The sequence below is a fragment of the Mustela nigripes genome, chromosome 9 (genome assembly GCF_022355385.1).
Source record: "Mustela nigripes isolate SB6536 chromosome 9, MUSNIG.SB6536, whole genome shotgun sequence".
Lineage (NCBI taxonomy): Eukaryota > Metazoa > Chordata > Mammalia > Carnivora > Mustelidae > Mustela > Mustela nigripes.
Window position 1 is genome coordinate 31,095,547 of NC_081565.1, and position 72,089 is coordinate 31,167,635.

Here is a 72,089-nt window from a genome sequence, read left to right on the forward strand (position 1 = left end):
TTCAGTCTTTAAGAATAAATAGGAGTTTTCTTTTTATCTCCATATCCCTTTCCTTTCCAACAAGGTGATACTTGAAATCTTAGAATATCATAAGAATGATCATATTTTCTTAGTTTTGGGTTTTTTGGGTTTTTTTGTTTTTTTTTGGCTTCTGAGCCAACTGCAATTTATCTGGAAGAATTACAATTAATCAAATAGTATGTCAACATGGAACAGGTTTTTGGAGGGAAGTTTGCAAATGATTACTAACACTTAAACCCCTATAATCTTAAAGAAACTCTATGTTCTACAACCCCCAAAGTTCTGCCATGTCTTCAGTTTTTTGGGGTCTATTCTCATATTGTGAAAGCCTAACTGACTACCTGGGTAAGCTGAATGAGGAGCCTATGAAATAATGCTAAAAATAATTGCAACTAGCATTTGCCTAACACTTTAGAGTGGCTAGTTCTAACATAAAAGTAAGAACTAACTGCCATTTGTTGAATATCCTTATTGAGAGTCAATGAGACAGACACTGAACTAGATCTTAATATAGTCTTCTATTTGATATTTCTTGTGGGATCTATATTATGTAATGGCATCATTGTCTCCATTTTACAGATGGGATATCTAAGTCTCAATGGATTGCCTGGGTTCACATTTTAAAACGTCATTGTGTCTGAGATAGCGCTTCACTCCAGTCAGACTGGCTAAAGTTAACAACACAGGAAACAACAGGTGTTGGCGAGGATGTGGAGAAAGGGGAACTCTCTTGCACTGTTCCTGGGCATGCAAGCTGGTGCAGCCACTGTGAAAACAGTATGGAGGCTCTTCAAAAAGTTAAAAACAGAGCTGCCCTAGGATCCAGCAATTGCATGAACAGATATTTACCCAAAGGACACAAAAATACCAATTCAAAGGGATACATGCACCCTAATGTTTATAGCAGCATTATCAACAACAGCCAAACTACGGAAGCAGCCCAAGTGTCTTTTGACTGGTGAATCAATAAAGAGGATGTATACAAAAGAAATAAAAATCATCATACCATGGTTTTACTCAGCATTATATTTCAGAGCCTAGCTCAGTGCCGTACGCTGTGCCTAGCAGAGAGCAGGCACTCAATACATAGCTGATGGATGAAAAAATACTAAATCATGTGGTGTATCATTATTTCTTTTTACATATTTATTTATTATTAATTTATTATTATGTTCAGTTAGCCAACATACAGTACATCATTAGTTTTTGATGTAGTGTCCATACTGCCTTTGACTAATGCAGAAATGCTCTCTCCAGAGAAGATTTTCTTTCTTCTTATTTTTCTTTCAAGTTTTTATTTAAATTCTAGTTAGTTAATATACAGCATAATGTTAGTTTCAGGTGTAGGATTTAGTGATTCATCACTTACATACAACACCCAGCGCTCGTCACAAGTGCCCTCCTTAATACCTATCACCCATTTAACCTATCTCCCCCACCGCCCTCCCCTTCCGCAACCCTCAGTTTGTTCCCTAGAGTCAAGAGTCTCCTTTATGGTTTCCCTCTCTATCCCTACCCTCACCCCTGTTATGTTCAACATTTTGTTTCTTACATTCCATATATGAATTAGACATATAGCTTTGTGAGGTAGACATTTAGATTTGGGGATATTCATGCTTCAAGGTGGTTGAAGTGGAATAGGACTGTTCAAGATAGTGGAAGGCATTAGAGAAGAGGGGGCCCATTCTAAGGAATAGCATTATTTAAGGAGAGTAGGTGACAGGTGCTCAGACAAAGAAGAATCTGAGGACAGACATTCTTCCTTGTGAGTGACTTACATTGGACCGTTTGTCTCATCTTCCCTTCTGAATTACAAGTTCTTTAAAAGCAAGCACTGTGTAAACTTTAATAGGTCCTTCAAACAAAAGTACATTGTTGCACAGCCCGTGAATAATTAGTAAATTCCTGCCAGGATTCCGCTATGCAGTAATCCAATGTGATCAGAGTCACCAGAAAGATGTTTCCCCCCAAAATACTTATATAATTTCCCAATGGACAGTGTGGCAAATTAAAAATAAGTGAATAAATAAAGGGCATCTTGTGTAATCCACTGATATCCATGCTAATCACATTAATCAGAGTGAATTAATTACACCTGAAAACAGATGCAAAGTTAAATTCCTTAGAAAATCAATTCATTAAACTCATATTGGAATGCACAGTCAACAACCCCCATGTTTAGAAACTATTCAGCATGATTTGTGGCAACTTCTGATTTACTAACAAAACTGCTTAAAACATTTTTAAAGGCAATTACAATTACTGTCTGGTATTTGATGGAAAGAAATCTAGTCAGCATTGTCCCTCGTGTGTCAACTGTCACAATTTTCTAAAAATTTTGGGGCAAAAAATAGGCAGGCTCTACTATTTGCTAGCCTCGATTAGGGTTAATTCAATGTGTGTCTGCAAATAATAGTGTTTAATGTAATCTCTCTAATTACAGATAAAACGCATTTTCAGTCATGCTCATCACTGACAGTATTTTGGGATAAGTTAAACTGACAGCTGCTTTCTAAAGGAAAGGAAAAAAAAAACAAACCTTCCCTGTGATTGTGTTGATTTTCTCTCTCTCTCTCTCTCTCTCTCTCTCTTTAACATTGAAGTTCAGAGAAATATTAAACTAGACCATTGGCTCTACATGCCAATTTTGAAATGACATATGAAATTTGGGAATTTGATATGTTTCCCATCTCTCAGCCCCATCAGTGAATAGCTATCTTAAATTCACTCAGGAAGCATTTTCTAAGGGTTTCTAGGGAACCAGGCATTGTGCTAGGCACTAAGGAAATCAAGAAGTAATGATCGTACCAAAGCTGCCTTCCATAATTGGCTCCATTAGCCAAGTCAAGCTTCCTACAATACTAGACCTGAAAGTCACAGTACCACTATATTTATAGCCCTTTCAGAGTGAGACTATTCATGTCACAGTATTTTTTCTTTCTTTCTTTCTTTCTTTCTTTCTTTCTTTCTTTCTTTCTTTCTTTCTTTCTTCTTAAGAATTATTTATTTATTTTAGAGAGCAAGCAAGAGGGTAAGCCGGTGGGGGGAGGGGCAAAGGGAGAGGGAGAGAGAGAATCTCCAGCAGACTCCCTACTAAGTGAAGAGCCCATCATGAGGCTCTATCCCACAACCCTGACTGAGATCATCACCTGAGCTGAAATTAAGAGTTGGACACTTAACTGACTGAGCCACCCAGGCTCCCAAGTCACAATATTTTCTGAAAGGTCAATGCATATTCTTCTTCAACCATAGCTGATTAGACCAGAGATGTCTAAAGGGCACCTAATTTGCAGATTGTTCAGAGACCTAAAGTTGGCCTAGAAAGAAAAGTTGAGCTAAATCTATTGGATTTTCTCTTTTGGGAATAGGAATTGGAAAATGCTGAATAAGGTGGTTAGTGGCAAAAGTGAAATTAGAAGGTGATAAGAGAGAAACCATAAGAAAAAAGAATTAAGATTATAGGGTTATGAAGATATAAGGTTATGAAGATCTAGAAACACAGGACCTCGTTTAAGGCTGAATGAATCAAGGAGAATAAATAAACAAATAATTGTGACCTAAGGTTAACTTTGGCTCATTTGGTAGCCTCAAAACATGAATGATTCATACTGAGTCACTATCCTTAATACTCTTGACTTTTTTTTTTTTTTTTTAACATATGTTGCAGATGGACTGTTTTTTTGCATCTTGTATGTCTTAGGATATAGTTCAGCTTTGAGTAACAAAAAATTCAAAATAAAGTGATTTAAGCAAGGAATTTATTTCTCTTTTATGCAAAGTTTAGAAACAAACAACCAAGGGCTGAGAGGGTATCTCTTCTCAAAAAAAAAACCCAAAAACAACAACAACAACAAAACCTAAAAAACAAAACAAAACAAAAACAACCAAAACCCCCCACAAAACCCACCCAAAACAAAACAAAACAAAACAAAAAAAAGAAAACAAAAACTCTCTTAGACCTTTATTCCTTCCAACTTACTTTTCTCCAATTCCTAGGAGGTACCTTTATCTCCATAGTCTAAGGTAGCATCCATGTTCCAGATGGAAGATGGAGAGAGGAATAAACAAGAGGCAAGATACCAGCTGTTGCTTAAGACAGGTTTCTAGAACCTGGGAAAGTCCTGTATGTGATTTTGGGATGGAAAACAAGGAAAACATCGAAGTCCCACTTCAACAGCAACACCAGAAATCGAGATGACACCAGAAGTACAGCAAGACAGTGCATTAGCAGAGCTCAACAAACAGACGTGGGACTCCAAAGCTAGAACTAATGTAAAAATTGGCAGAATTTGCGGGTATCTTTTTTTTTTTTAATTTTATTTATTTATTTATTAGAGAGAGAGAGATCACAAGTAGGCAGAGAGGCAGGCAGAGAGAGAGGGGGAAGCAAGCTCCCTGCCCGGCAGAGAGCCCAATGTGGGGCTTGATGCCAGGACCCTGAGATTATGACTTGGGCCGAAGGCAGAGGCTTAACCCACTAAGCCACCCAGGCGCCCCCAGAATTTGCAGGTATCTTGAGGAAGTCTTTGGATTTTTCTCTTTGTGTATTAGTGAGTTTGAAACAATCCTTTCTAGATCTTGAGTAGAAGAGGCCCAAGCTAATATGTGGGTTACAGTACACATCAGCTCTGTTCCAAGACCAGCAGCGTGTATAAGCCATCCTAAAATACAACCTATCGTGATATGACTCTTGACTTTTCTCCAACTTGAAATTTCCTCCCATAGGGGCAGACAATAATAATGTTGTCTCTAGAAGGCCACTGTCAAATGCCATCTGGAAGGGAAGAGTGACATATAGGAGATGGTAACCAGATGATACTTTGCTTTACATCCACTTACATGGGCCAAGACCACGCCTTACTGCAAGGAAATCTGAGAAATGTATTTATCCTGAACAACCATGTGCTTGGTCAGATAATCTATCTCTACGTAGAAAGTTTTGGCAGCTTCCTATAAGCTTAAACCTGCCCGGTATTTCCACTCCTAGGTTTTTACTTTAGAGGAAATAAAACATGTTCACACAAAGACCTGTCGATAAATGCTGTTGGCAATTCTATTAATAATTGTACAAAGCACAATAAGATGCCATTTTATAACCACTGGACTAGCTAAAATGAAAAATTCTGATGACTCCAAGTGTGGGGGAAATTCTAGAACAGTAGGAATTCTCATACATTATTGTTGAGATCGTAAACTGGTACAAACCCTTTTGAAGCAAATTGGAGTACTTAGTAAAAGAGAAGATTTGTGTATCCCATAGTCTTGTAGTTCTACTTCTTGGTAAGCCTACGGCAGTGATTCAAACTTTTGTATACATCATGATCACGTGGAAGGCTTGTTGAGACCCAGACTGGTTTCTGATTCAGTATGTTTGGGTGGGGCCTGAACATTTGCATTACGTTTTTTTAAAAGATTTTATTTATTTATTTATTTATTTGAGAGAGAGCAAGAGCGAGAGAGATTGCAGAGAGGAAGAAGGAGACTCCCCACCAAGTGGGGAGCCCACACTGGGGCTCCATCCCAGGACCCCAGGATTGTGACCTGAGTTAAAGGCAGAAGCTTAACTGACTGAGCCACACAGACACCCCTGAAAATTTGCATTTCTAACATGTTCCAGGTGCTGCTGATGATATTCGTCCCGGGACCATACTTTTGAAAACCACTAGTCTAGAGGGATTCTTGTCTAGTTTCTAAGGAGATGTGTACAAAAATGTTCGTAGTTTTATGGCTTGAAATAGCAAGAACATGGGAACAACTTAGATATCCACTGACAGGAAAATGAATAAAGAAATTGTAATGTACTAAAAGAAGTACTATAGAGCAGTGAAAATTAATCAATTAGAGCTATATGACATCATGGATAAATCCCAATATAATTTTGGGCAAAGAAACAAATTTCAGAAGAGTATGTACTTTATGATACCACTAATATAAACTTTTAAAATTGTTAACTCTCAAGAGTAAGTTGTTTAGGAATGTATATATATATGCAAGAATAAACCATAATTCAGGCTAATGGGGAGAAAAGGAGAATACAACTGGGCAAACAAAGAGACTCCAACCATTCTTGTGTTGGATGGTATGTTCATAGGTGTTTGTTATATTATTGTTTTATATGTTTAAATCATTTTATACTCTATAATACTAAGCGAAGTGAGTCAGTCAGAGAGAGACAAATACCATATGATCTCACTCATATGAGGAATTTAAGAAATAGAAGAAATGAACATGTGGAGAATGAGAGAGACAAACCAAGAAACAGACTCTTAACAATAGAGAACTAACTGATGGTTACCAGAGGGGAGGTGGGCATAGTGGTGGAAGAATAGGGGATGAATACTTTTGTACACATCTTCTGATAAATATAGGCAAGGATGTCTCTGGATGAGTGTTTTAGAAAGTGTAGACCCAGGACCATAACATCAACATCACCCGGGAACTTGCTAGAAATGTCACTTATCATGTTGGAAAAAAAGTAAAATGATTAAAAAAAGAGGCAATAAAATAAAATAAAAACAGTGACCTTAAAAATCATTTTTATAATTATTTTTTGGTTTTAAATTACTTGCATTTTTTGTGTATATATTTTACTTTGTTCTTTTTAATCAGTTTTATTTTTCCAATTTTATATTATTTTAATTTCCCATGGAATCCTGGCAGTATAAAAAAGCAAAAATATAAATATAAAGGATGTACTCTTTATTTTTTAAAATAAGAGAAACCTTAAGTATGTGTAAATGGACAATGAAACATACACAAGTAGGTTTGTTAGGTAGTATACTTACATGTGTTTTTTCTATATATACACATAAAAATGTCTTTGTGTGATTCTGAAAAATTGGCTAGAAACTGGAAGGAAAAAATGAACAAGGATGAGATGGTGAGGGTGAAGAAATGAGGATTTTAGGAATCAAAGGTAGAAAGTGTGTTAGGAGACACATTATATTCAATGGGCAAATACAGGCCAGGCTGCTAGGAAGAGAACAATCCTGTGATGCTTAAGGACAGCTTGGTTTTCTGTTATGCTCTAACATCTCTCTGCAGGGACAGCAAAAGTAAATTCTGGGTGGGATGAGGCTGTTCATTATGGGTTTAGTGAATGTGGAGAGGTGGTTTTCAAGTCCAAAGGAGGACAGCTATTGACAGCCAAGATTCCATGGGAAATTAAGAGTTTCTTGAGATTAAGAGTTTCTTACGGTTTGTCTCCCTCCCTGGTCCCATCTTGTTTCATTTTTAACTTCCCTACCCCCTATGATCACCTGCCCTGCTTCTCAAATACCTCATATCTGAGAGATCATATGATAATTCTCTTTCTCTGATTGACTTAATTTCGCTTAGCATAATACCCTCTAGTTTCATCCATGTTGTTGCAAATGGCAGGGTTTTGTTTTTTGATGACTGCATAGTATTCCATTTTATATATACACCATATCTTCTTTATCCATTCATCTTTTGATGGACATTTAGGTTCTTTTCATAATTTAGCTATTGTGGACATTGCTGCTATAAACAATTGGGTGCACAGGCCCCTTTGGATCCCTGCATTTGTATGTTTAGGGTAAATACCCAGTAGTGCAATTGCTGGGTTGTAGGGTAGCTCTATTTTCAACTTTTTGAGGAACCTCCATACTGTTTTCCAGAGTGACTGCACCAGCTTGCATTCCCACCAACAGTGTAGGAGGGTAACCCTTTTTCCACATCCTTGTCAAAATCTGTCGTTTCCTGACTTGTTAACTTTAGCCATTCCAACTGGTGTGAGGTGGTGTCTCATTGTGGTTTTGATTTGTATTTCCCTGATGCCGAGTGATGTTAAGCACATTTTCATGTGTCTGTTGGCCATTTGGATGTCTTCTTTGCAGAAATGTCTGTTGATGTCTTCTGAAGAAATCCTCATTTCTTGATTGGATCATTTGTTCTTTGGGCATCAGGGAAATACAAATCAGAGGGTCTTCTTTTTTTTTTATCCATTCTGACCCACCCCCATGTCTTTTGATTGGGGCATTTAGCCCATTTACATTAAGGGTAACTACTGAAAGATATGAATTTAGTGCCATTGCATTGCCTGTAAGGTGACTGTTACTGTATATTGTCTCTGTTCCTTTCTGGTCTGTTACTTTCAGGCTCTCTCCTTGCTTAGAAGACCCCTTTCAATATTTCCTGAAGGGCGTTTGCAAATTCTTTTAATTTTAGTTTTTATTTGTCCTGGAAGCTTTTTATCTCTCTTTCTATTTTCAATGACAACCTAGCAGGATATAGTATTCTTGGCTGCATACTTTTTTCGTTTAGTGCTCTGAATATATCATGCCAGTCCTTTCCGGCCTGCCAGGATAGGTCTATCCTTTGTGGATAGGTCTGTTGGCAATCTAATATTTCTACTGTTGTAGGTTACAGACCTCCTGTCCTGAGCTGCTTTCAGGATTTTCTCTTTGTCTCTGAGACTTGTAAGTTTTACTATAAGAGGATGGGGTATGGGCCTATTTTTATTGATTTTGAGGGATATTCTCTGTGCCTGCTGGATTTTGATGCTTGTTCCCTTCACCAAATTAGGGAAATTCTCTGCTATAATATGCTCCAATATACCTTCTCCCCCCCCACCCCACCCCCACTTCTTCTTCTGGGCTCCCAATTATTCTAAAAATTTTCTTTCATATGATATCACTCATCTCTTGAATTGTCCCCTCGTGATCCAGTAGTTGTTTATCTCTCTCTTTTTTTTTTTTTTAAAGATTTTATTTATTTATTTGACAGAGAGAGATCACAAGTAGACAGAGAGGCAGACAGAGAGAGAGAGAGGGAAGCAGGCTCCCTGCTGAGCAGAGACCCCAATGCGGGCCTCGATCCCAGGATCCTGAGATCATGACCCGAGCCGAAGGCAGCAGCTTAACCCACTGAGCCACCCAGGCGCCCATGTTTATCTCTCTTTTTCTCAGCTTCTTTATTCTCCGTCATTTGGTCTTCTATATCACTAATTCTCTTTTCTGCTTCATTTATCCTAGCAGTAAGAGCCTCCATTTTTTAGTACATCTCATTAATAACTTTTTAAATTTCAACTTGGTTAGATTTTAGTTCTTTTATTTATCCAGAAAGGGATTCTCCTGTATTTTCCATGCTTTTATCGAGCCCAGCTAGCACCTTGATGATCATCATTCTGAACTCTAGTTCTGACATATTAGCAATGTCTGTATTGATTAGGTCCCTAGCCATTGGTACTGCCTCTTGTTCTTTTTTTTTTTTGAGGTGAGTTTTTCCACCTTGTCATTTTATCCAGATAAGAACAGATGAATGAGAGAACAAAATACTAAAAGGGTAGCAACAACCCCAGAAAAACATATACTAACCAAATCAGAAGAGGCCTATAATATATAATATAATATAATATATAATATTATTATATATTATATATAATATAATATACAATATAAAATTGTTTATATATATATAATATAATATATAATATAATATATATATATATATAATATAAAATTGTTTTCATTGTACTTCCCTGATGCCTATATATATATATATATATATGAATAGAACAGAGCCACACATTTGATTTTGGATGTATTTTGGTCTGTTAGAAGAAACTTTCTCCCAAAATTTTAAAGAAAGAAAATCTTATGTATATACAAAAATAAGGGTAAACATGACAAAGAGATGGAATAAGTCTATAAAGATGAAAATTTAAAAAGATTCTAAAAAAGGAATTGATAAGATGAGAAGTCAGCTGAAAAAAGAAAAAAAAGAGGAAAGAGTATGATCAGGCTAGAGACTAGAACAAAGCCATATGCTAGATTTAGGGTATATTTTGATCTATTACAAGAAACTTTATACCAAAATTCAAAGAAAGAAAAACCTAAATGTATACAAAAAATAAGGTTAAATACAATGAAGGGGTAGAATATGACTATAATAATAAAAAATTTAAAAGATTTTTAAAAGGTATTGATAAGATAAAATAGTTAAAAATGTTAAAATAGGAAAGAGGAAAAATAAAAAAATAGAATAAGAAAAATAAATTTAAAAAATTAACTTTGAAAGACTAAAGAATCATGGGGGGATAGCCATGAATTCTATGGGCTGTATTCCTATAGGTCTAAAGTTTAGCAGTTCTCATTGATTGGTGAACTTGGTCTGGCTGGATGTTCTTGTTGATCTTCTGGGGGAGGGACTTGTTGCCCTGATTCTCAAATGTCTTTGCCCGAGGTGGAACTGCTCCACCCTTGCCAGGGGCTGGGCTGTAATGTGCTCGGGTTCACCCTGGGAGCTTTTGTTCCCTGAATATTTCCATAGAGCTTTGGAGGACAGGAATGAAAATGATGGCCTCCCAATATCCAGCCCATAGGGGCCGAGAGTTCAGGACCCATTCCTCTGTGTACCCCAGAGAAAAGCAGTCAATCCCTCCTGTCTCCTTGGTCTCCAGCTGCACTCTGTGCTCACCCAGCCTGTGACCGAGAATTTCTATCTCTGGTCCATGGTCCCGTTTGGAGTCCCCAAACCTAGCAGATTCCTGATGCACACTCCTGTGCTCCTTCTCCTGGAGGAGGAAGGAGGGGGTCTTTCCGGATCTGCCGCTTGTGGGGTCCCTGCTCAAAGAGCAGTGGTTGAACTGTGCCTGGAATCACAGTTTAAGGTAACACCAAGCTGAGAGCTCACTCCTCGGCTCTTTGCAGCCAGCCTCCCTGCTATGATACCTGGCAGCTCTGCCACACTCAGACACCCCTGGTCTTTCTGTGACCCGGCAGGTTCTGAGGCCATACTGTCTCCATGACAGCTCTGCCCCCTACTTAGCCTCTGGAGCAATGTCCTTCAATGGAGCAGCCTTATAAAAGTTCTGATTTTATGCTCTGCTGCTCCACCGCTTGCTGGGAGGCAGCCCCTCTCCCCATGGTCTATCTTCCCGTGTATTGCCTTAGATTCACTTCTCTGCATGTCCTACCTTCCAGAAAGTGGTCACTTTTCTGTTCCTGCAATTGCTGCTCTTCTTCCCTTTGACCTCCTCTTGAGTTTGTAGGGGTTCAAAATGGTTTGATAACTATCTAGTTGAAATCCAGGGACCTGATGATATTAGGTCTCCCACTCCTCCGCCATCTTGCTCCTCCCCCTTGGTGATTCTTTTTTAATGGCTACAGAATTTCAGTTGTGTGAGATGAAAAGAGCTCTGGCCATTGGTTAAACAACAGTGGGGATGTACTTAACATCACTAAACTGTGCATCCGATTAAAAAAAAAGGTAACAATTAGCTTCCTTTGTTGTGTTTGTGCACTGAACTTAGGAAATTTCAACTACAGACATCTGCCCCTTATTTAGTCCTGAATTTCCCACCTCCCTCCTCGTTCAAACCAGACTTCTGCCTCTGGAGTGCACTTTTGCTAAGCACCTGTATTTAAATCCATATGCAAGATGGAGCTCCACCATATCTCTCATTCTTTTCTTACTAATCACACTGTATATAGTTCAGGAAATGAAGGCACCGCTGAGAAGCAAGAAGAAGGGTTTGGCCCCTAGACTGAACATAGCACTTAGATGCCACAGAAAATTCTTTGTGTATGAACTGATGAACTAAGTAGAGCTCCACATTTCTTTTTTGGACGCGTCAGCGCACACACAAGTAATACATTTGCCCTAATCCTGAATATATGATGTTTGGGGCAGAGTTGAAGGAAAGTTGCATTTGCATTGCCCACAAAGAGGGCTTTCTAGGCAATGTAGGATAATGGTGTCAGCAAAAAGGCAAAGGCAAAGAGTACTGATCAATCGTGGAGAACTCGAATCCTGATTCTTGTAAAATCTTGATATAGGAATGAATCCTTCATACCCTTAAAGAATATTTTAGGCTCTATTAAATATATATATTTCATATTCATATATGTATGTATATACACACAAACACACACATATATATATGAAAGAAAATAGCTTCAAACACTCTGCATGTTTGTATCTCCTAGAGCACACAGCAGTGCTTTGTCCACAGGAAGTAGTCAATACACGGTTATTGAATTTAGAATGTCCTTCTTCCCAATCAGTGAGTTTTAATATATTTCCAATCCAGAATGCCTATTAATTTTTCAGCATTAGTAAGCCTTTAAAAAAATCCATTTGTGGATGTGTTTAAGAGCTCACAGCAAATACCATTTTATACATGATGAAGAGAATACTGTTAAATGAAGCATGCTTATTCAACACACCGGTAGCCACTGATAAAATGTAATTTAATTTAATCATTTAAATTTACATTGTTAATGTACAAGAGCATTTCTTTCAAACCACAGGTTAACACACACTAAGGAGCAATGCTGTTAGAAGAGCAGAGAAACTCTGGAAAACTCTGCTGTCTGAAATGAAAGCAAGGCACTCTCCATTAACAGCTGGTGGATTCCTGATTTCTGCCCATAGAAGGCATATTCTCACTGAGAGAGCTCTCCCACAAGGGAAGAATCACCTGCTTTAATTCTTGCTGTCCTCTTCTGAGCTAGTTTGGTCATCCACTCTATATGTATAAACTTGTGTGTCAACGTTAAGACAAAAGAAGAGAGGTGAATTGATGGATTATGTGGGAGGCTCTCATAGTTCTTACAACTATGGAAGACAGAAGAACACTGGCTATAACCTTTATTTTCAACACTAGTGTCTGGACCTATAACTAAAAACCTTCATTCCTGCCAACCAATCACGGCTAAAAAGTCTTTTCCTTTAATCTGATAGGTTTAAAAATGAAAAGTAACAGCGTTTCTCCAGGGCTGTGATTTTTCTGTTTGTTTTCTTTTATGGACATGACAGAAAACAAGGAATAACTTTCCAATACTAATGGTGCACAAAAGGGTTATGTATGCACAGCATTTCTAATTTATTCAAATTCAATTTGAATTTGGTCCAAAGCTACCTTGTACAAAATGTTAGCTTTCCTGATATTTAATAATGTTTATTATGTTTGTATATAAGCTCAAAAAAATTAATGCAAAAGTACTACTTATGGTTATCAGGTAAAATGTAAATATTAGTGGTTATTTTTAAAAGCCTGTTTTCCTATAGATGCAATAAGTTGAGTAAAAAACACTATGGAAAGGAGAATTAGGTCCTAGTCTTGCTTCTGGTACTAGCCTGTTGGACCTTGGGCAATTTTTTCTTTCTCTGGGTCCCAGTTTTCTCCTCTATGAGTTTTGAAGGGGTGGGGGAGCAGTTGACAAGTCTAATGTCCCAAGAGCCCAACATTGCAGACCCTATCACCTGGATATAAAAATAATAATCTTCCATAAAAGCACACACAAACATAATACATAATCAAATATCAGAATGACTCTTGGTGGGGGGAAAAACATATGCTTTGCTATCTGGGTTATCCTTTGCAGCAATTCGGCAATTCATTTGGCATTTGTTTGATTGTATAATTTAATGACAATATAAACAGCATAGTTTTGTTATTTTTTTCTTGAAAAAGACTAAAGCAAAAATGATTTAAAGCTAACAGAAACTACTGTGACATCAGTTTCACATTCATAGTTTGTTTCTTAGCAAAATGGCCAAAGATATTTTGACTTGATACAGAATATATAATATAAAGACTTTTAGACCTAAAAATCTTCAAACATTATTCGAATTTAGCAAAACATAAGCAAAATTTTCATATCAAAGTGCTAAACAGTACTGCCTTAAAAGTCACTGCAAATGAATCATAAAATAACTGCATGGGAAGTAACATTTATTGTACAAATGGTTAATAAAAAGACACATTATAAATATATATATATATGTAACCTGCTATATTTATATATATATTTGTTTATTTAATTTCTAATTGGTGTATCCAAGTCACTGTGAACACCCCATTTAAGTACTCTGTAACTCAGCTTCCAGGAGCTGGTGGTCTTGCAGTAAATACAGGCAAAGCTATTACAATAGAACGTGCATACAAATGTTTATACAAATAAGGACACTATGCAACAAATTATCTCATAGTAATATGGCATCGACAGTATAAACATACAAAAGGGAGTACGAACACGGAATGTTGAAACGCAGCCCACTAATCCTGTCTAGTAGTCACATTCATACTATTATTTTTTAAAATAAGACTCGCTTGCTCTCCAAAATTGTCTTTGTAATCAACAACAGAAATTAAATTATATAGATTTAAAAAATCTTGTTACCTCTGGTGTTTACCCTGTATGATCAGTTCCTACTTCTTTGCATGTTCTTATTTAGGGATCATACGCTTGAGACTCACTGAAAGCTCCTGGGGCTTGTGAATGAACGTGTCGGTCAGCTGCTATTAACTGAAGCAAGTTTAGGGAACTCTGTCTGGATTGACAGAACGCAGCTGAGATGGCTGTATGCATTCTATTTTGTGATCTGAGCCCCTTGCAGGACAGCTGGACAAAGATCTGGATCCATTTAAAATGACCCAAAGTCTTGGATGGACTGTACCTCAGAAGGGTTCTACAGATGGAAAAAGCCTCGCTAGGAAAATTAACATGTGTCATTTGCCAACACGACTGCCTCCTTTTTTTATCTCCATACGAAATAAAGGAGAGTTAATAAACACGACTCAGCAAGACAGCACTTTAAAAATTGCACTTGTATATGGAAACGAACAGCCGTTATCATTTTGCTATGTCTGATTTCTAGGTAATTGTCATCTTTCACCTTTTGTTAAAATAAAATAAAGGAAGAGAGAAATTAAGAAGAGAGAATTTCTGCCTCATTTGCATCACATATATACCCTTGATACAGGAAGTGTATTCTAAAGATCAACGTCAAGATACCTCCTACCCTGGCGAACAACCCTTGGCTGTTCTTGTTTTTAAATACAAAGCAACTATAATTGTATTCCCCAGAAAGTTTTAAAACAGTTGTATTATCCTTTTTTTTTTTTTTTTTCCTGCTGGGATAGCATCGTCCAAAAGTGCTTTGTTAGCAATTTCTTAGAAAACCCTCATGAACTATACCCTCCCCTCCCACAACCAACCCCAAAGCCTAAATATAAAACACAACCCCAACACAATACTCTGCAAGTTTTCTGGCTTTAGGTTGTAAGGAAAAGTGCCAGAAAGAAAAAAAAAAGTCTTTTCTACAGGAGCTGCTTCTCCTCTTAAGGAAGGACAGAAAACGGTAGGTGTCCAGACCCATTCCTCTGCTGCTTAGCAAGAAGGTGCTGGCCACTGAGGCAGCTCCCCGCTCTGGCTGCTCCTGTTCAGAAAGGCAGGGTGTCCAGGAAGAGCTTGTCGATGATGGAAGGTGGAGACACCAAGTCTTCCAGCTTCAGGTAGAAGATGCGCTGGAGGCCCAGGGTGCAGAGCTTGCGCAGTTCCACCAGCGCGCCCAGGACCTTGGGCTCGCTGGGCTCCAAGGCCTGTCCCTTACTCTGGTGGTCTTTCAAGCTGCTTGTGATCTTGTTGCATAGCTCCTCCACTCTCTTTGGTTCTTTTAACCCATGTCGTTCTGCAGAAGGAGAGAAAAGGACAAGTTGAGGAGGTGGTGACATCTTAAGATGTTTGTTGTTTTCTGTTTTTGCTTTTTTCTTTTTTTAAAAGTAGGCTCCACACTCAACATGGGGCTTGAACTCATGACCCTGAGATCAAGAGTCAGATGCTGTACCGACTGAGCCAACCAGGCAACTCATTTTTTTTTTTTTTTTTAGATTTTATTTATTTATTTGAGAAAGATAGGGAGGGATAAAGCATGAGTGGGGGTGGGGAGGGGCAGAGAGAGAGAGAGAGAGAGAGAGAGAAGATTCCCTGCTGAGCAGGGAGCCCTATGTGGGGCTCGATCCCAGGACCCTGAGATCATGACTTGAGCCGAAGGCAGATACTCAGCTGACTGAGCCAGCCAGGTGCCCCAGGCATCCCCATCTTAAGAAGCTCTGAATCTTGAATAGAGGGCCATGTCTTCTTCCACCAGTTGGGATGGCATTTTACAATCCAAGTGCCTCCCTCTTAGAGGTCACTCATAGCCTTTGGTATCAAACGGCACCAGGCTTTGAATCCCAGTCCTGCCACTTCCTCACTGTGTTCCCCTGAGTTAGCCTCTTAATTTCTGAGCCCCAGTTTCCTTACAAAATGAAGATAATAATTGTTCTTAATTTTCTGGCAGTTTCTGGGAGTACCAGCTTAGGGGAAGCACACCGTTCCTGGCACACAGTCACACTGAATGAGTGACAGAGAGGTAATTACTTTGCATACATCGTCCTACAAAAGCCTGGTCAGGAAGCAACTCTTTATCAGAGTGATAGAGAAACACATCCAGGCAAACGAATTAATGTTCCCATCTTAACAGGTGGAGGGGGAGGGGTCCTGTTAGTACCATTTGCTAATGCAAAGGCTGCCCCATGAGATCCAGCACAAAGCACATTTCTTGTGTTTTCATGCTAACCAGCACTGAGAGGAATCTGGCTTTTCTTTTCCTTGTTTGTGGCCCCCCTTGAAACAGCTATTGACCTACGCCTGGCGTCCTGTACAAAATACACGTCTTCCTGCTGTGGAGATGGCAAAGTCAACGAGAAGGGAAGAGGCCCAGAAAGAGGCGCTGCAGGCATTTTACAATGTAGCAAGACATGAACACCTGTATCTCGTGTTTTATAAAACAATACATAAAAGGATCCCCATGTTAAATATTATAATCTCCTATTTTATTTTAAGTGATTTTCTCAAAGTCCCAAAGATTTTGTCCTCCTACCCCAGAGTGATTTTGCATCTCTAATCAGAAAGGACTTACTCGCATCCAGTACCAATCACTTTGCTCTCCCTCAGCAATTAGATACCAAAGTCTCTTTCCTGAGAGAAGGGCTTGGCCCTACTTATCTCAGTCAGGATTTTTTTTATTTCTAAGTATATTTACATGTAAAACAATAACTCTTCCAAAGGGAAATCAAGCAATGGTGTCTTGTTTTTCTCAGTTATTTTTTTCAGTTGGGTATATATATATATATATATATATATATTTTATTTTTTTAAAAATTCCAGTATAATTAACATATCGCTTTATATTCGTTTCAGGTGTACAAAAGTGTTCAGCAATTCATCAATCCTACATGTTACTCAATGCTCATCAAGATAAGTATTCTCCTAAACCTCAGTTGGGGAAATTTTTGTTAGGGAAGTTATTTCCTTAAAACAGAAACAAAAAAATAGTCAATTAGTAAAATGAAGCAAGATCCAGGCATTTCTTCTCTTGCCCTAAATCAAAGCAGGCCGAGGGACCCGGAGATCTGCACTGTTCCCCAGGCTGGCTTGTTGTGTAGGAGCTGGGTGAGTCCCTCCCTCTTTAGGGCTTGTTTTAAAAGAAGGAGGTCAGGGGCGCCTGGGTGGCTCAGTGGGTTAAGCCACTGCCTTCGGCTCGGGTCATGATCCCAGGGTCCTGGGATCGAGTCCCGCATCGGGCTCTCTGCTCGGCAGGGAGCCTGCTTCCTCCTCTCTCTCTCTGCCTGCCTCTCTGCCTACTTGTGATCCCTCTCTGTCAAATAAATATATAAATTCTAAAAAAAAAAAAAAAAAAAAAAAAAAAAAAAAAAAAAAAGAAGGAGGTCAGACTTAATGACCTCTAAGGTCCCTTCTGGCTCTGATGTGTCATATTTACATTAAACTACAACCATGAAAACTGCCAGCATCTCGGTTGGATTATAACTTGCAGGCGTCTCATCTCCGTGCACCACAATATAGAGCAAAGGGCACTGGACTTGCAGCCAGACAGAGCTGGGCTTCAGGTCTGGTTCTGTTACTTACTAGCCATGTGACCTCATTTCTTTAAGGCTCAATGTCCTTCTAGCAAAATGGGGATTACAGGGAGGTAGACATACAAGTCTTTATTGTATTCTTCATTTCCTTCTGTGTGTCTTTTTTTAAGATTTTATTTTATTTTTTAAGAGAAAGAGAGAGTGTGCACGTGCATATGTACGTGGGTGTGTTAGAGCAGGGGAAGGGAGCTTGGTGGGGGTTGCAGAGGGGAGAGAGAGAGAGAGAATATTGAGCAGGCTCTATGCCCAGCACTGAGTCTGACGTGAGGCTCAATCTCACAACCTTGAGATCACAACCTGGGCTGAAATCAAGAGATGGACACTTAACTGGCTAAGCCACCCAGGCACCCCAAGATTTTATTTTTTAAGTCATCTGTAGACCCAATGTAGGGCTCAAATTCACAACCCTGAGATCAAGAGTTGCATGTTCTATGGACTGAGCCAGCCAGGGCCCCCCTTTTCTGTGTGTCCTAAATATTGCACAATAAATTGAAAGAAAAATATGATTATAATAAAATCTACTTCCATGGATTATTGTCAGGCTTAATTAAGATGATGTTACCTGAAGACCTTCTGCCAGCTGCAGTGTGCTACACACGTGGTATGGTCAGCACCCACAATGGTGCCTGCCGCCTGGCAAATGGTTGGCAACCGTGGGGTCAGTCAAAAGGCAGTAAAGTTCCCTACTTCCCAAGCTTTGCAGGGCACAAGTCTGCTTTTCCCAGAAAACTGTGAGCTAATCAGCCCAGGTGCAAACCTGTCCTCTCCGTTTATCTTTACTGCATACATAGCCCCTTTGTTTAGTCTCAAAAGATGTACCCAGGACTGACCTTCAAGAGAAATTCTGCCTGCAACGGTGTTCTTCTTAAAGTTTTCCCCACCACCCCCACCCCGCCCCTGGCCCCATCACAGCAAAAAAGCAGACTGCAAGTTTGGCAGTAACTTCAAGAGCTGTAAAATGTTCATAGCCTCTGACCAAGTAATGCCGCTCTTGGGAATTTATCTGAAGGAAAAATTCAGCAGAAGACCCAAACTGTATGCATGAACACATTTGGGGGTAGCAGTATCTGTTAAAAAAAAAAATCTGGGAAAAAGTTAAGGGGTAGAAGAATAGGGATACTGCTAAATGGCATATGCACATAATGGAAGATTCTGTAAACATCAGAAAGGACACATGGGAAGGCTGTGAAGCAACATGGAAAACTATAAAGTATCCCATTAAAGAAAGAACAGAATATAAAATGGTATCTAAGATGTGATGACACCTATGCAAATTTTATTTCTGCATATAGAAAAGGGTGAAAGGAAACAGAAAAGTGAGAATATTTCTGAGCTTCTCATTTAGCTCTTTTCCTTTCTTTTAAAATTTCCAAGTTAGCAGTGTTTGTCTATTAAACTGCTAGCCTAGAATGATCTGGGATTTGGTCTCTCTCCCAGCTGTAACATGATCAAACAGTCATCTTGCTGATAGTAAATTCTATTAATACCAAGCTATATCGAATTAGGTTCACAACCCAGGGAGAGATGCTTTTCCCAGAATAAAATACCAATCCATTGATTTCAACTTTGCCTTCCTTCCAGTGCCCCATGTCTTGCGTTATATTCAAGATCCCATATTTGTCTTCAGGCAAAGAAATGGAGCACAGTGCTGACTGGATTTGGGGAGGGGGTTGATTATGGAACCTAATAACTAGACTTTCTCACGGCCAAACTCACAGAAGGTGCCTCAGAGTTCTCCCTGCTCTCCAACCAGTTGTGACTGCTCAATAACTATGGCAACCATTATTTATTCAGCGAATTCAAGTGGAGATCGATACCTCCCTGCCAGCTGGATCAACCCTAGGCCTGAAATTCCTTGAGGAATTCAGAGACACTCCTGTTAGAAGCCGAAGGCACCTTCTTTGTTGCTTTGAACAGCTACTGGATTTGTGGTTTCTTTACCTTTTCAAAAGGGCTGAGATAAAATTCAGTCTCCATGCAAACTACTGCCAGCAGCCAGCAAGATTTCCAAGTCACCAGAGAGTCCCTGAGTGGCAGGGACCTTCCTAGTAATCTGCAATTCCTGAAAACCCCAATCACTGATGTTTTCGTGTAAGGGACCTCCTTTCTCTTTGGTGCCTGCTAAATATGGCTGCAGTGCTGACAGACAGAGACTTCAACAAACCTGGGGAAATCAGACATTTGGATTTCCCCCTTCCTAGAGAATCACACACAGATTTTACTGTAAGATCTTCGTCCACCATTAAACAAGAACACAAGCTCTTTGGCATTTCTTGCTCTTTGACCTACATCACACTACATCATACTATAAATATTTTTGCATTTTAACTCAGCTCTCTCTATCCAAAACTTAAAGACTCATCTTATAGAAACGGCTAAGTAATGGATTTATGTGTCACAATCATAGTACATATGAGCCGGAAAGGATTTGAGTCATTTAGTTCACACTCCCACCCAAGACAAAAATCCCTGTGGAGATGTCACAAAGTGCCCAGCACCAGCTAGTGCTTAGGGGTCGCCTGGGTGGCTCAGTTGGTTAAGCAACTGCCTTGGGCTCAGCTCATGATCCCGGAATCCGGGGATCGAGTCCAGCATCGGGCTCCCAGCTCCACGGGGAGTCTGCTTCTCCCTCTGACCTTCTCCCTTCTCATGTTCTCTCTCACTGTCTCTCTCTCTTAAATTAAAAAAAAAAAATCTTAAAAAAAATTAACAATGTACTTGGTAGCACTTTATGTTCTGCTCTTTTACTTAGATTATTTTATCACACCCTCTCAACATCCTTGTGAATTGGACAGGACAAAGATGATCTTTATTTAATAGATAAGAAGGCTCAGGCTCAGAGAGTTAAGTGACTTGCCCATAGTCAAATTTAGCTAATGGCTAATTTCTTTTGCTCCAAGTCCAGACATGTTTCTTTTATACCAGGATGCCTTGAACATATGAGAATGTTTTTCATCATGAGATGAATTCAGCCCCTATAACTCCTATAGCCCCTTCCTACTTTCTGTGTACCTAATTATATAAGTGGTTAATTACTTCTTTGAACAAATATGTACTGAGTGCCTATTCTGTGCCTAGCATTGTTATAGTCATAGTCATTGGGGGTAGAGCAGTGAACAAAACAGACAGATAACAGATCCTATCCCTGCCCTGTGTGGTGTTAGTATCTAAAGAAACTGTTGAATTCCTATGCAATTTTAGCTATAAGGGCAGAGGGAGGTGGGAGAAGGAGAGAGGAGGGAGGGAGGGGGAGAGGGAAGGAATAGAAGAGAGAAAAGAGGGAGAGAGAGGGAGAGATTGAGGGAAATAATAGAGCTATTAATGCCCATGCTCATGGTTTCCCCTTTTTCCCTAGTTAAGATCTACTTATCCTGTAGATTGCAAATCAAGTATTTCTTCAAGGGGACCTTCCTTTTTGCTCTAGTTTAGATCATGTTCTCCTACAGTGTTCTATTTTTTTTCCCTCTGAAGGATATAAAAGGGCGAAATCAGATATCGCCCTGTAATAAAATTATTAGCAAGTATTCTCTATGTCTAAAAACTCAACTGTCTAAAAACTCAACTGTCTGACTCTCGTCCGCCTCCTCCATTAAGTGTAAGCTCCATGGGGGTATGGGCTGTGTTTGCCCACTCTTATACATGCAGCACTACTATGTATATACATACTACAAAGGAGACACCAATAACTATCTGTTCAATGAATATATATATGGAGGAACAATGACCTGTAAAATACGATGAACTGATACTAAACATGTGGGTTGCTCAGAATAAATAGACAAGTTGGGAGTTAATGAGCAGGGCACAACGGTAAAGAACTTCACAAACTCTAAAACCTACCCCATTGGAAGCTTTGGAGCCAGATTTCCCAGAGGGAGAACCTGGCTCTGCCACTTATGAGCCTGGCTACTTTGGGTCTGTTTCCACATTTGTAAAATAGGGCTGATAAGGATAGCTACCCCTTGAGTTGTAGTGAGACTTAAATGAATTAACACATGTGAAGTGTCTGGGACAATGGCAGCATAGAGTTAAGTACTTAAAAATTATTAGCAAGTATCCTCTATGTCTAAGAACTCAACTCATTAACATCCTCTTCAAATCAGCTACTTCTCTGAGTTTACCTATGAAGGATTTCGCGGACCTCCCCACTGCTCTCATAACCATGTCTAATGACTCCTCCCCACTGACCATCATAGTTAGTTAATCCATCGCAAAAACTCTGATTATCATCTCTGTGATGTGCCTTGCATTTAGCTCCTCCTCTCAATCTCACTGCCTCTGGGCTAGGACTTCTGTAACTATGACCTACATTGTTTCCAACCAGCTCCTGGCTGGTCCCTCTGCTGCCCATCTCTGCTGTAATCCATCCCAGGTCCTTCCAAATCTACTTACTAAACGACATTAAACCAAAGAGCACATGTAAAGCCCTTGGCACACTGCCTGGCACTGGGTATTTTTAAATGGTGGTTATTATTAATTTCCTAGAATCCCAATTACCAATAGCTTTCATTGCCCCTTGCTACTCAAGTGTGGTCCCTACAGTAGCCACATCAACATCACCTGGCAGCTTGCTAGAAATGCAGAATCTTAGACCCTGTCCTGAACCAGCCTCATCAGAATGTGCAGTTTAACAAGATGCTTAGGGAGTTCATGCCCACAAACACTGGGGAAGCCTGGTCCCAGTGAGATGCCTGAGCCTGTCTGTACCCAGCGTTCGTCCAGTCTCCATAAATCGAACTCCTCAAAGCCACTTGTCCCAGTATCAAATAGTTCTATTACAAAGTTTTTCTTTATGTTTTATGTTTATGATTTTACAGTTCCCAGTTCTGTCTCTTGGGCACATACAAGAAACTAATTCTCTTCCTTCTGGCAAGCAGCAGGGAATGAGGATAGGGTAATGGTAGCCGTCAGAAGACCCAATAATGACATGCAATTCCTTCGCTTTCTGAGCAGGTCTCAGGGTACAGGCCAACTCAGAGACAACTGTCATCCAGTTCCAGCCACAAAGGAGCGCTAACACCAACCAACAAACAGGACCTTCCTGCTCCGCTCTGAGCTCCACTTCTTTCTTGGGGAAGTCATCTCACTGCTACTTCTCACTGCATACATAACATCCTTTACTGGAGGCCAGTCCCCAGAGACACCGAGCCCGTGCTCATGAGGAAGCCACAAGCTGGTCAGCAGTCTATGCTTAGGCTATAATACTGCTTTCCAGTCTGTCTGTCTTTGGGTTATTAGAGTATATGTCTGTCTCCCCAAGGAAACCACAAACTCTTTGAGGATGAGGGATTGTGTGTCTGGTGCATAGCAGATGCTCAATAAATATTACTGAATTAATCTGAATTGAAATATGGTAGTCCTCAGGAATTCAGACTATTTTCTAATAACAAAGTGGTAGGTTAAAAATAATTAATTTTCCTAATATGGGACGCTTTCTGCAATTTACAATGAACCCATTCATTTGACCAATGTTTGCTATGTGCCAGACACTTAAATATCAAGGTAATTATAAAGATGAATAAGACTCTCCCTGTCCTTCAAGAAACCCACAGTCTAGTTACAGAAGAAGAGACACAAATAAATTACTTAATATAATGTGTATGTGCAATTGTAAGGATACAGGAAATTGTTATGGATTCTCAGGAGAATAGCCAGCTCTTCCCAGAGGTAAGAAAATAGAATTTAACATAATAATAATAAAGATTGGTCTAATATTTTTTCTCTTCGAAGTACACATTAGCTCATTTAATCTTTATAGGAAACCTACGAGTAGAAGCAAGTATGCCTGTGAAAAATAAGAAAACTGAGATTCAGAGAGTATAAAGAAAAAAGAGAGAGAGAAAGAGGGGAGTGTGTGTAAGAAACTAGCCCAAGACTGCACAGCTAGGAATTAGCAGTGAAGACTTGAACTCAGACCTCCAATTTCTAAATTCCAAGACAATCCCCACCCTTTTTAAAAAAAAATGATATTGCCAAAGTTTTACACTTCATTTTCTTTGCAATGCCTCTGATGGCTATACATGATATAAAAACAGGGTAACCAGGTAACCATGTAGAATGAGCGGGGTAGAGGGTATGGCAAGATCAGCCACCTGCCTGGTCCTTCTGTCACTGTTCATTGCTTTCTGTCCCTGCTTCAACCTCTCTCCCTGCTCTCCAATCTTAGAATTCATGTTCTAATAAGACCAAGAAAAAGACTCTAGGCATAAGAGAAAGGAGTTCTGTTCTCACTTGACAGAAGATCGGAGCGGGCAAAGAAAGCCATGGAGAACATTCTTTTAGTGTAATGATGCCAAATGACATTTGGGCACTCAAGATTCCCTCCCCACCATCTGGTCTAAAATGGCCTTTCCGATCTTGTTTCCCTTTTTACTGCATAGGAAAGACATTTTACTCGGATGCTCGATCGTCATAAGATAAATATCATATCGAATCAATCTTTTCCCTGAAAATCCTTTAAATTCCCCCAAAGTGTGGCTTTCACCACCAGAAGCAGAGACCCCAGGACCCATTGTGGACATGATGTCTTCTGTCTCATGCTCACCACAGGATCGACACTCTTCAAGTATGATAGCCTGCACTCTTTTGGTTCTTCTTTCTAACCAGATTAGATGTGGGTTTGGGTTTCAACACAGGTGTAACGCAACACCGCTTACTTGTTTCTCCCCAAAGGTGCTGAAGCCTTTGTGATGCTATTTTCTTGATCTGGAATGTCCTTCCTCTGCATCTTCTCGTGGCTACACCCTACCTCCTTGGGAAGCCATACATGACCAGTGCCTCCACCTTTCTCTGCCCAAAAAAAGTGAACAGTAATCTGGACTTCCCCTGCACCAAATCTATTTCTTTTAAGGACCTGGACACTAACTGTCACACATTAAGTTCATTGCATCCCTAATCACACATGACTTTCTAGAAGGTTCTACCCTTTCTAATAGTAGAATTGATGCATGGCTTATCTTTGCATCCTGAGAGACTGACACCAGCCCTGGCATATGGTAGGCCCTTGATATTTAGTTAATGAATGGATACTTATAAAATAGTAATTCCACACTAACTTGCTGTTTGGGGGGGGGGGTCTTCTTATGTATGAAACATAATGAACTGTTGCCAGACTTCATCTCACCAGGATCCCATCAGAAGCAAAGCATTTCTGTTGCTCCCATGTCAGGGATGGGGAACAGGTGAAAGAAAACAGTTAGGGCAGATAAACTGGTGACTTAAAAAACATTTGATAACCACAACTGTGAGGCATGGGAGTGATCTGAAACAAACCATTTCCTGCCCCACCTCACCACCAAGTTTTTCACAAGGAGGCCTAGAGACAGGTGGAAGAGGCAGATAAAAAGAAGTAGAAAACAAAAGCTACGACATGTGTGCTAACTTTTAATACTGCCCAGGTTCTTAATAATTTCCCTGGAAAAGAGATTGGCTAAACTTCTAACAGCCTGTTTCCTTTTCATGATTCTTCCCTGTGGTTTAGGAGCAGATAATTTGGGGATGAGTTTTCTGATGCCAGGAGCCCAGCTGATCAGAGCCCCACCATCACCTGGGACCATCAACGGAGCTTATTCCAAAGTCAGGATTTCCTGGGAGGCCACAGTCCATTGGAAACGAAGATCTGGAACAACGCACACTGATGCTTTCCGGACGTCCCCTTTCCTGCCCTTTCCTGATGCTTTCATACATTTCAAACCCCCTCCCAACCAGCAAATCACAAAGCACTGCAATGTGTGGAAAAGAGAGAAGAGGAGCTTATTTTTCCTGTGGGCATTTCCCACAGCACCTAGGATAGCTCTGCACAGGCTGCCAAGATCAAGGGTAGGGACCAGGACTACCCCGGGAAGGACGGGGCCCCCCATGCCTGAGTGCCGGGCGAGTGCAGCTTCATTTCCTCAATACTTGTGTCCTCCTTGGAGCCTCTCAAGCAGCCGAGGAGAAGTTCACCAAACGTAACGCCTCCTAAAGCCACCATCAGCTTCCTCATGGCACCGAGTTCGATTTTGGACTCCCTAGGGTTTTCAAGGGGAAGGGGCAGGCATAGGCCAACCTTGAGGGGATCCCTGTCACCGTCATTCCAGGATGGAATACAGGTGGAATGAGCGCCTAGTCCGAATCCAGTCTGGCTACATCACAAACCTTTTTCCCGAAATCCTTACTGCTATCTCCTAGAATAGGGGCTGTTATCCCCATTTTACAGATTGCAGTCTGGAGAAATGAAATGCATTACTGAATAGCACATGCTTATTGAATACAGGGCCCCAGATTACAGTGTGGGGGTGCCGGATTCCATAGTCCATGCTGCTTCTGCTATACCAAGCTCCCTGAGCAAACCTCCCCACAGAGGGCAGTGGGCCGGGAAGCTGTAACCGTAGGGCACACAACAGGCTGGAGGCAGAGACGGGACCCACAGCACCATCTCCTAATTTCTTCCCTGTGTTCTCTGCTCTGAGCTGCCCAGTATCTCCAGGAGGGGACAGTCTAGCACTCACATGTCCCAGGCTCATCGGCATCTATTAATTTCTACTTAATGAGGAAAACAAATACACAAAGATGTAAACCTCAGTAGCTCTCCTCTAACCCCACAGCTCCTATACCCGGACTGGCCCTTTCCCTCTTGCTGGTGCTCAAAACCAGCTGTCGGGGTAGCTCTGTCTAAAATGCAAGCCTGGCTCTGATGCTCCCCAGGTCAACACTTTCCATGGATCCCCACTACTCCCTGAATGACCTCGGACCTCCTCACTGATGTACAAAAGGCTCTTCGTGCCTCGCCCCATACTTCCCTGCCAGGCCCGGCTCCCTTTCCAGCACTCTATCTTTTTTGCTCATTTCCTTCTTAAAACTTATGACAAATTAGAGAAATTTAATGGGTTTAGCAAATTTTTATGTATCCCCAGAATTCTCAGTCCTTCCATTTTAGCCTGGAGATACCCTGTGCTTTTATCAAGGACCATTCACGTTTGTAACATGTTACCTCTTTAGAGAAGCACACCACCTTTGATGACTCGGCACTTTGTACCCATGCCCACAGCCTGCCCTGGCACAGCACCCTGTCTCCCATGCATTCGTGTGCACATTCTAGCTCCTCCAGGGATGCGTGCCTTCATCTCTGAAAACCCACCAACGTGAGCAGAGGGCCAAAATCAGTGAACACTTGTTGACTCACTCGCTGGACTCAACACTCATTTCCATAGGGATGTGGCAACGTGTTGGTTTTAGTTGCCGCAAGCCAAGGCTGGTTCTAAGTGGCAGTCATTTCCCCAATTTTCTGGATGTGTGTGTGTGACCGCCAATGCCGGAATCCACCATTAACGTAGGGAAGGAGAGGAAGGGGGACACAGTCACCTCGGTGAGCAGGGTGGCACTTACCTGTGATCATGCTCAGTGCTGACAGGCATGCTAAGGCTTGGATATCAAGGTTCAGGCTCTGCAAACTTAAGGAAAAGTCTTTAATGGAGTCGAGCCACTCCCCAAATCCACGAAGGCACTGAAGTCGATGCAGGACAAGTCCATTGCAGAACACAAACTTATCTTCAGCAGTGTTTGACCTACAAGACAAAGTTGTGGGGGTGGGTGGGAGATGGAGACACATCAAACATGCGCTCAGTCGGTCCAACATCAGAACACAAAGGCACCTAAACAGCCATGAGGCAGCATTCAGAAGCCCCCGGCATGGTGCTGTGCAACCTTCCCAGATATTCTCGATGGACAAGACTGTACTCCTGGGATCAACCTCCACTGCCACTTGTCTGCGTGAACTTTCTGGGTGAAGGGCAGCCCTGGGTAGCAGGCGGTGGAGCCCCTGCTTTGTTATTACTCGAATCAGGTGCTGTCCCCCGAGGGATGGGACAGGGAGGAGAAGGCACTCGGGGAGGATGGACGTGAAGCCCCAGGCGCCGCCTCTCTCTGTAGTGAACGTGAGGCTGTTCCCTTCAGGGCTCCTTGGCCAGGACTTCTCCCTTTTATTCTTAAATGTCAAAAACCGATAAGACCTGAGCCTAGACACTACAATTCCACTGTGCAGACTCTAAGAACACCAAGTCCTTGCAATTGCCAGAAGTCAATCCCAGAAATTAAAAGTGACCCAAAGTCCCAAGTAATTGTTGTTGGAAGTCTCCTTCTGTCTTTTTAACAGTGGGGCTGCGGAGGGCTGTTTCTAAATTGGTCTGATAGTTTATATTATGCCCATCACTATGCTCTGGAACACCTAGACGTCACCACTTAGCCATGGACCTGGGGGCAGGCCTTTCATCTCTCCCTTTCCTTATCTATAAAAAAGGAAATTCTGATTACTACCTCCTGCCATTGTTGTGAGAACTCAATAAGGTATTTGAAAGCCCACGCACAGGGCCTGGTACCGAAGAGGAGCTCAATGAGTATTAGGTGTAATAAATTCTGACTTCTCTATGGTCCTTACTTGAATCTTATTTTTCCTTTAATTTTCCAGTCTCTTGCTACATATTTCTCTTTCAGCCTATTACATTAACAAGTTAATATCTCTTGATTTGGGCTTCTTGGATGAGTAGCTTTATTCATTCATTCCCTTAGCAATTATGTCCTTAGCCCCAGGTATATGCCATTCCTGGAGCCAGGCACTGGAAAAAATTTGGTGAATAGTACATACATGGCACCTGCCGGCAAGCAACTTATCCCTTACTTAATCCGTTGCTGCCTGCCCAACAGAGGACGGTCCTGTTGCTGGCTTGCCTTCTGTGGACATGAGATTGGCTATCATTATGCTAATGACTGACCCTCCTAAATGGAACTCCACCTCTGTCTCTCCTGCCCCAGAGGCATGCAAAAGACAGAAGGATTCAGTCTCAGAGTTTAAAACACGGACCTCAGGCCACTGGCATCAGAATCACTGGAGCATGAGTTAAAAATGCAGATTTCTGGACTTCTTCCAAAGTAGCTCCAAACCAAAAGAGCTGAGAATGAGGCCTGGGAATCTGCACTTTGCACAAGAGTTTCTGGTAACACTTAGATATGAAAAGCTTAGAGAGAAGCTCAGATCCCAGGTTCCAGCTTTTTCGAAAATCACCCCCTCTTTGTCTTTGGTGTCACTGAGTAGGATAGGTTGGACCAAGTCTTTTGATCCAAAAGCTATTCTCTTGGAGTAAACATGTGGGGTTGAGAAGCTGTGGGAACTCTTTAGAGCCCCATCTGGTGTACTCAAACAGCCCCTTGTTAAATAGAAACCCATGAGGTAAATGCAAAGCTCAAAACAAATTACTGACTGCCAGGAAATGCCTTATGCACCATGAGAGAATCTTCCTAGAATCATAGAATGTTGGAACTGCCATGGGCTTCAGAGATCAACAGATCTGACCTCCTCATAGCACAAAGCAAAGTGAGTATCAGGGGAGGCCAGGGACCGGCTCAGGGTCCTAGAGCAAGTCCATTTTGGAACTGAGACTAGAACCCAGGAGTCCTGGCTCCCAGGCAAGTGCTCTCACCCACAGCCTAGTTTCATTCATGCCTGACCATCTTTCCTATTTCCTTCCTGAGCAAACTTTACCGACGACTCCGTTAGAAACCCAGCAGGTTTCCAACTTCTCCAAAGCAAGGGGAGAACTTAAAAATAAAATAAAATCATAGTAATTACCTGATGGAAAGTCTGAGAACAAACAGCTCCAAAAAGGCTGATTCTATAAGTAACGTCTGATCTTCTTTGGGGAGATCAGTAAATCCGGGGATCTTTTCTGCCCAGCTTCTGGACACATCGATGGAGGCTGTCAGGAGGTTGTAGAACTGTTGCACGTGCTCGGCATCCGTGCCTGCCGCAGCCTGTTCAGCCGGACAGTACTAGAAGGCAAACCGCAGAGAGCTGCGTTAGCGCAGGTCCATTGGGGCGGCAGCAACATTCGCAAATTAGCTTTTCCAAGACAGTCACAGCCTAAAACCTCATTTTTAGGTCCCATGGTTGTAAAACATTTTTTTCTTTTTTTTGTATTTAGTCTCATCTGATTCTCACAATGTAAACAGAGCAAATTATGTTACCTCTTTTTTGTTGTTGTTGTTTTTAAGATTTTTATTTATTCATTTCACAGAGAGAGACACAGTGAGAGAGGGAACACAAGCAGGGGTAGTGTGAGCGGGAGAAGCAGGCTTCCTGCTAAGCAGGGAGCCGGATGCGGAGCTCGATCCCAGGACCCTGGGATCATGGCCTGAGCCGAAGGCAGACGCTTAAGACTGAGCCACCCAGGCAGTGGGTTAAGCCGCTGCCTTCGGCTCAGGTCATGATCTCAGGGTCCTGGGATCGAGTCCCGCATCAGGCTCTCTGCTCAGCAGGGAGCCTGCTTCCTTCTCTCTCTCTCTGCCTGCCTCTCAGTGTACTTGTAATTTCTCTCTGTCAAATAAATAAATAAAATCTTTAAAAAAAAAAAAAAAAAGACTGAGCCACCCAGGCACCCACATTGTGTTATATCTTAACAGACAAAAGAAACCTGGTGACATCCATTAGTGCAGTGGTTTTCCATCCTGATGTAAGACTGAAATCATGTTCTACAAAACACCTTGTCTAGCTCATCTGCATGGAGATTTGAATTTAACAGGTCTGGGTGGGGACTGGTCATCAGGAATTTCAAAGGCCCCCCAGGTGATTCCAAAGAGCTGTTAAGGAGAATCATTACCCCTGAGGTCTGTGTCCAACAGGCCTCCAGGGTCTACTGATTCCACCAAAGCATAGCTGTCTCTGGGATGCTGATTCAGTCACAGTTCTCAAAGTGTAGTCCCTGGGCCAGCAGCACCAGCAACACCTGGGACTGTGCCGGAAAGGAACATCTTGGGTCCCAACCCAGACCTATAGAAGCAGAAACTCTGAGACTAGGAGAGACTGTTTTATGGAGACCTCCAGCTGATTCTCATGCACACTGGATTCCAGGAACCACAGAATTAACCAATAGGAGAAGAGAATGATTTTTGCTTGTTGCAGGTGGATTTCTTTAAGATAAAACAAACCAGGCCAGAGGAGGGGGGTGTCTCCTTAGCAGGGCCCAAGCAGTCATGTGCTATCAGACTCAGGACTTATGGCTACTTAAATTCATGAAAAACGAAATAAAAACCCCAGTTTCTCAGTTGCGTTGGCCGTATTTCTAGTGCTCTAAAGCCATATGTCACGTGGAATATTTTGATCACTGCAGAATATTCTACAGGACGGCACTGATCTAAAGGATCCCAGGAGAAGAAAGGTACAAGTAGGAATACAGTCCTTGTCCAGCTTTTGGATATCCTGGTAGACTCAGGGTTTTGTTTGAGTCACTGGAGGAAAATGTCTTTGCTGCTCTGGGCAGGAAGATTGATAGAGGAAGATAGTAATCAAGGGTCAAACAACAACAGAAGCACAACAGATCGGCAGAAATACTCATGGAAGTACGCACATCATTTTCTTCGCCCTCATGCAGCCTTATGTATGTTTGTGTCCTTTGTCTTAGTTCCTGCGGGGTATGGATTTTAATCCGTATTTTACAGGTGAGAAAAATGAGGCTCAGGGGCACTCAGGGAGGTGAAGACTTTCCCAAGGTACACAACCAATAGTGGTCCAGCCAAGACTTAAACATGGCACCGTGACTCCCCCTTCTACACTCCCTGGCTGTTAATATGTCTGATGTTCCTAGCTGGTAGCCTGTGGGATAGTTTTAAATAGCGTTTTTGCTTTGCTCTCATCGGAGGTGTCTGCGTGTGTATTTGGTCCCATGTTTTGTCAACAGCACAGTGACCGCACATAACTGACCCCCAATAAGTTGTTGAATATTGCTCAGTGAAAAAACAGTCAGGGGAGTGCTTCGGTTTGTCACAATGCCCTAACCTGGCTGCCGGAGGAACAGCCAAGAAGCGCCAGGAGCTGACTAAGGAAACACTTAGGAGGAAATGAGGTACTTGCCTTAACTGGGTCTCTCTCTCTTTTTCCCCTTTGTGCTTCCCCAAGAGGCATCATGAAATACCAAAAGACACCATCAGACAAGGGGCCCAGATGCTTTAATCCTAGATTTGTCTAAGCCCCTAATTTGTGAAAGAATGTAGCTCTGCCTGTAGTTACCTGGGATAAATTACTTCACTTTTCTGAGCCTCGGTTTTCTCCTCTGTAAAGTGGGGATTAGAGCAGAACCCCCATTAGAAAGCTGATAGTACTACATGTGAAACTCCCGCGTGCTATCTGGAGTAGAGAAAAGAATTTTGGACCAGGCAGTAGGTCATGGGGTCCTCCTCCAGGCTCCGGCATTGACTTGCTCTGCAGCCCTAGCCAAGTTACTTAACTTCTCTGGAGAAGGAAGTGACCGGGCTACTTGATTTTTAAGATATCTTCTGGCTCTCTGCATTCAGCTGTCTGCTATTGATTTCTAGTTTAGTTACATTGCGGTTTGATGGCACACGTCGTCTGTTTTCATTCTTTTAAATTTGTTAGGGTGCATTTTTATGGCCCAGACTATCAACTATCCTGGCGAATGTTCCATGTGATGGCTCTTGAATTTGATGATTCTAAATGTTGTTAATCATACCAGCTATGGTGTTACTGCCTAGAATTTGGCACTGATTTAGCATTATTTTGTCTTAAAATAGTGTGTTAAATGGAGAGGAAAAAGACCAAAGGTTGTAAACTTGTCCCTGGGAATAGGACCTAATAGCGAACTCCTGCACTGACCTCCCTGAAACCATGGCTCACAACTCAGTAATCTCTCTGCTCAGAATCCTCTGGAGTGCTTAGCTTCCATCCAGCATTCTCTGCAGGCCTCATCCCTGCTGGGCTCACATTTCATGCGTCCTGCACACAGGGAGGTGCAGACCCTGCCTACTGTGTTTGTGCAATTGTCTCCGATGGAGTTCAGCAAGGAGAAAAGCCAGCAGGCCTGGCACGCCGGACTCCAGCCAGACCCTCTGGGTTTCACCTGCAGTGATTCTGGCCCACGGTCTGGAATTTGGGGGACAAACTGGATTCAGCCTGAGCCACCAGTAACTTGGGGTTGACTGGTGGGTCAGCACCCAATGCTAGAGGAAAAAACAAACCAAAGGTCCCCTTTGTTGAACGTAAGATTTAAAGGAACAGAACAAAACATTTTGGATCCTTTCTTACCTGGCCTAGAAGTTTTTTATAAAACCTTGCCAAGGAAGACTGGAATTTGCAGGTGGAAGAATCTGATCCCCATTCTCAGCTTCTGGGCTCCCTACATCACTCTGTTTCTGGGCTAGGCAATTTTGGGGTTCACCAGAGAAAATCTAGAAATGTTCATTTATTGATCATTCCCATCGAATTTAGGTCAAATTGAGAAAGACTTTAAAAAAAAATAAATCTTTTTTCCTGTTTAGGATTTTTATTTCAGCCTGTGTGAATAATCGATCCATCTAAAATTTGCTTTACCTCTGGTCAGAGACACCGTATGACATTTACTAACCATTTAGAAGAGGCTATCGCTGTCTGATGGAAGTTTCTCCGAATGACCTAGAGTGAGAATCTCAAGCTGAAGCAAGTCTCCATTCTGCATAAGACCATACTAGGGCTGGGCAGGTCAGACTTCAACAACAACCCTAAAGGCCTAAAATAAATTGTTCGAATGCGAATTAAGTGAGAGCCTCCAGGAACGCCAGCCCCGGCACAAGAGTAATGTGAGGTTTTCAGAGCAAAACGGAATCTGGTATTTGCTCCACCTCACTGCTAGTCCAGGCTGAATATGTAGAATGTCCTAAGAACCTTTATCTCCCTTCAGAATGTTACTTCCCCCTGGGTCTTTCTATTTCTTTATACATTTTAGATGTGATCATTACATGAGCCAACTGTGCAGACATATTCCTAGGTTTTTACACTTTAAAAAGTGACGCTTAAAAAAAATTGGCAACAAGTATGTCCCCCCCAACACCCGCCCCACCACCATCTTTCTTTTCTAACCCCCTTCCCTGCTAAAAAACAAAAGAAACAGAAAACCCTCTTCTCCCACTAATGGCGTCACTACAGTGATACCTTTGCTTACTTTCTCTCTCCTTCAGGCTATGTCAGCTGTAGGCAGGGGATTCTCTTCAATGTGTTCATTGCTATAGAACAGTACCTGACACCCAAGAGCCCAATCTGTAATTATTTATTATACGACTTTATATTTATTTACTTTCTGAAAATTTATATGTCTATCCCTCATTCCCTCTAGTCTCAAAAAAAAGCTGGGAAACATAAGATTAGAGGTAAAACTGGATTGTTTTTATTAAACTATACTGGTGGTTCTCAAACCTTAGTGCGGCAACGAGTCACCCAAGGCGCTTGTTAAAATGCAGATTCCTGTCTGCTTCGTCCCCCCTGTCCCAGTTCTGATTCAGTAGGTCTGGGTGTGGCCCAGGAATCTGAATTTTTAAGCAAACACCCTGGATCTTCCTGGGCACCACACTCCGGGAAATACTGAGCTCAACCGGTAGCAGAATTAGAGCAGGGCTAACCGTCAGAGGGTCCAGAAGGAGAAGCCTGGGAGGGATCATGGCGGGGCATTTAGTCCGATCTCCTCACCATTCAGACAAGGCAGCTGAGGCCCGCTGTGGCACAGGGACTGGCCTGAAATCTTGTTAACATATTTAAATGCCATTTGCTGGTGCCTGGTTTTATCCGAGCGACATCTCTCGTTTTTGGAGTCTGTTACTACCCTAAGTGACACCAATTACCGAGAAACATCCCAATTTGCTGAAGAATACTTGAAATGACCAACTAATGAGAACGTTAAGTATATTTTCTCATTAGTAATAATGCAGGCCCCAAAGCCAAACCCCATATCTATATATACTTGTATTGCTAAATTAAAAGCAACTGTGGGGCAGAGAACAGCTACATTTTGAGAAGAAACAAATCAAATGTGACATGTTTTGACTGCACTGATATACAATGATCCGAGCTCACTTTTGAAGGAGAGAAGTTTGGCCCAAAGGAGAAGTGAAGGTCCCAGAGCCAGGAACACTTCCCAGAGCGAGAAGCTCTCTTTCTGGCCTCTCACACATGCATGAATTCCCTCTGTGACTTGGAACCCAACTGTTCCACCTCTCTTTCCCACAATCAGGGAAAACCACTCACTCACGACCTTAGAGACATACACGCTGGAGCAAGGTTGGAACATACCTATTTGGCAAACATTGTCTCATTTCTCCACTTGCCCAATTCAAGGGAGAAACTGGCATTGTCAACAAATTGTCTTGGTCAAATCAACTGTCTGACCCAAATCCGACAGGGCAAATTCTTATTTAAAATGTAATAAACTATGGACACACATTAGAATGTTAACATTTGTTACCACTGAAGAGTGGGATTAGTCAGGAATAAATGAAGAGGAGAATTTCATTTTTCACTTCGTCCTCTTCTAAATGGTTTGCCTTTTTTAAAAAAACCAATGGGTATATATTACTATTATTGTAATTTTTAAAAACGTAGTAAAGCTTCATTAAAAAAAAAAAAACTAGTAAATTTTCATTACAGAGACAAGGCAGTATGGTGAAATAGGAACTTAATACCTTGAGTGATGAGATTCAGATCTAGCTCTAGCTCTGCCCCTGATCTTGGGCAAGACCCTTAGGCTCTGGAAGCTTCTATTTACTCCTCTGAAAATAAGGTGGTTGGATTAGATGATCTCAAAGTCACCTGCAGTTCTATACATTTGAATACATATCAGGAGAAGATATTATGAAAACTGAATTTCAATGAATGACATTCTTTAAAAAAATGACGGAAACAATGAATTACAGCACATAAAGCTGTGGCTTAAGTGAAATTATGTTAAGAACATATGTGATGTTGCCTAGCTCAAAGTAGGCACTCAATAAATTCATTTTGCTTCATTCATTTTATGGTAATGTTTTTTAGAGAACAAAGCAAGTTCAATCTTGTTAAAAAACAAGTTTCTTAACATATATTCACATACACATTCACATATATATCTAAAATCATATAAATATAAAATTACTTGCATTTAGAAATAATAAGGTAAACCCCACCATCATAAAATCTTAGAGTTGGAAGGAATTCAATATTCAAAATAACTTCTCTGCCTGTGAGAAATCCTGTTATGTGTTCTCCTTATTTACTTCATGTGTTGATGAGCTCATGCTTCCACAGTAACTCTTGTAGCTAAGAGAGCTCATCCTTATCTTCAGAATGAGCTGGACGCACCCCCTCCCCCCGCTGCTGCTTCTTCTAGATCTGCCCTTGGGAGCAGCAGTCCTCTTTCCACAGGGTAAAAGAGTAACCTAATCCTGCCAAACCTTCTCACTTTCTGTCTAGATATTTTCGTTTCCTCCAATCATCCCTTACAGGTTTCCATAAATGGTGTGTCTCCACGTCCCTCTTAAACTCCATTTTGGGAATGGACTTAACCCTTGAAGTGTGGTCTCACAGAACAGAGCCCATGTGTCCACTCCCAACTTGATTCTGGTCCTGCATTTCTACAACAGCAACCCAAGGTAATTCAGCATCCCTTCCTTCCATCACACATAAGTTTTGTTGGTTCATATTGAGAGTGTATGGAATAAAGTCCCAAGATCTTCTTAACAAGAACTACTGATGGGCCAAGGCTCTCCCATGTTTTGAAATTCTAAATGCTGAGCTTCACATTTATTTTTGTTAACTTTCTTCGTGATGGCTTCAGCCCATCTTGTTCCAACCTGTCGAAATCACTCTGAATGTTGATACTGACATCCATCATATTAGCGATCCCTCCCAGATTTCTGTCATCTGCAAATGTGATCAGCATGCCTTCTATGCCTTCATCCAAGTTTTTGATGAAAACTCACTGTATTTTTAAAAAGTCTTTTAATTTAATTGATTTTGGTCCAAGTTTTGATAATTTTGTAAAGCTATCTAAAAGCAGGAGAATCCAACTTATGAGGTTCAACCTGATTCCAAAACAATGCAATTAAAATAAATATGCTTTACAAAATTGAGCAAGGCACCAAAAGGTAGTATCAATGTGACCCAGACTCTGGTATGGTCAATCTGCTATTTTGGACAAAGCTAACAATTAAATTGGATAAATGTTTGTTGATGAGGATGATGACTCTAGTCTAACACACTGAATAGTGCAGAGGCAAGCAAACACACTGGATTGATTTTTCCGTGTGGAGACAGTTCCCAGCTGGGACAACTCAAAGTGCTGGGGAGGGCTTGCCACTGAATGACTAATTAGGCCATGTAGGCCAATAATTGGATAATTTAGGGCCAAAAAATCACTCTGGGGGCCCAAGTTCTCTGGACTGACCATCAGTAGTGATTTCCAATGCCTGGAACAACGTCAGACCGTCCTACAGGCTCGGCGTAGGCACTGTGGAGCAGCTTCATGAATTCAGACAAATTGCATGTGGGGAGGTCCAAAGGTGCTTCAGGGAGGAGAGGTCATTATTTCTGAATGCTTTTCTAGCACCCACTCTCGTTGAAACCAAAGACATGGTGAAGCATGGTATCTAGGAACACAGAGTTTGGGGTCCGTGGGTCCCCAGAGATTGTTGGGGTGTTTGGTCCAATATCCTTTGCTTCTAATTCTCTCTTTGACAAATGTCACCTATGTGACTTTGGGCATGTCACTCCCTTACCCTTTCCCAGTTTTCAACTCATCATCTGTGAAATAGGTGATAACGCTTACCTTAATGGTACGGCTACCTTACCCATCATGTGTAGTTCAAACATTTAACAAATGGTAAAGAAAGAAAGGTTGGTCAGGGAGATAATGTACAGGGCACTGTGCTAAAGCTTTGACAAGTATCATCTTATTGACTCTTCTTCACAGACCACCCCAGAAAGTAGATATTATTATTATCACTCCATAACACAGATGAGGCAACTGAGGCATTACAAGGTTTCATTGGTTGCTCAAGGTCATGCATCTACTAAATGACGGTGCTGGGATTTTCTTCTAGGCCTGCATGGTTCCACGGCCTAAACCCTTAACCACTGCATTATTCTGTTAGACTATTATTTGAGACTTGACTTTAGTTAAGAGATGCTACTTATAATCAGAATAAGAGTCCTCAACCTTTGGTGCTAAGGGTCTGCCATGCTTCTCATTTGAAGTCTTGTGATTAGGTGTGGAGAGGAAGCTTCACAGACTATAATGAGAGTGAGGATGAAGGAGGGAGGATCGCAGCAGGTTTACCAATCACCCCTTCATTTCTGTCAGCATTGCAGCCCAGAAGGAGGGCACACAGCACACACACACACACACACACACACACATACACTCTTTGCCAGCTCTTCCATCAGAAGTCTGAAATACTGATTAGACCTGGAGAGGGCAATCTGGTAGTCGCTGCCAAGCCAGATCAACCAACTGGAGATCCCTGGATTGGCTCTTCTCTCTCATCTGTGTGTAAACTGTGTTTCTAAGTTTTCTTGGGTTAGAGAGTGGGGGACTATCCTTGCAGTTCATGGTTCTTTAAGTGGTGAGACGAGACAATAGACTATAATGTCTAGCATGCAGAAATAACCCAATAATTGTGGTATTCTTCCTTCCTTTCCCTCTCTGGTGAGACCTTGTCTTATTAGAAGCTTGCTTTTCTGAGTCCAGTGATGTTTATACATTTGCTCAGAAAATTCCTTCTCATGGTTCTTCTCTGTGTTATACAAATTTCTGGGAATTTTCAGAGTTCAAACTGATGATATTTGACCACATCTTATGAGAAATAAAAATAGTGGTATGCTTTGGTTGACTTAAATAACAGTACTGGTACTCATTTACGGTTTTCAAAGCCATCATTCGTGTGTGACTGATGTTCCAAACATCCCTCTGGGGTTAAATATTATAATCATCTCCACTGTAGGGATGAGAAAGCCATGAGCAGGAGCCAGGTGACACTGGCAGGGAACAGCAGAGGCAGCGTTCCATCCCGATACTCCCGACACCTCACAATGTCAAGGCCAGAACTCGCTCCTCTCCATCAGTGGTCTAATCCCCTGAATAAGGAGCAGGTCAATCAGTGCTGATGCAATTGGGTAAACTGGTGAGGGATAACTTGAGGCTCACCCAGATGGTTTGATCACAATATGAAAAAAGTGTTGGTCCCTTCCTCTAAACCACGAAAGAAACCTACACACCGCAATTCACCTGTGCAGATTTTCATCGACACAACCACCAGGAATTCTGCAACAATGGTGTGACAGGTGCAGCACTGTCAGAGTCATTTGTTAAGGCATTTAGAGACCCAATAAGGCAAAAATGATTGGGCACAACAGATGCACCAGAATTGCTAAATGAAGAGAGAAATATAGGAAAGGTATGAAAACTGTTCAGTCCAGCGCCAGCTGCAAAGTCATTCAATCAACTCATGTTACTAGTATCATGAACAGAGACCGGATCATTCATTCGAAAAGCAGGACATCATAAAACTTACTCTCGAGTAATCGAGATCTCTGGGTGTTGAGTCTGTTAAAGCTCGGACAAGGGCGTTCATCATACAGATCGGAGGAGAAGGTGGAGAGGGCTGAGAAGGTTCCTGCTGTAATGGGCTCTTTGGTTTGGAAGGCAGCCGACCTCTCCTCCCTTTCAGACTGTCTGTACGGACAACTGATGCCAAGAGAAAGAAAGAAAAAAATGTCTTCAAAGATATCCATAAAGAGCCATAAATCACCAAAAAGTATCAAAACACATTACAGTAGAGCAATCCTTAACGAGACCAACCATTTAAAAGTGGCAATGAGTTTGGAATTCTATCCCCACAATGATTTAATGAGAGTTGAAACAAGCAGCATAAAAATCACTCATACTTACATCTGGAAATGAATTAGCCCTGAAAGTCTCCTTCTTAAATAGAACAGAGATGTATGTACACAAGCTCTCTATTGATTTTGAGAAATTAGAATAAGTAGTCCTCGGCTATTTTTAAATGGTAATACACACCATAAAAGTAAAATGTTGGAAAGAAAAGGCAACTAGGAAAATTCACCATCCCAACATGAGTATTAACATTTTTCTCAGTGATAGAAAAGGTATACGCAAGCTGAATAAAGATCATTATATCCGTACCTTCTTTAACCATGCCAACACTGAGACACTTCTGAAATCGACAGTACTGACATCGGTTTCGACGTCTCTTGTCTACAGGGCAGTTTTTATTTGCCAGGCAAACATATTTTGCATTTTTCTGAACCGTTCTCTGGGAAAACACAATACAGAGATAGTCAACTAATAGTTTCTGGAAAGAGGTAGGACCTGACAAGATGTATTTTAATTACAATGTGAAAAGCGACAGTGCAATTCGTATAATTAGATAAATTTAATTTCCTAACACGCTAGCCTGCAGGAAAAACAATTTTATTAGTGTTAGCTGCTGACAATGAAAATCATCTTGGATTGTTCTGAAGCAAGTCTCAGGAGACACCCAAGTCTGAATGATAAAATCATATCTGAAATTACCAGGTCAACATATCATACCTTGGAGGATTAGATTATCTCCACTTTTAATATCCCTTTGGGAACAATTTTCTACTTGTTCCACTCCCCTGATTATTGCTGACCTTATTAAAATAAAATCAAAATTATCTGGGATGTACTTTGTTGGCTATCACTATTGTAAGTCAAATATCACAGTAACTGGCTTTGTTCCCCAACAGAGATGAAATCATAAAAAGCAAAATCAGGACTTGACTAGTTAAAACATATAGGAAATATTTTTATGCAAAAAATAACTATCGCTTAATCTGTCTATATCATTTATTTTATCTTTAAGTTATTAAGATAATATATATTAAGAGAATATTTTCTTAAGAGGAGATCTAGGGTAAATTGATGATTTCTGACTTTTGAAAGTAAAATCTTAAAATTGGTTACTAAAATCCACACCAAAAAAAAAAAAAAAAACAAAACCGACCCAACAAAAAGATTTTTAAAAAAGAAAAAAAAAGGAAATATGAGAGCCATAAATTTTCAATAAAAATTCCTATTAATAGGTTATCTCGTAAATGACTACTGACATAGACATCAAAATAGCCATATTGTAAACAATACAACATAAACCTTAGACTTGGATATAAAATGATGTCTTATTCTTCAGCATCACATATAATTTGAAAATGACACATAGAGAAATAATGAAGCATGTTTTATGCTCCAGATTTTAAAAAATGATTAAAAAAATTAAAAAAATTTGTACAAGTGGATGTGTATTTACTACTTAGGGTGAAATTATTCAGAGATTACCTGGATCTATACAACTCCAAATAGAGCAGAAAGTTGGAATTTATTTAGTAAGCCCGGACCGCATTAAAGAAAGAATGAAAGAGAGAAAAGAAGGAAGGAAGGAAGGAATCCAGATAATTTAGGATTGGTGATCTATTTTGGGTCCAAAATTCTAGATTCACTTTTAATCTTTTACTTTTAGCAGTTCTCAAGCCCCATGAATTAGTTTTCACCCCATCACCTTTTAATTTCATTTTCGGGAATGGTTTCTAAATGGCTTCTACGACTTTAAAAATCTACCAAAGCCAGATCCATTTAGTTTAAAATGCAAAATTCCAAAACACAAACACATCTCTGAGTTTCCAGCATTTAAATTCTCAACAGTCTGTAAGGGTAGGAAACTTATGTTTCCTGAATGAAGCTCTCTTTCATTGGACATGCAGTAATTTCTGAAACTCTCTTTCTTGCCATCATCCTCAAGGCTACCTGCCAGTTTGAGTGCTGGTGGCATTTTGCTTCAGGTATATATCTTCCCAATAACCTGAAACCTTCCCCACATTTGTGTGTGTCTGCACAGTTTAAGGACAGGGAGAGATCGTTATGGTTCAATCACTGAATTCCCATCATTAACTGCACCTCATGTCACATTTTTAAAGAATTCAATTTAATGGTAGAAAGCCACTGGGTAAAACCTGCTCCTGTTCCTTTAATTAACAGATCTGTGGGGTGGTTCTCCCCCATCCTACCCCCCCCTTTTGAGTATGGATTTGTTTTCAAGGCATTGCTGCAGAAAAGGACGCTGTTGGGGAACACTTAATTGACATTTCTAGACGAGGAATGTATTACCACTCCTGTATTTTGGTTAACTCTCAATTATTCAGAAGTGATTATATTTGTGGGTTAATCGTACTTCTCTTAATTGTTTTTCTTTCTTTTACCCTTTTTGGCTGCCTGTTTCATTGCCCTTCAGCATTTCCACTGAAATACTGTGAAAATGAAATCTGCTACAGGAATGTGGTTAACTTGGAAAGAACCCTGGTAAAGCGTGAGCAGTTCAGACAGGAAAAAAAAATGGCTAAACTGAGGGTTCTACATTTAAAACATTATATTTCTGCATACCTCCTATATGGCACTAGACATACTAAAAAGTCCTTCCACAAGCATTTTCTCATTTATCTGCAGAATTTAATTAGTCGCATGATGTCTAACCCCAGATCAAAAATAACTGTTGCTTGCTGGTAGGCATACCAATCCACACACATGTGCATTTTAATAAATACTTGGTAGTTTTCATTTAATAATGAACTACTGTTTTATGGCCCTTTAAATAAGTGTGTTCATAACTGTTTTATCTAATTTGATACTCATGGCCCTTCTCTGAATTTTATTCACCTGATTGGAAAATGGAAGCCTAGAAAGACATACCATGCTCAACATGGTATGTTGGATTGGTAGGTGACAGATCAAGGACTCCTATTTGAGTGTTCTGACTCCAATTTTAGCACACTCCCACTCCCAGATATATCCTATTGGCCTCCAAATACCAGTTACCCAATCAGCATCTAGCGTCCCTTTTCCCTCCACTCTGCCAGGCCCTGGAGGCCAGGGAGTGGCTTTTGTGCGAGAACATTTATGGCTTTGCAAATGCCTGATATAACGGCCAAGGGAGTAGAGAGGGTGGCACAGAATTAAGTGTCTGCAGAAGTCTGGGAGTCAGTAGCAAAAGTTGAGTGGCAAGAGAACAAGGCCTCTTCTTCCTCAACAGTAGAAAGAGCACTGACCCCAAGTGTTGAAGGAAACCAGCGGGAACGGCCAAACATGCCACTAAATCACCATTTATAGAACGCACAGGGCTTCTCTTTCTAGGCCTCAGCCTACTCAGGGGTAAGATATGGAGGAAGCCGAAGAGCCTGTAAAATTCTCCTTTGGGTCTATGAGATAATGAACAGTATCCACACCTGGCACTGTGTGTGCATGGAGATGGAGGGGACCGGTGAGACCCCAGCTTCTGTCTTCTACAGAGGGAGCTGCCCCAGCCTGCAACCAGCCAGTTGCTCCTGTTTATTCTGCTGGTGCAGACCTGCGAAGAGTTCTCAGAGTGTGTGTCTTGGGATAATTTGAATAACCTCTCTGAGTCTCTACTTCCTCATCTGTGAAGCAAGGATAATTAATACCTACCTTCAAGATACTATTAATAAAAATGGCTAGTGGGTGGTCAGAATTCAATCTCAGGTCTGTCTGCTTCTAGAATCCCAGCTCTTATATGAGGATTAAGTGAGATATAAATGTCCAGGGCCTGGAATACAGACCCCATGCCCTCCGATACCCTGCATGGACAGAGGAGGAATACAATGAGGCTTCTGAATTTTTTTTTTTTTTTTTTTTTAAAGGCTAGGGGGTCCTTTTGAGAATCTGCTGAAGGTTCTCTCCAGAAAAATGTTCATAAGGTAAAGCCAAGTTGGGAGGTTCACAGCTCACTGGAGTCCAGGTCATGGACCTCAAGTTAAAAACCTCTGAGAGAGTGGGTGTGACGGTGCTAGGAAAGGCTACAGACACGCACAGTATAATAATGCCACTTCTGGAAGGGGAAGGACCCTCTTGGACGCTCACTTGGCAGGTGGGAGAGGAGGCTGGCTGCAGAGGGGAAGGGGGCGCCAGGAGGAGGCTTGCGCTCACCTTGAAGAAGCCCTTGCAGCCCTCGCAGGTGCGCACCCCGTAGTGCTGGCAGGCGGCGTTGTCCCCGCACACGGCGCACGTGCCCTCGCCCGACGACGAGCTCCTGTTGGGCGGCGACGGCAGGTTGGGGCTCTCGCCCAGCAAGCTGGACGCCGTGGGGGAGGCCGTGAGGCCCAGCGGCGGGAAGGCCAGCGCGGCCGCCCTCTTGGCCAGCGGCAGCCCGTACGGGTGGCCCTCGAGCGCGGCGGCCTGGCTGCTGGCGGCGGCGGCGGCAGCGGCAGCGGCGGCTCCCAGCGGCAGGCTGAGCGCGGCGGCGGCCGTCGGGTCGTAGCCCAGGTGGTGGCCCCCGGCCGGGCTAGGCGCGGGCGGGTGCGGCGGCGAGGGCTTGAAGTGGAAGAGCGGGAAGCGCGCGCCAGGCACGGTGGGCACGGCCTTCATCGGGGGGTCGAGCAGCGGGCCCGGAGCGATGCAACCCTGCGCCGAGGGCAGCGCGTCGTCCCACAGCGCCCCCGCCTGCGGGGGGAAGCCCGGCGTGGTGGGCGTAGATGGCGGGGACTGCTTGAAGTACATGGAGGTGCTGGGCAGCACCTCGTCCTCCGGGCCGGATGGGGGCGGAATGGATGGCTGCTGCTGGGGCTGCTGTGGCTGCTGCTGCTGGTGGTGGTGGTGATGGTGGTGATGATGGTGATGGTGGTAGTCGTGCGCGCGGCCCTCCTCCATCTTGATCAGGGGCCGTGGCCCCGATGGCTGCATTTGGTACAGGCAGGAGGGCTTGAGTTCGTAGTTGCTCGAGTAGCCTTCCATGAAGGTACTGAAGCTGGGCAGGGACGTGGTGGCGGTGGCCGTGATCTCAGTGCTGCCAAGGTCCATGGTCAGTTTGGCGTAGTCGGGGTTCATAATCTCCGTGGTGTATTCCGAGCCGTAGGTCTGCACTGCATAACTGGAACCTGGAGGCGAAGGGCTATACTGGGCTTGCACGCAGGGCATATCTGCAGGACAGGGAAAAGGGTCTGTCAGAAGCAAGTCAGCACTCTCTCTTGGCTGACAGGTACCACTGGGTTCATTGTTCTCTCATCTGGGAAATGGGAGGGGAAGTGGCATCCTTTTCTCCTTCCGGTAGAGTAGATTTAAAGCTTCATGCTTACTTTCTTCCTGGGAGAAAGCGGAATTCCTGACAGACTAAGGGGCCACAGGATGCCAAAACCAGGCCTCTTGGGGACCTCTGCCCACCTTCTCTCTCTTGCCTTTGTTCTCTACCAGATCTCGGAAATTTGACTCCTTCTTTCATAAGCCCAGTCATGTTTTGATGAAGGAGTTTTGAACCCTATAAACTAATTGGGGGTGGTCTTGGCCACAAGTTGGGAGGACAAAAAGAAAGCCAGTGAATGCTCTCTTGGTTTATTTTTGGGGAAAGAGGCCACTAGTCCCCAAAGTCACATGCATTGATTTAGAAATCTGAGTTACTTAAAAAAAAAAAAAAAGTGTCCTTTGCAAGACTTACTGGCCAAGGAAGACTGACATTCTAACATTTTATGAGTGCCAACTGAGCCTACCCACACATGTTGTGGTCGCTTTCTCCCACCCCCTCCCCATTTCTCCAAACACAGCTAACAGCCTACACAAACTGGACCCCTAGTGATGACTTCAGCCAGTTAGGTGGAGAGGTGGGAACACAGGCCCAGGAAATGGACTCGGGGGTGGGAGAAAGCGACCACAACATGTGTGGGTAGGCTCAGTTGGCACTCATAGAATGTTAGAATATATATATATATATATATATATATATATATATATACACATATATATGTATCCCCCAATTCTGACTAATAAAATATATCAGTGGCTGTTTTAAGACAACAGTCTACAGCTACTATAAGAGGTGAGTTAGCCTACAAATTTTCTTATGACAGAAGAATTAGTACCTCTGCAAAAGAAAGCAGTTCCTTAGTAGGTTCAATTTCTCTGCCAGTTGACTATGTTGAGCCCCTGAAGTGACTAGTATCCAGGACGCTTATTATAGTTCAGAGAGGTGAGCTGGATGAGAAGGCCTTGGAAATTACTGGATCTAGTGGCTGATTTTTAAAAAATCTTATTATTTCTCTTTCTCCATAGCTAATTAGAAATGATAAAAGGGGCAGTTTCTGGTGGTTGGTTTTTCTGAACCAAAGGGAAAGCAGGTGCTTCACCTCTGTTTGGAGTCTATGGTCTAGAAGTTGTGACCAATAAAAAAAAGTGAGTACTTCATATTTCCTTTGACATCTTTCTCTTACCCACGTTTCCAAATCTGATTGAGTCATGCGTGTATGGGATGAAATCTTGACGTGAAAAAAGGTGATGAGGGCCTGTGGGAAGAAGCGGTGATAAGGAGAGGCCAGTTCAAGCCTTCATTTTCCAAGAAGGGCCTTAAAAACACTCACTAGTTTGAAGTTCAAGGATTACTTATTCTGCTGTCTTGTTAGGGTGAAATGAAAGGTTAATGATTTAAAAGAAAGAACACTGCCCAATGTTCCATCTGTTCTTCCTTCAGCACCTCTAGGATTTCTCCATTAATCTTCTGTCATCTTCCCTTGCCAGTCCCTATGCATTGCTCTTCTTTGTGTCTTTCTGGGGTTTCCAGCTAGAATATGAGTTTGCTTGCTCCGAAGTTCTATTGATCTGCCTATCTTTGGTGATTACACAGTCCAGGCACCTGATATCTCTTTAACAAAGGCATAAAGAGGTGTTAAAAGTCAAACCTGCAATCCTTTCTTTTGCCCAATTAGAATTTACTCCTTGGTTTTCAGCTCAAATGCTTTTTCTCTTTTCCTCTGCGCTTTAATAATCCAAACTTCTGCATCAAATGATTTGGGTTCTGTACAAACATAAATGCTCTGTACTGCTCAAAGAGAGTCCATAACTTTTACATGCATAAACTGGATATAAAAGGAGAGCAAAAATGGAGACATTAAAGTGTATAATAAGATCCTAATCTATTGGCATATGACTTTTTTTTTTGTTTGTTTTAAGGAAAAATATTTTTGAGAAATGCAACGCTTAATTAAATCTGGCTGCTCTACTAGGTAGCAACAGGGTGTGGTATACAGAGGAGCTTCGTGCAAGGAGGCCACCTGTTCTGTGAAATGCATGGTCAACAGTCACTGCCCTGGTGCTGGGCAAGTGGAACAGCCCGCCTGTTGGGTGTGTGCATCCCCCCCACCCCTGCCCCCACCTCTCCCAGTCTGAGAGGAATAAGGCGTCATGCCTTTAGACCTACCTGGAGGATATCTTGCGCGCTGAATGGTGGGGCTGTGGGTCTCTCCAGCGGAGGCTGAGAGGGTGGGAGGCGGGGACGTCCGGCGAGGGGAAGCGGTGGCAGTGCTACCCGGCTCCGCTGAGGGTCCAGGCTCAGGACGGGGGCTTGCCGGACTGCGCTCTTCCGCAGGAGGCTCTGCGGGCACCGGGAGAGACAGAGCTTAAAGTGCGACCAGGCTGGTCGTCGTGGCCGGGGCTGGGCGTATTGGGAGAGGGTGGTTTGGGGTGGGGCGGGGGGGAGGTCACTATGAATGCTACGTTAATTACAAAGAATTGTAAGGGCAAAGAAGCAGTGATTAAGGTGAATGGGGTTCCTGGGCAAGAAGCATCACACCTCCTTCTGGGGGGGGTGGTGCGCAGAAAGGTAGTCAGGCACCCACTGTGCTCACCGCCGTTTTGTGGCACCCAAATCTAGACTAAAAATACGTGCATTCTGTCATCGCCCAGGAATTGATCTCTCTTGTCCCCACAATTGGTTCTGAGCTCGCCAAGTCAGGAAAACCAAAGAAAGAGCACCTGAGGAAGAGTTTCGACCGAATTCGAGGAGTCAGTGAGTGTTCACGAGCGGAAAATAGTCATTTTCCAACTCCACGGCCCCCCCACCCCGCCCTCCTCAAATACAGAATTTACACGTTGCATAGGAAATGCACAAGGTCCGGAACGAATGCGTGAATGCCCCGGGGAATTAAGAAAGTCTGCGCTTTTCATTCTAAATGCTAATGGAGCTTAGCTTCTATTAGCCGCGAGTTTTGGGGGCCAGGGGTCAAGCAAACAAAAGGACACAGTGGAAACAGCCCGGCGCTGGAAACAAGGGGACCAGGCAGTTGGAGTTCTAGGCTGGTAGGGTGGGAGGAGGCAGGCCCCCTGCACCCAGCAGGAGGTATCCCTGAGGGTGGGCGACTTCGAGGCTCTGGGCCATCCGGCGGCCCCGAGGGGGCACATTCCGGAGGGCGCCGAGCGCGGCTCCGGGGCGAGCGTCTCTGCGCACAGCCTCAGCGAAACTTTGTAGCTGGAATCGCAGGTCCGCGGGCCTTGGGGGAAAGGTCCACTGCCCCAAACGCTGGTCTACAGCGCCCCCTTTGCCTGGACCCGTTCATATCTCGAGGGTTGGGAAGGTGAAATTGAAAAAAACCAAAACACAACCCCAAAAAACCTCGGGAGTGCGCGGGCCGAGAGGGGCGTGTTAAGTTTTGTCCCCCGCCGCCCCTGCGCCAGCGGCTTGCCTGAAGGAAGAGGGAGAGGGGGTATCGGAACCCCCAGGTCCGGTAAGCCCTCGAAAGCCAGGAAACGGGGGATTCCCTTGCCACCCCGCCCCAGCCCTGTCCCAGCCGATCGTACGGAAATCTTGCGCTCGCTCTAGCGCAGGCACGGGCGGATCTTCCCACGGCTGTAACAGGAGCTTTCCGTCCACCCAGAATTTGCAATACGGGTCTCCAGCAACCTGCCACCACCTCCTGCAGTAGGTGCCCTCATTCTTGCCCTCCCCTGGGTCCTTTCGAGCGGAGTGTTTCTCCGAGGATCGGCGAGGTTGCGTCTCCTTAAGGAAAGGGCTCCCCTCGAGCGCCGCGCGTTCGCGGAAAGAGCCACACCACGTTTCCTGCAGCGGAGCCAAGAGCCCCAACGCTCCCCCCACCGCCCCCACCCCCGCCCACTCCCATGGCCGGTTACCTAGGCAAAGCCTCTGCGCCTGGAAACACGTTCCGCCGCTCCGGCTCGCGGCCGCCGGGGCCGGGAGCACTGAGCCTCGGGGTTGTAAATTAGGTAGAAATAACTACCTCTGTCAAAGCTCCTTTCTTTCTCGTGGGCAGACGAAAGGAACACCCCCATGTTCCCCTCCCCGTGGTGAAGTGTGTGGAGGAAACCGTGAAACGCACCATTGTGACCGGGGCTCCTCCGCGGAGTTTCCAAACCTGGGGAGCGGGGGCGGAGGTTGGGCGGGGGCAGTAGGAGTGGAGGAGAGACCGACAGAAAGGGAAAGACGGAGATTCTCAGAAAGACCAAGGGAGAGGAGACAAACCGCGGGGGAGAATTTCTGCGAGCGCGCGGTCTCAGGGAAGGGAGTGGGTGGGTGCGGAGAGGAGGGAGCCGGTGTGGAGGTGGCTTGGCCTGAGCAATCTTTGATAGTCACAGTAGGATCACCTTATCCAGGTAAGATAACTCGAATGAGCTCCAACTTCATTCATTGTGCCCAGTAGCCCCGTTGGGCAGCTTTTTCTTCCCTCTCAACTCAGTTCTGTAAAATATTTCTCCGTCGTCGAAATAGAGGATTCAGGACGGATTTGCCATTCACCTCTCGCCTGGCACCCTAAGACTCTGGGAGAACAGCCCAACATTTGTGATCACCAAACTCCTTGCAGCTCTTCCCTCGGAAGAATCCGGAGGCATAAATAAAAGACAATGTCCAGGAACGTTCTTTAGACTCAAGGGACAAATGCTTTCTCTCTCCGTCCTGACCCAAGCTTCCAGCGGGTTCGAGAGGTGCCTTAGGTCGTCAGTCTCCCTAGGCTGCGCTCTCATAACCGCTCCCCGCTCACCACTGAGAACTTTCATTTGTTTCTATTAAGAGTAAAACACTCAGAGCAACTTCTCCAAAAGCGCGAGTTCTGCCAGTTAAGAGTAAAACATGCCCACACCAAGCCAAGGCCCGAAGGAAACGAACACCATCCCCACGTGTGTCCGGGCTCGGGAGTAGGCAATTACACCCGATTACCTCTGAAGGTTAAAGTGTACACCGGCAAGTAGGCTACGCCAGGCAGACGTGCCTAGCGGAGCCCCAGGCTCATTTCAATACAATAAGCCACATTCCTACAATTACGCCCTCTTTCCAGAGATCATCCGAGAGACTTTGCGAACTCCAGCCGCTGCTGCCCGTGCCCCTTCCCTCCCAAGCTTCCTCCCAGTCAACCAGATGGGAGTCACCATTAGGTATATTAACTTGGACCCACCGGAGCCCCTATTTTCAAGCCTGGTTAAAAGGCAAGAAAATTACTGCCGTTCATCACCGGAGCTGCAACTCCCTGCCGCTGCCGCCGCCGCCGCCGCCGCCGCCGCCGCCGAGAGCATCATTACCATGACAACTAGAGCCGAAATACCCTGAATTACATCGCTGGAGCTGCTACTGAACAAATCCCGGTCCTCCTCTTTGTTAGAGGCTTTTCGCCTCTTCGGGTGGGGGGAGGAATCCCACGAGCTCCAGAGATCCCCGCGGGCCCGCTACAGGGGAAAAGTTTCACATCAGAACCCACCCGGCCGCTCGGCGAGCAAAACCGGAGCGACGAGCCGAGGGGGGAAAAAACCCCACACGCAAAGTTGTCAATTTCAGGAGCGACGCTTCCCAGCGCGCCAACTTTTTAGCAAGTCCCCCAATTAACTGGGCGAATCGCATACGTACTTGAGTGCTGTGGCGGTTCCGTCTTTAGAGCGAGTTTCTAGAGAGCTGCCCCGAAATCTGCACTGGGGGGGAGTCACAGCTGCTGTCCCGGAAGGGCTGCTGTGTACAAGCCCAGCGGCTCCCAGAGGTGGTGAGCGTCTGGCAGGGGATGCTGCGATCCAGACTCATGGGAGAGTGCCGGCGAGGGGTTCCGCGGGCGTCCTGGCTCCGGCCACGACCCGGGGGGAGGATGCCGCCGCAGTTCCCACCTCCGAGGCCACCGCCGGCGCTGTCAGCGTTGCAAAGTGAGTCCAGGAGGGGCGTCCGGCTGCCGCGCGGCTCGGCACCGGCGAGGGCGCAGGGCGAGAGGGGTGTGAGCGCGCGGGAGAGAGTGGAGTGTGTGTGAGGAGCTTGTGTGCGCGCGTGTCTGTGTGTGCGAGTGAGGGAGCGGGTGTGAGCTTGTCTGTGTGTGGGGAGCGGAGGAGGAGCAGGAGCTGGAGGGGTGGGGGGCGGGAGGCAGGAGACTCCGCTCTCCCGGCAGCGCGTTCGCTCGCTCTCTCGGCACGTCATTTATGCCACAGGAGCCCTAGCGGCCTCTCCATAGAGTGCCTGGAATGCGAGACGTCAATGTGACGCCATGGGACGCTACGTCACCCTCCTCCTCCCTCCCCTGGCCCAGCCGGTTCCGCGTGTGCGAGGGAGGGTGTGTGTGTGTGTGTGTGTGTGCATGTGCGCGCGCGCGCGCGCGTTCCCCGACCATTCTCAGGGCTGCACAATGGAAACTGCGCCGCGCGGCCAGCCCCGGCAGGGGGGCCTTTTGGACTCGCGCCGCCAACCCCTTTGCAGCCGTGCTGCTCGCCAGGGCGCGAGTAGGCTAGAGGGTGCAGCGGTCCGCCCGCGGGTCAGGCGGGACCGCCCAGCTGTCAGGCTCGGGTGGAGTAGAGTTGGAGGAGTGCGGCTGGCGCGACTCCGAGGCTGCCCCGAGGCATGGAGCCAGGGAGAGGGGGTAAGGGAGAGGACAGCTCTTCCGAAAGGGAAGGCTCCGCCAGCCAGCTTCTCCGAGTGACCTGGCAGCCGGTGCAGGAGTCAGGCACCGGCCCGAAGACTCCCTGAGGTGCAGCTGCGCTTTCCTCAAGCAACAGTTCCAAAGCTGTTTAAGCCTCGCTGGCCCTCAGCGTCTAGGCTAATCCATCTCCTCCTCGCATCATTTGCTGAGTGCGTGTTTCGCACGGGGATGCAGATGGCTCCGGGAAGATAAGGTCTTATTTCATTAAGCTAAGGTGTGGATTTCCTAACTGGACCCACTGTAACCCAACTAAGAGTGCACATCCATCCATCATCCACGTGCGCGCTGCAGCAGAAACTACTTAATGTGTGTAAAACAAACACACACGTGTTGAACAGCTGAGCGGGTCTGACTGTTGCAAATCACCCCCCCCAGCAGAAATGGAAATCTCAGCTCGCACTTTCACTTTTTGAGGGTTGCCCCCCCATCTCCCAAATTAAATATTTCGAAATCAATCAGCAGGATTTATTAGTCAGTCCCTCGCCATGGGATTTGCTCTGGTCTTCTGGGACACATTTGTCATGAAATAGTGTGCTGAAAGCCTGGGCGACTGTGTGAGGGAGAGCAATGTCTTCCTGGAAATGATGAACTTAAGTGTGAATTTCTCGCTGCAAACAAAAACAAAAATTTATCAAAGTTAAAGTCTCCAAGTTCCAAAGTGCAGCTGAGTGAAAGCAACCTCTCTGAGGTATGAATTTCTGAGGAGAAAATATTTGAGTGAAACAACGCAGACAGGAAGGGTCTCCATGTAGTCCTCTTAAATCAGATGTGACATTCTATTTTTTTTGACATGTCCCAATGTTTGCGTGTGTGTGTGTGTGTCGCAGTGGGGTGAGGATCCCATTGTCGACAGCACACAGTTCAGAATCGAAGGTTCGAGTTAGCACCAGAAACTTGAAAACAAAACTATTATATATATACAAAATGTATATTTCTTAGATTCCATTTCCATTTCAGACAGGGTGGTGTGGAGAAGACCGTGGGAGGATGCTCCGCAAGTTGACCCAGCGGAGGGGAACCGAGCTTCTGCACTGCCACGGGTTCCAATCCAGTCTCGGAAGGAAGGAGGGCGCTGCTACATTGTATCCATTCAAAGGCTGGGGGGTGGGGGGAGCAGGACCTGGAGCCGCGCGGCGCTGACGCACACGAGGCGCGTGATTGACGCAGGCGATGTTACTAAATTCGGCGGTTGGCCGGGCCCCGCCGCCGGCGCGCGCCGCAGATAGCGGAGTAGGTTCCCCTCGGTCACCCCCGCCCCTTCTCCATTCAGTGCTGCGCGGGGCGGGGCGGGGCGGGGCGGGGCGGGGCGGAGTGCGCGGGGCGGGGCGGGGCGTGCCGGGCGGGGCGGGGCGGGGCGGGGCGCGCCTGCGGGGCGGGGCGGGGCGGAGTGCGCGCGTCCGCGACGGGATCCGGCAGAACCAAATATAGTCGAGCCTGGATATTTTTAGCCGGGCCTCGGGCGCGAGCCCGCCGCGTGAGGGGGCGCCCTGACCCCGCCAGGAGTGCGGAGGGGGCGGGGGCGGAGTCGCCATCTTGGACCCGGCTCGACCCTGTCTAGTGACCGGCGGCGCTGGGCCAGGCTCTGCGCAGGGGGTCGGGGTGAGTGGGTGTGAGCTTTGGGAGAGAGGGGGCGCGGGCTGCGACGGGAGACGAGGGCGAGGCGCGGGCGAGGGAGCGGGGCGCTCGGCCCGCGGGGCGTGCGTGTGTGTCGGAGACGAAAGCCGTCTGCCAACTTGCTGGGCAGTCCTGCCACCCGGCGGCCCGGCCAGCCCCTAGTCGCGTGGGGGCGGAGCCGCCCGCGGCCACCACTTCCTGAGAGCCGGGGATACCCCTCCCGGACGTCACGGAGGAGCCGAGGCGGCGGTGGCGGCCTGGGGCTCATCCTGCACTTGCATCACGGGTGCAGCAGCAGCTGCTCTGCTCCTTTGTGGCTTTTTCCCCTGTTGAGTAACTGCTTTGTTAACTGAAAATACCATGACGGGCCAGTGTGATCACCAGCTCAAGACCTCAAAGAAAGTGAAGCTGTCAGGCAAGAAGAGGGAGACTCCCCAACCCGGCTGCGATGGTATCTGGTGGGTGGGTGTGTAGAGAAGCACTTGACAGTTTCCACGTATTACTTCTTGCCTAATTCTTCACCCCCAAGAAGGTTTAAAAATACTTTTATTTCCATGCTGTAAAATTTTCATGTGTTCTGCACCCCACCCATTCCCTCTTCAATTTGAAATCTCACGCAGAACTGAAATCACGGTAAAGCAGGAACCCTAAAATTATGTTCAGTTTTTAGGGAATAGGACATTTTTTTTCATGAATTTATTGAACAAACCCCATTTTCTAAATGTTAATATATATAAAACGTCCATGCCCACTCAAGGTAGTTGTAAAGCTACTAAGTTTGTTCATAGGAATTGGGCTCCTTCAGTTACAATTTGAAACCCGTATCCTTGTTTATCTTAAAGAAAAAAAAAATCCATCCCTGGCCAAATATCTCCAGGTAAAAGCATTTCTTTCTTTGAGAGGCTATGTCTTTCTGGACGTCTGGATTGGTTGATTCGGTGCTTCCCCCTCCCCTTGCCTCGTTTACATCCTTTCCTTCCTGAGTATCAGGTCGCCAATCTTTGTTCCTTGACTGCTGTTGAGCTGAGGGTTGTTGTCTGATTGCACTGAGCCAATCAGCGGGCTTAGTGCTCCTCTGGGTAGGAAGCTGGGCTGACTGTTGGAGAGGTTCCAGTGGTCACTGATAAGTGGCAACATTTTTGCACTCAAATGGAAAGTCATGGAAGCAGAGACAAGGCTCTCTTGCAATCTGGGACACTGTCCTCTCTTTAATTCCAAGTCCCTAAACCTATGCAGTTCCTCAAACAGAATAAATCATTTTTTTTTTCTTTTTCTTTTTCAAATTACTCTCTATTCTATATTTTTTCATAAGTTTGATTTACTAGAAATTAAACATAATATTCTGTAAGGCATGTGTAATACGACTTTCAGTAATCTAAATTACCTTTTCGATGACTATTTTGGATTAAATAAAACTTCGTACTTTATAAAAGAAAGCTCTTCTTTTGGGAAATCAAATAGAATAAGACTACCTTAATCTCTGAAATGTTGAAAATTTACTTGGTTTGGTCCTTTTTCTAGAAGAGGGACGTTTACATGTGGCCTAGTTTACACACACAAAGCAAAGAAAGCAGTTAGTTTCTATTTTTATGATACTTGGGGCCGCCAGTCTGTTAAAAACTCTCTATGAAGTAATTATTACAAATTCACTGGATAATAAATAAACCTTCATTTTGTTTCTGTTTCTTTGGTGTAGTCTGCAAGAAAAGAAAAGTGCTCTTTCTCTTGAAAAATAAAATATGAAATTTAGGGGAGATTTATTGTGTGTGATATAAAACAATTGCTTTAACAAAGTGGGATTTAAAAACATTGCTTTAAATGCTCTTCTTGAGCATTTAAATGACAATTTAAATGACATTTAATGTTGTTGATTTTGCTCATACACAAAGAATGAGGATGAGTAGTATTAATGTGAGGATTGGGTAAAGAAAGGTAAAATAAAAATTCCAAGCCAGAAGTTGTTACCTAAGGTGAAAATAGGAAGGGAAAATGAAAGAATTATGTAAGTCCAAGTCTCTAGAGTCACTGTAGGAGTTCTATGTTATATATGAATATATGTATGCATATATATATAAAATATAAAAAGTATATATAAAATTTGGTAACTGCAGATGACACTGACTTACAAACTTAAGTGTTCTGGGCCCAGGAACATGGGACTATTGTAGTAATTTTCTGTTTGATTTGCCTGCATACCACCATGTCTTCCATATCCATTCTATCGTTCCTCAAAAATCTCCAGCAGCTGGATGTTGTCTTCAAAGTAAAACCCGAGAGTCTCCCCATCCTGGCTTCTTTATTTCCACAGAATTTCCCCGTTCTAGTCAAACTGGTATCTTTACTGTTCTTCAAACATCTTTTCACCCTCCCACATTTGTTCATAGTTTTCCTTTATATGACATTCCCTTCTTCCCCTAATTCTCTGCATATTGAAATCTTATCTTCCCTATAAAACTAGCTCAAGAAATGAACTCAGATTATGCTTTAGTCTTTTATAGAGTTCTTGTTTTACTGCTTTCTTTTTCTGCTTTTATGTCCATAGTTTATTCCCCTGTCAAACTATAAGCTTCACATGCTTCACATATCTTTGAAATTTCGGTGGCACCTGTTTAACATGGATAGTAAATATCCATAAAATATTTTCCCCTTCTCAGTTTGAATATAAATAGAGAGCAGCCATAATATAAGTCCCAAATTGCATGGATTAGGAGATTCTTGGCATGAATGGATGTAAATGAGATCATATGTTAGTTGTTTTTGTTAACATCAACTTTTGACTCTCCTGATTGAAGATAACTTGTCAAGGTATCTGCCACAAACCCAGACAGTTGCAGGTAATATGAGGAAATTTGCTTGTTTGGCTTGTACCTGTTGTATCTGTGTAGGAAGACTTGCTCTGATTTTTTTTCCTGATCGACTTTGGTTTGATTCTTATTCTACCCTCTTTCTCCCTGTAATTGCACTTTCTCTTATGCTGCTTTTTTTCAGCGATGAACTGAATGCTGTAGACTAGGAAATGAAATGTCATTCTTCTTTTGTAAACATTTCTTAAGGTTTAGAAAATTGAGAACCCTAACATCTGTGTATAATGAGTTAAATATAAAAATTTCTTAATTTCCTACCTCTTCCAAAATGTATTTAACTAGATTTGTATGACACTATATATATGCTGGAGTAAATTAAGCAAGGAGATTTTGGAATTAGATTTGTTGGAAGTTTTAGAGAGAGACCCGTGTGACTTAGAATATTAAAATTTTCTTTAAAAGGAAAAAAGCAATATAATAGATCAGGGAAGACTTTCTATGTTATGGAAGATTTCGGAAAGAAAAATAACTGAGAAAGATTATTTGATAGTGTAAGTGCAGATAATATTTTAAAATCTCGTGAAATATTTTTTTTTTATCTTTTGTCCATTAGTAGATAACAGGTTTGCGATGTGGTTAAAAAGAGAGTTTATTTCTTAGTCATGTTTTCCCCAGTTGCTGGTAAACTCTGGAACACCACGGTGATTTGGGGAAGATAAGTTATTACTCCTTTGTGATCAGTCAATTCAGGATATCATGTATACCTATAAAATAAGATCTTCATTTTAGCTAGAAATGATAGATGAAGTTGATATCTCTTTGCAAAGATAACCACATAACCCTTTTTCTTATTACCCAATTCTGGAAAAGAAAAAAAAAAAAAGATTTCCTCACATGTACTTTAGTTGCTTCAGCATATTCTCCAAGAGTGAGATGCCGTATTTCACAGGGAGCACTAGATTGCTTCTCAGAGGCCTGGGTTTGGCTTTGCTGCCACGAAGCTGCCCAACTTTGGGTAAGTTTATTAAGCTTTTTTGGGAGCCTTAATATCATTATCTTAAAATGACATTGTTGGGCTCACTATATGACCTTTCAGGATGTTTTGGTTCTAAAGTTGAAGCATTTTTTAGGCCACTTGTGTATGGTGAATCAAGAGTCAGCTCTGGTCTGGTCTTCTGTCACTACCTGGTTGCTGTAGTGACAATAATTTTTGTATATAATGTACGTTTCTAATAGTAATATTATATTAAACTGCTTTGGCCTGCTTGGTAATTAATTGTAGCCATGGAATGAGATCTCGGTAGCCTCAGAGAGTTAATGTACTGCCAGCTTCACAGCCTTCTCTTATCCACAAAGTAGAAACAAGCAGAAACCTGGGTAGTCCAAAAGTCATTTTATATTTAGCTATGGAGTTTGTTTTTGTACTTTCATTTGAATATGGATGAGTAGCAAATTGACTTCATACAAATTAATAAACTTTCATTGGAATGGATAGTGTTGTTTGTTTCAGTTCCTTTCTGATCCTCAGTGCATGCTAGGCATAAACCATTTCTTCTTAGAAGTAGCAGCCAAGGATTAGCTGTCCTTTTCTCTTTTTCATAGAGAATGATTGGTGATGGTGGGGTTGTAAGTCTTTATATCTCTTTGTAGAGTGTAAGTAGATAGGGTGAAATATTAAGAAGGCTGGTCAAAAGGAAAGTACCAAGTAGGTATTAGGTTGAAAAAATGTTAGCACATCAGGCAGAAAGAATACAATAAATTCTGTTTGCAAACTTGTTACATTTGCAGTTGGATACATCTTTATGGATATGTAAGAGTCGACTTTATAGGCTTTGAGAAATACCTGCATTTTAACACATTGCAGGTTTGTGTATTATCTGAGGTTTAGGAAGTAAAAACATGGTTTGTCCTTTAATTTAGAGCTATTTTTTAAATGCCTGTTCTACATATCTAGGTATCTGGTTTCCTGCTTAGATCATGTAATTAGTAACTGATTCTGATTTTTTTTTTTAACTGTAATACATTTTCCAGTATTTATTCCACATGTTTATAGTTCACTACTACTGGAAAAATTCCTCCCTGACATCTGTTCTGAATTAGTTCCCTTTTCCAGTTATGTTTTCCTGTTTTATCAATTTTAGTGATGAGAATAGAAAGCTGTATTTTAAAGATTTATCCTATTGAAGTTTAGTAAAATTGAAACAAATTTCTTCATTATTTCTAATTTTGGAGAATGATTGTCTTATTTTAAGTTCACATGTTAAGTCAGTGTTTTCACTCTTGAGACAATGGAATAAGTTGGATTAAAATCGAAATTCATTTTCCATAGTTTCATAGTATTTTATAGCTGTCAATTAAGTGATTTTTTCATATTTCACAAAAAAATTTTCTAAGAGAAGCTTTTGTTATCTCAAAATGTTTTAAAATATCTTTTTGTTGTTAGTAATAATTAACAAGCAAATTGATAATTTGTTTAAATGATTTCCAACATACTTATTTTGGGGGATGAATTTTTTGACCACTTAGAGCAGTTCTTGGCACAGAGTTGGTGCTCTGTAAACATTTGATGAATGAATGAAAGTAGTTTTCAGGAAGTTTATTCAAAATATTCTGTTTTCTTTATTCTAACCAGCCTTATGACCTTACTAATTTCTCTGAGAGTTTTCCTTGGAGTTTAGGCATAAGAGAGCAGCAGAGGAGGTCTGCTGCCTGTCCCCATGCCATTGCTACCACACTACCCTGGCTCACCATGGACCCTAGTCTGCAGAGACTTCTAGTTGTCCTGATCGAGGGCCAGACACCCTGAGTTCTACCACTCTGTGATACGCATTTGAACTAAGAACTCATTCAGTATCCTAAGGAATTAGACCACATTTTGACCTCAGCTACCCTAAGAATTAATCTTAATCTGTGGCTTATCTCTTTTGATGGGCCTCTTTTACTGTGGTACTTTCACAAGATTGTACTCTTCTCTCTTTCCTTCGTGGTCTCTGCCCTGGGCGTAAGCAACCCATTTATCAGTGAGTTCTTCACTTCTAGTCATCAGGTTTCCAGCCGGAACCACGCTTGGCTTTTCAGTTCTGGATGCTGCTGTTTAAGGCCTCCCCAAGCGCCCTTCTTTGCATCTAGCATCCACAGACTGAGGGTCCCAAATGTAGAGTATTTTGTAGATCTAACTGGAAGTATTTCATCTACTAAACATTTACTATATTAAGCATTTTAAGTGTTCAATTTTGAAAAGGTAATGCATTAACTTGATTCAAACAACAGAATGTTTAGAAATGAAAATTTCCCTTCCACCCTGTTCCCCATCTATTCAATTCCCATCCTTCCAGAGTTTCGAAATACATATTCAGGCCAAAACAAATATAAATTCTGTTTTTCACTTATATAAATGAAGCTTATATGCATTATTCTTCCTTTTTCACTTAACAGTGTATCACTTAACAGTGTATCTTGGAGTTCTTTCCATTGAAGTGGGAAAATATCCCAGATAGATCTCTTTTTTTTTTTGAGGGGGGGAGGGGCAGGTGGAGAGGGAGACAGAATCTTAAGCAGGCTCCATGTCCAGCGTGGAACCCTACGTGGGGGTAAATCTTACAACCCTGAGATCATGACCTGAGCCGAAATCAAAAGTTGGATGTTTAGCCAACGGAGCCACCCAGGTGCCCCTCCCCCAGATATATTTCACTTTAGTAATATATTTTGGAAATCTCTTCCACATCATTGTGTGGATATAGTATCATTTTTTTTTTTTTTTAAAGATTTTATTTATTTATTTGACAGAGAGAGATCACAAGTAGGCAGAAAGGCAGGCAGAGAGAGAGAGAGGAGGAAGCAGGCTCCCTGCTGAGCAGAGAGCCCGATGCGGGACTCGATCCCAGGACCCTGAGATCATGACCTGAGCCGAAGGCAGCGGCTTAACCCACTGAGCCACCCAGGCGCCCCATCATTTTTTTTTTTTTTAATGAGTCCCATATTGATGGGGATTTGGGAAATTTTCAGTCTTTTGCTATTAGAAACAATACTGCAATAAGTAGTTTTGTTACATAGATTTTTCATACTGGTATAAATGTATAGGGTAAATTCTTAAAAGTGCAGTTGCTGACCGAAGAGTATATCTCATTGTAGTTTTATAGGTACTACCAAATTGCCCTCCATGGAGGTTGTATGATGTAGACCTCCATCAGAAATGTATGGGAATGTCTTGTTACCCATATTCTTGCCACAAAATGTGTCATTGAACATTTGGATTTTTCCAGTCTGACAGGTATAAAACATTTTCTTGATATAGTTTTAACTTCTATATTTCTTACGAATGAGTTTGAAAACCTTTTCATATATTTGGGAGCCAGTTATATTTCCTATTTTGTGAAATGTGTCTTTAATCCTTTGCCTTTCTTGGGTGGATATGGGGGATTCATTTAAAAACCACCTTGTAACTGATGTATATAATATTTGCCCTTTGTAATATGAGTTGCAACACCCCCCCCATTATCGTTGCTTATGATGTTTTTGCTAAGTAGATTTTTCCTGAAATGTAGTTGAATTTGTTAATCTTTTATAACTTCTGGATTGGGGCCATAGTTGGAAAAGCCTGCCCCACTTCAAGATTATGAAAGAATTCTCTTACATTGTTTTCTAGGGTTTTGTGGTTTTTATTTTGCACTCAAGTTTTTGCTCATTTTTCTTGGTGTATGGTGTGATGGGAGGGTGGGTCCAACTTCATTTATCTCCAAGGGCTCCTCAGTTGCTCCCACAGTGTTTGTGAATAGTTTATCTCCATGTTGTTCTGCTTCTTACCAAAAACTGGGACTGATTTATCTATCCTTTTTTTACACCTACTTTGTTGTAATTGGATATATGTACAGTTCTCTGTACATATTGTTTTCCCTCCTATAGGACACCTTTTTTTTTTTTTTTTTTTTTAATGGCAATGATGTCTTTTGCCCTCCTACCTCCTTGTTTATCTCAGCAACACCAACGGCCTGGAAGTCAGTTAGTATTTGAGTGAATACCGACTGCTCAGAAGGCTCTCTAGGACTTTCCCCTGAACAAGTGGCTAAAAAGAAATCCCAACTATAATCACGTTCCTTTGAAGACTTCACACTAGAGATGTCTTCTAGCTCTTTCTAGCCATATGACCAGCTATTGTAGAACCTGAAGTCCACTACCTGAGTCCTTTACTCCTGAGGCAGTACAATTGGGATTGTTTTTTTATGTACAAATTCCCATCATCTGCCATCTCTACTTTGTCTGACACTATGGGATATTACCTTCCAGAATTTGGAATGGGAACCATAATATGTCAAAAACACTGGTTTGGATTCCCCAATCACATAGTGGCTAGCTCCAGAACCTCATTTATTGGGAAAGTGTATCATTGTAGAGTGATTTGGGGGAACATTCATCTTCAATTTGAACCCCAGGCAGATTAAGTTTCCTCATAGGGAACCTGGGGAAAACCTTAGCATTGTCTACCCAAGGAGAAAATTCAAGCAGGTGGATGAAACTTAATTAACTTGGTATCCTTACTAACATTTACTAAGCTATTGGGGTTAGTTTTACAGCTCCTTGATAAAAGATTTTCTTCTACTCTTGAACCATTGCACTAGGTGATTTTCTTTTTTCATACTTGTTCAGGCCATCTTGTTCTTTATTACTGAATGTCGTGTGGGGATCCTATTTCTTATCTCTGCCTTTAGACTTTCCCCTGATGCTGGTAGTATGTTCTTTGTAAAATACCAGTTTGACTTAAAAGTTATTTTGGCTAAATACAGTTTAGGTGAAAGCAAACTGGCCAACTGGCAATTTGGGTGAAAAAATGATTTGACTTAAAAAATATGCTAAGTTGGGGGGGTGGGAGGTTGGGGTACCAAGTGGTGGGTATTATAGAGGGCATGGATTGGATGGAGCACTGGGTATGATGAAAAAATAATGAATACTGTTATGCTGAAAATAAATAAATTTAATTAAAAATATGCTAAGTTATCAAATTTTTAAGTAGTGATAATTTCAGAATATTATAAGGGTGATTAAACAGTTTTGACCAATTTTTTTAGGGATTTTTATAATTTTTATCCTTTTATGTTTCAAATTAATTTTTAGCTGCAAGAATACTTTGTTGCTTGTGATATCAACAAGTTAAAACAACCTTGCTTCCCAGCCATAGGAGAATAGCTGGACAAGCTTGATCTTAAAACTACAAGGCAGTTAGAGGTTAATTGGAACAACCAAAACATCAAACGATAAGATAAAAACGTATTTCCTTTACTTTTTCCCCCTCATTAAGAAGGCAGTGTATGTGCAGTACAGGACACTCAGAAAAATGTAGATAAGGAATAGAAGGACAAAAGAAAAAAGCCGTGAATTAATTCATCCCAGAATAACCACTGTTGCCTTTCCCTGTCTTTTCAGATGCATTTTACACACATAATCTCTGCATGTTGTTTGTAGTCTGTCATTATTTAAGGACCCTCCACTTATTGATCAGTCACCTTTGCCCAGGATTAGATTTTAGTTCCTTTCTGGTTTTTGTCTGGCAACCATGGACTCGTCCTTTTTAACTGGGAATTGATGGCCGTTCTCTTTTTCCGTCTACCCCTCAGTCCTGCCTAGGCCTACCTCCAGACTGGGTCCCAAAGACCCTCCTTTGCTTCCTTTACCTAAGACAGTTTGTAAGTGAAGCCATTCTGCCAGGCCTTTCTATGGACTTACAAAAGGGGTCAGTTTTTAGAATTCCTGTGGAATTGATTATATATAAAGTAATTTTTGGAGTTCATGCCTGAGGTATATTATGTGAATATATATGTAAATTACATGAGGAGAATGAAGAGATGGGAGAAGATGGAGTGGATCCCCACTAAAATAAAAGAGGCATTGCAACAGAGAAATCTACTATCACTGAGGATAATTATTTAAAGAGATTTTCTCTAAACAGGGGTTGGCAGAAATACTCAGTGTATTGTACCCAAACCCAAGTCATGGAAGATATCACTAATGAGTCATGTCACTATTTTTCACTGGATCCAAACTCAGCTTTGGATCTGTCTTGAAGTGGGTTCTAGGTAGCTGTTTCTACTGGAGTAGATGTGAGAAACAAACCTGTTTGCCATTTTTGCTCTAAAATGTTGCATTAAAGACTTAAAAAAAATAAGGGATCGAACAGGAAGGTTTTAATAAAATGTTTTGTATCTGAGGAATAAATCTATGATGATAAATATGAGATGTGAGCAAGGAGTAATTATCTGAGTCTCAGGCAAAGCACATGCCTCATAGTTATGATCATGGAAGCAGCATAATTAAATTACAGTTTTGTTCTGGAGTGAAAACAATGTCATAGTAATACTCATCATTATAAATTGCCCATGGTATGGTCTTGGTGATTGACTCTTGAGCATTCATTCTACCCCAGATGATTGGTCTAAGCAATTATGGTTGATCCTATTTCCTTTGCCAGTGAAGGGTTAGGAATGGCCTGTAACCTATGCTGGCCAATGAGATGGGAAAGGAAGTCTGGAGGGGGGCCAGAGTGCTTCTGGGAAAGAGTTTCTTGTCCCTAAAAAGAGTTAAAAGAAAGAGATGGTACTTCTTCCTCTGATGATATTACGTGTGAGTATGTTGGCTGAAACTGCTCAGGCCATCTTAGGACAATGAGAGAAGCTAGCTTTGGATGAAGCTCACCTAGAAGTTGGCAGAATTAGAGAAGAAACCTGAGCCTTTGATGACATTGCCGAATTGCTGATTGTACTGTACTGTACCTGGTCTGATCTACCTCTGAACTTCTAGTTCTGTGAGATAATACAGTTCCTTATTGTGTAAGCCAGCATGATCTGGGATTTTGCCATTTACAGCCAGAAGCATTCTGAGTGGTTATACCTACTTTGTCTCCAGCAGTTTCACATCAGATGGATTTGATTTTATTATGATAGATTTGGTTTTGTCAGAGCTCATCCCTCCCCTCTCTTCTGGCTTCATAAAGTGCATGCAGATTCTGACTGGCCAGTTCTTGTCTCCGTCTTCTTTAAGGGGCTCTGCCTCAGAGCAGGGGTCTTCACAGAAAGCAGTAAGGAACTGATTTATTTTCTCTTCTCCTGTCTTTTACTCATGGCATACACTAAGTAACACCACAAATGTCTAGGGGCGAGGGTACTTGAGTCTTCATTATGGCTTTACTATTTGGCACCTGTAATTGGGCAAGTCACTTGAAAACATTGAGTTTCTTCTTTGAAAAGTTTGTTAATAATTGTCTTTTTTTTCCCCATAGTATTATTGTGATTCAAATGAAATCATATGACTATAGCATATAAAAAAACCCCGTTTTTAAAAAACAAATACTCATTTTTGGTTGGATTTTCTGATTATTTTCCAGGGAACTAATGTCGAAGTCTCTAGAATCAGCTCTGTATAGCTTGTTACTCATTTGTGAAAAGGCAAGGAAGTATGATATGGGGCGTAGTAATACAAATAATTAGGGATTGAAGTTGATATTTTAGTGGCAATGTACAGCCTGAAATAAAATGAAAGGACCAGTATGAAGGGGAAATAAAGGTCAGAATATTTATCTTGAGGCTTGTTTCTAGTTCAACCAGAAATTCTGGTGAGCCAAATTAGGGGGAAGAGAAACCAATAGAAGAAACACCCCCCTCTAGTGGCGAGGGGCCAGATTCTATACTTTGGTTGCTAAGATAGGTGATGGGGGAATGGGCGGCTATTTAAAATGTTTTTTAAGTTTCTTTCTTTCTTTCTTTCTTTTTCTTTTTAAGGTTTTATTTTTAAGTAATCTCTATGCCCACCACGAGGCTCCAACTTATAGCCCTGAGATCAAGAGTCACATACTCTACTGACTGAGCCAGCCAGGCAACCCAGAATGTTTTTTGAGTTTCTTAAAAAGACTTCCAAGGATCCAGAGTTAGAACTTTTAAGCAAGATCTTCCTTATCAGGGGAGTTAACACATTTCACAGAATATGTAGTATTTTGGCAGTTTCATGTGGAACTGACTGAAAAATGTGGAGGCTACAGTTGGAAGAGGCTTACAGTTTACTTTTTTGTAGGCCATTTAGAGATCATGAAAATTAGGAGACTGTTGTTACTAAATTTCTTATTGATTTGAGATGATGCAGTAAGTACATTTATAAATCCATTTGTAGGGGGATAAAGCCTATATTTGAAGTTATGGATAGTGCCATATGGTGATATTCACCTATATATACAAATAATGGCAGTGGATATCCTAAGTATAATTTTTTTTAAATAGTTTGTATTTTAAAGATTTTATTTATTTATTTGACAGAGAGAAATCACAAGTAGATGGAGAGGCAGGCAGAGAGAGAGAGGGAAGCAGGCTCCCTGCTGAGCAGAAGGCCCGATTTGGGACTTGATCCCAGGACCTTGAGATCATGACCTGAGCCAAAGGCAGTGACTTAACCCACTGAGCCACCCAGGCGCCCCCTAAGTATAATTTTTGATTTGAAATTTTTTAGTGACCGTCCTGAGAACTGAATGCTTAGCATGCATATTGGTGGTGATGTAACTGCTCCCTATTGAAAGGTAGTGAAGTAAGGTGTATTAAAATAATGTATTACCCACAATTCAGTGGCTTGCTAGGAACCCTTAGCATTCTTGAAGGATGTCTCATTTTAAGGATGTATGTTATTGATGATAATAATTGCAAGTGATTATTACATTTACAAATCTCAGAGTCCATTAAAGTTTTTATCATTCAGCTGGTTTTTGGGAAGCATTCTTTTACATTTACTTAAAGATCTCTAAAGAGGAAACATTTCAGACAATAAAATTTTTATGGTACTTTGAGTTAGATCTTAGGCAGATTGAACGCCATTCAACTCCAATATAGAATAGGATGATTAAGACACAAGAAAATACATTCTGAATACATTCTGGTATAAGACTACATTATCAAAGTACCTTTTTTTTTTTTAATGTCAAACTTGCCCTGAAGGAAAGATATTTGCAGCTGGCAGTAGAACCAACCTCTGAATAATTTAGAATGTGTTTGAAGATGTTTTATGTGAAATAAAAATGGAAAAATTCATATATAAACATACATAGATAAAGGAAGATTATAGAATTATGAAACTAACTTTTGTGCATAACTTGTGGAACCAGTATACTTAGTTTATGTCTATACTTCATAAATATACTTCATTTTAGGAAAGAAGAACTAGGTCTGGCAGTAGATCAGGATCTACCTATTGGGGGAAAACCAAAATAGGAAGAACAGGTTATCAATGGTTCATTCTTTGCTGAGAAAAACTCAGTATGGGATAATTAAGGTCAGCTAGATAAAGAATTATGATTATGTTAAGTGAGTTCACAGATATTGTTGAAGGCAAATCAGCTCGAACTGATTTGTTAATATGTATGGGGCAATAAACCAATTAGACGGTCTCTTTACTAAATTAGTATGACAGTAGTAGAAGATATCTGGAGGGAAATAAAATAGATGATGGGGTTAGTGGTAATTAGACCTTCATTAAATCCTAGCGCTAAAGAGGTATACCATGTATATTAGTGATAGCTTAATTCTATAAATAAAATTTGATATTAAGAATTGATAGAATGTTGACATTGTTAAAATTAGGCAAGTATTAATTTGCATAAAGAGTTGCAGCGAGTGGGTTTGAGTAAAAAGCCTAGGCTCCAAACCTCATTTGGAATGCCAGATTAAGTGTAATATTAGTAATAATAATAATAACAATGATAACACATCTTTGCATAGAATTTTACAGCATTCTGAGTGTTTTCACAGACATGATTTCATTTTAGTCTTATCAGAACTCTGGGGGATGGTAGCACAGGTGTGATTATCCCATTTTTTACTAATAAGGCTGTGGAGGCTCAGGGAGGCTAAGGGACTTGCTAAGGAATGAACAGGGACTAACTGCCAGGTGTGGAACTTGAACCTAGGGTTCCTTACCAAAATGCTTCTGTTCACTGTCTCCTGGGGCTGCAGTAACCAGTGATCACAGACTGAGGGGTATAAACAACAGAAAGGTATTTTCCCACAGTTGGGGAGGTCAGAATTCTGAAAGGTTCTTGGGCTCTTTCAGCTTCTGCTGGCTGTTGGCATTCCTTGACTTGGTTGGCTCCACTCCAGACTCTGCTTCTGTGTTCTCACAGCTTCCTTCTTTTCTGCTCTGTGTCTTTTCCTCTTCTGTGTCTTTTCTCTGAAAACAACTCTTACAAGGACTGTCTTTAAGACCCTGCTTGTCATTAGATTTAGGCATACCTAGAAAAGCCAGATACTTTCCTCATTGGAAGATCCTTACTTATACCTGCAAAGGCCCTTTATTTCAATAATGTAATATTCACAGGTTCTAGGTTTTAGGGCATGAACATATCTTTTTGGGGGCCACCATTCAATCCAATAGATTCATTATATGCAATTCCTTTTAGATTGAAGAAAGAATCTTCCATCTGAAGATAGATAGTGGACTAAGAAATTTTTAGGTAACATCTAGAGAGAAACATTTAAAATATTTCCGGTTGGTGCTGAGTGCTTAGGAAATAAGAACTGAACTAATTAATACAAGAGCTCCACCAAATTGTTATGTTAGCTTTTGCATTCATAGAACTATAAAAAATGAGACAAATTACGTGAAAGTAACATTCCACTATTCATGATTAACTATTGAAAGTTGACTTTTTGTTTTTGTTTCTTGTGAATTCAGCTAGAAGATATGTGTGTGTGTGTGTGTATGTTTTAAATTTTTTTAAATGACCTTTGTTAGTATGATCAGTTTCTCACATGGGCATTCCAATTTGGGTGATATAAATCAAGATTCATGTATGTATACTCTCTGAGGGAAGGGACTTAATGTGTCTCATTCACAGATCCCCAGTATATTGCTTCACACATAACATAGATAGGTCCAAACAATTTCCTGAATGAATGAAATAACTTCTTTATGACACACAAATCAGGCAGCCACAAATCCCATACTAGTTCACTTTTTGGAGGGTCTTGCATGGCAAAAACAAGATCTATTCATTGTCTGAGAGTCCTCAATGACTCAGATTCCACTGTGAGTCCGTTTACTCTTGACGGGGCCTACAACTTTTTCATCTCCAATAATCTTTAGCTCCAGACTATAAAAACTGTCATCCTAGCCCTGCTCACCTTAATTAAAATTAGTGAGTGAGATTCTTTCTGCCCATCGGTTCCCTTCTCACTTGCATGAGCTCAGGTAACATTAGAGGCAGTAGGGTGGGGCTCATCCTACAGCTTTTCAGATCAGTAGTGCTAAACATAGCCCTGAGGAGGGCTCAGACTCCTGCCTCCTCAAGAGTCTACACAGTTTTCACTCTCTCTCTCTCTCTCTTTTTTTAAATATTTATATATTTATTTATTTATTTGACAGAGAGAGATCACAAGCAGGCAGAGAGGCAGGCAGAGGGAGAGAGAGGAGTTAGCAGGCTCCCCGCAGAGCAGAGAGCCCCATGCGGGGCCCGATCCCAGGACCCTGGAATCATGACCTGAGCCGAAGGCAGAGGCTTTAACCCACTGAGCCACCCAGGCGCCCCCAGTTTTCACTCTCTTATACAGCTTCCACTATTAACAGGTCAAAGTCCAGTGATTATAATTGACTATGCGCTGGACTCTTCCATGTATTATCTCAAATTCTGCCTCCAGCCAACCTTAGCGGTTAAGTACTCTCATCATCCCTGTTTTACAGAAGCACAAAGAAGTTAAGTAATTTAACGAGGTGCACACCAAGATTTGAAGCCAGGTAGTCTTACTTCAGAGCCTGTGTGCTTAGCTGTGTCCCTGTGGTAGCCTCATGCTCATTCGTTTGTAAGTAACCTGTTCTTTCTTTTTTGAAAGTTTATGTTTTTTTCTTTATTAAACTTGAGAAATGTTGCCAGGATATATCTCAGTGCCTTTTTTCATTTATCCTGCCTGGCATGCAGTGAGTGCTTTTGAGCTAACAACTTTAGTCTCCTCCTGAGGGAAGTTTTCTTGCACTATGTTTTGATTATTGCTTTCTCCAGTGTGGTCTCTCTTGAATTTCTTTTATTTGCAATGAGGCCTCCTAGACCTGCCCTCTAGATCTCTTTTCATTTGGGAATTCCATTTCTTTTATTTTTGATCTAGATAGTATGATAGCTCATTCACTTGCATTTCCAGATAGTAAATTTGTTCTTCAGAAACTTCTGTTGTACTCTCTAATTTCTCAATTGAAATTTGAAATCTATGAATCATTTAAAGACTTTCCCAGTGTATTATTTTTTCTTGGTTATTCCTTTATATCCAACTGCATATAAAAATATCATAACCAAGTAAACATTGTTTATTTCAGATATGCAAGGATGTTTCAACATTAGGAAATACTAATTTAATGTATTACCTCAGTAGATTAAAGGAAATAAGTTTTAGAATCATTTCTACAGATATTACCGTGGTATTTGATAAATCAATATTCATTTGTGATAAAACAAGGAAATAAAAAACAGTTCTTGGTAATCTAGGAGATGATACTTTCCTGATAGCTATTATCATACTTAACATTGACATACTTAAGGAACATTTCCTAAATATGTCCTTTGAACTGTGGATCTGGGTTCTTTTGTTTGTTTTAGTTTTATTTCATTGATATATATTTATATATTTTATCAATACCACGTCTTAATTGCTTAGTTTTTTGTTTTTATTTTTAGAGCATGCACGGGCACCGGCGTGAGGGTGGGGAGAGGCAGAGGCCGGGAGAGAGAGAGAGAGAGAATCTAACCAGGTTTCATGCCCAGCACAGAACCTAGTGCAGGCTCAATCTCATGACCCTGACCTGAGCCAAAAACAAGAGTCAGATGCTTAACCAACGGAGCCGACTAGGAGCCCTGCAATTGCTTAGAAGGAAATCCTCCTTCTTTCTTTCTTTTTCTCAAACTTGTTCTACCCATTCTAGGCCCTCCACTTTTCCACGTAAAGTTTAGAATTAGTCTGCCAAATTCTACCAAAAACTATGCTGGAATTATTTTTGAGATTGCATTGAATATATAGTTCAGTTTGGAGAAAACTTGACATTCTAACAATATTGAGTCTTCCAATCCAAGAACATATTATATAGTGCCATTTTTTATTTATCTCTTTAAAGTTTTGTATTTTTTAAAGTATACATATTTTGCATATATTTTGTTAGCTCTGTCTCATTTTTTGTTGCTATTTTAAATGATACTTTTTTAAATTAAGTTTTTAATTTTAATTCCAGTATAGTTAAAATACAGTCTTATATTGGTTTTGGGTATAAAATATAGTGATTCAACACTTGGATACAATTCCCAGTGCTCCTCACAACAAGCGCCCTCCTTAATCCCCATCACCTATTTCATCCATCCCGCCACCCACCTCCCCTCTGTAACCATCAGTTTGTTTTCTATAGTTAAGAGTTTGTTTCTTGGTTTGTCTCTCTCTCCCTCTTTCCTTTGCTTATTTGTTTTGTTTCTTAAATTCCATATATGAGTGATGTCTTTCTCTGACTGACTTATTTTGTTTAGCATTATACTCTCTAGCTCCATCCACGTTGTTGCACATGGCAAGATTTCATTAATTTTTTTTTAACATTTTATTATTTATTTGAGAGAGAGAGAGAAGGAGAGAGTGCACATGCGTGGACAGAGAGGGGAGCAGAGAATCTCAGACTCCGTGACATTGAGTGTAGGGCTGGGTGTGGGGCTCAACGCCACAACCTATGAGATCATGACCTGAGCTGAAACCCAGAGTCAGACACTTAACTGACTGAGCCAACCAGGCACCCCCCACACTACATCTTCTTTATGTATTCATCAGTTGATGGGCACTTAGGCTGCTTCCATAATTTGGCTATTGTATATAATTTACAGTAAACATAGAGGGGCATGTATCCTGTTGAATTAGTGTTTCTTATTTTTTGGGTAAATACCCAGTAATTCAATGACCAGATCATAGGGTAGTTCTATTTTTAAAAAAAATTTTTTTTTTTTTTTTTTTGGACAGACAGATCACAAGTAGGCAGAGAGGCAGGCAGAGAGAGAGAGAGGAGGAAGCAGACTCTCCGCTGAGCAGAGAGCCCAATACGAGGCTCGATCCCAGGACCCCGAGATCATGACCTCAGCTGAAGGCAGAGGCTTTAACCCACTGAGCCACCCAGGTGCCCCAGGGTAGTTCTATTTTTAACTTTGAGGAAACTCCGTATTGTTTTTCCACATTGGCTGCCCCAGTTTGCATTCCTACCAACAGCGCATGGGGGTTCCTTTTTCTCCATATCCTCACCAACACTTTTTGTATCTTGTGTTTTTGATTTTAGCCATTCTGACTAAAATCAGAGGTGATATCTCATTGTAGTTTTGATTTGTATTTATCTCCCTGATGATCATTGATGTTGAGCATCTTTTCATTTGTCTATTGGCCATCTAGATGTCTTCTTTGGAGAAATGTATGTTTGTGTCTTCTGCCCATTTTTTAATTAGATTGTTTTTTAGATGTTGATATGTATAAGTTCTTTATATATTTTGGATACTAATCCTTTATTTGATATGTCATTTGCAAATATCCTCCTGCATTCCAGCAGGTTGCCTTTTAGTTTTGTTGATGGTTTGCTGTGCAGAAGCTTTTTATTTTGATGTAGTCCCAATAGTTTATTTTTGCTTTTTTTTTCCCTTGTCTCAGGAAACATATCTAGAAAAACGTTGCTGTGACTGATGTCAGAGGAATTACTGCCTGTGCTCTCCTAGGACTTTTTTTTTTTTTTTTTTTTTTTTGAGTAGGCTCCATGTTCATTGTGGAGCCCAACATGGGGGCTTGAACTCCCAACCTTGAGATCAAGACCTGAGCCGAGATCAAGAGTCAGACATTTAACTGACTGAGCTACCCATGGACCCCTCTTCCAGGATTTTTATGGTTTCAGGTCTAATGTTTAGGTGTTTAATATATTTTGAGTTTATTTTCATATATGGTGTAAAAAAGTGGTCTGGTTTCTTTCTTTTGCACATAGCTGTCCAATTTTCCCAGCACCATTTCTTAAAGAGACTATCTCTTCAAAGAATATTGTATATTCTTTCCTGCTTTACCAAAGATTAGTTAACCATATGATTGTGAGTTTGTATTTGGGTTTTCCATTCTGTTCCATTGATCTATGTGTCTAGTATCATCCTGTTTTGGTTACATCAGCTTTTTAATATTTCTTGGAAGTCTGGAATTGTGATACCTCCAGTTTTGTTCTTCTTTTTCAGGATTGCTTTGCCTATTTGGGGTCTTTTGTGGTTCCATGCAAATTTTAGGATTGTTTTAATTCTGTGAAAAATGCTATTGGTATTTAGGTAGGGCTTGCATTAAATCTATAGATTGCTTTGGGTAGTCTAGACAATTTTAACAATACTTGTTCTTCCAATCCATGAGAATGG

The 72,089-nt window shown here is 42.1% G+C and overlaps 1 protein-coding gene and 1 long non-coding RNA gene across 3 annotated transcripts in view; one reads left to right on the forward strand and one right to left on the reverse strand.

Annotated features, from left to right (window-relative positions):
- Positions 1-13,778: 13,778 nt before the first annotated feature.
- NR4A3 (nuclear receptor subfamily 4 group A member 3) lies at positions 13,779-48,570 on the reverse strand. Its single transcript, XM_059411200.1, has 8 exons — positions 48,505-48,570; positions 46,799-46,972; positions 43,546-44,534; positions 39,718-39,847; positions 39,086-39,258; positions 29,355-29,554; positions 27,119-27,297; positions 13,779-15,462 (listed from the first exon to the last, which is right to left on the reverse strand). The coding sequence occupies exons 3-8, from the start codon at positions 44,530-44,532 to the stop codon at positions 15,215-15,217; spliced, it is 1,917 nt and encodes a 638-aa protein (XP_059267183.1). The 5' UTR covers positions 44,533-44,534; positions 46,799-46,972; positions 48,505-48,570; the 3' UTR covers positions 13,779-15,214.
- A 4,118-nt stretch (positions 48,571-52,688) lies between these two features.
- The window catches only part of LOC132025075 (uncharacterized), a 356,101-nt gene continuing 336,700 nt past the window's right edge, over positions 52,689-72,089 (forward strand). For both annotated transcript variants that reach the window (XR_009406405.1, XR_009406406.1), the window contains exon 1: positions 52,689-52,871. This is a non-coding gene — a long non-coding RNA (uncharacterized LOC132025075). The remainder of the gene's footprint in view (positions 52,872-72,089) is intronic.

What these genes read in the sequence shown, in the direction of transcription:
- NR4A3 (XM_059411200.1), bottom strand. Translation starts at nt 44,532, where the DNA reads ATGCCCTGCGTGCAAGCCCAGTATAGCCCTTCGCCTCCAGGTTCCAGT. An exon ending in GAGATCTCGATTACTCGAGA is followed by an intron (nt 29,555 to 39,085) that starts GTAAGTTTTATG and finishes TTTGCCTTCTAG; the next exon opens with TACTGTCCGGCTGAACAGGC. An exon ending in AGCACTGAGCATGATCACAG is followed by an intron (nt 15,463 to 27,118) that starts GTAAGTGCCACC and finishes CTCCTTCTGCAG; the next exon opens with AACGACATGGGTTAAAAGAA.